The sequence below is a fragment of the Elaeis guineensis genome, chromosome 15 (genome assembly GCF_000442705.2).
Source record: "Elaeis guineensis isolate ETL-2024a chromosome 15, EG11, whole genome shotgun sequence".
Lineage (NCBI taxonomy): Eukaryota > Viridiplantae > Streptophyta > Magnoliopsida > Arecales > Arecaceae > Elaeis > Elaeis guineensis.
Window position 1 is genome coordinate 63,538,209 of NC_026007.2, and position 72,089 is coordinate 63,610,297.

Genomic DNA, 72,089 nt, shown 5'->3' on the forward strand with positions numbered 1-72,089 from the left:
CAGAGTATCCAAAGAATCGACAAACATCGATCGAAGGAGTTCGATTAGCATCGACCGTCGAAAGGGCTCTACAACGAGCTAGCACTCGTGAGGAGCCGATCAGATCAAGAGCTTCGTGTGGATGATCCACAGAGGCCAGACATACTGTGTGGCTATGTTGCGATGATCAGACCCTCTCGATGGTGATTAGATTATGGCGATCGACTATCCGCATAAAGGTATTGTGTTATGAACACATAATAGTAAATTGTTTACTGTTCAAATTTGAATTTCAAATTTAAATGCATGCATGCTGTATATCATATTTAGATCCTAGTATAGGGTAAACACATGTTAATTAATTAGATTAATTAATAATTTTTACTGTAAAATAGTAATTTTGAAAAAGTTTTAAAATTATCATTTTACCCCTGCACTAAATTTCGTAACAGATACATATATCGATTATTGTGATTCGGACGAGGATCTACACATCGAGGAAGATATGAATATTGATGAGTAGATCTTTATTCTTCATTCAATTTTGTGTTGCAATAATGGTATACGATATAATTGTATTCATTAGAATGTTATTTGATTATTATTATTATTATTATTATTATTATTATTATTATATAATATTATATTTATTTACATCTTAATTCTTGCAGATATGACATCAGGAGATAGACGACGATGGTCGCATTCACAGTTACCTGTAGACAGCTCAGAGGTTGAGGTGCCTTCATCGATCTCCATGGCCTCACCGACTCCAGTGTCAGAGGGTCCTGCACTGGTCGGTCCCAGTGAGCCGACTACGACTGAGCCGGGTCCCAGTGAGGTTGGTTCTAATGGTATTAATTATTACACTTTATATATAATCAAATTTGATTCTTTTATTTGGATCATACTAATAATTTGTTTATTGTTGTTTCAAGTCGGTCTACATCGGTGGTCAGGCGAGGGCGAGGTCCATCGAAGAACCTCGCTTTAGAGCATTGAAGACGTGAGCACCCGGGACAGCGTCTCCGGATAGAGATACCGATCGGCTACACCAGACCCATTAGGGGATGGAGTGAGCTACGACAGGCCGAGCTGGGCATCATATGCCGCAGCTATGCCCCGATGATGCTCTTCAATTGGCGTCATATTGTCCCGACTCAGAGACAGATTTTCTACACCCACTTACAGGTAAAATAAATTTTATTATGAATATTTAATTTGCATAGTATTCTTCTAATATTTGTTATTGATAGGGTGTATTTGACATCATTGATTTCGAGGATGATTGTGTGGTGCGAGCGATCGATACCCATCTATCCTTGCACTTCAAAGATTATCGCAGTCGCATGCATCAGCATTGGTACTGGATGGTGCAGGCTGATGGGCAGGAGGCAGCACGGCTGCAGCCCTACGACAGCATCACCATCGACGATTGGACTACTATATGCCGACATTACAAGGATCTGACATATCAGGTTATACATCTAAACTTTTTTTTAGATTTTAATGATTTAATCATTTATTCTTAAATTATATTTGTTATCTACTAATTTTACTGCTAATTTTATAGAGACACTGTGCCCAGAATGTGGTGAACCGGGCGAGACAGACCATACCGTATTGTGGGGGTTCGAGATCATTTGCTCGCCACATAGAGAACATGGTATGTATTTTTTAAATTTCTAATTATGATATATTTTTTTAATTATTTATTTTTTTTAAAATAATTTTTAAATTACAGAGAGATGTTGAGAGTGACGAGCTTCCTAGTAGGATCGATATCTACCAGCGGACCCACCAGCGACGGTTGGAGGAGTGGACGATGGGGAGCTAGAAGCTCTTTGTAAATTTTTTTAATTAATTTTTTATTCATAATTTGATCTTTATTAAAAAATTAAAATAACTTTAATTTTTATTTTGAGGATTGTATGACCGACATGAGATCACAGCCTACCCCTGAGGGCTCGACCGCACCCGTAGATGATGAGATCTGTGATCAGATGCTCGGTATGAGATCCTATTATGTTAGGGGTCTAGGATATGGGATCACTGCTCCATCTTCATGATCATCTAGGGCTGAGATCCATTCCACGTGCCAGGCTCGGTTGATGGAGGTGCAGAGGCAAGCTGTCGAGGAACGACAGCAGGCTAAGCAGCGAGCTCAGGAGATGACTGGATGCATCGACCAGTATCAGCAGTTTCAGATCGACATGATGGAGCAGATAGTGCAGATGAAACAGACGATCCAGATGCTGAGGTAGCAGCAGGTCGGTCCGAGCTCCATCATCGGTCCGAGCTTCGTCGAGCATTCTCCATCCCCACCTCATTCTCCATATGCTGATATGTGACGGCTCTTTGATGTATTTTTTTTAAAACTCTTATAATTTTAATTTGATATAATAAAATAATAAAATTTATTTATCATTTTATTATATAAATTTCTTATTCAAATTTTTTAATTTATAAATAATATTATACATATAACTTAAAAAAATATATTAAAAATTTTTAAAAAATAATTAGCAATGAAATTATTATCAATGAAATATTCATCATAAAAAAATTATAAAAATAATTTAATTTTTCAAAAAATATATCATTAATAGTGATGAAAAGTTTTTTATCATAAATAATTATTAGCAACGTAAAGTTCCATCAAAAATATATTTATTTACGATGTAAATATTAGTCGCTAAAATTTTTTAATTATTATTTTTTATTAAATAAAATTTTTTGTGATAGAAATTTTCATCGCTAAAAGTTAGTAATAGCGATGAATATATTTTCATCACTATTAATTGTATTAGCAACTATTATTTTCATTGCAAATTAATTTTTTTATGAATAAATTTTTTTATTTTTTTATGATGAAAATATTTTATCACAAATTATTATTATTTGTGATGAAAATAAATTTTTGTCATAAAATATTATCAATGATGATATTTTTTACGATGAAATTTTAGCGATAAAATTTTTGTTGCTAATTATTATTAGCGATGAATTTGGCTTATTAGCGATGAAATTTTTTTTTGTCGCTAATAACCTCTTTTGTTGTAGTGTTATGAAAATATCTTATTTGAAATATTATGATGAAGCATGATTGAACATATTGATTTTATGATGTATTATATTGATTGATTTTAATACTACATGATTACATATTTTTTTATCGAAATTAGAATATGAAACATGATTTATGAAGAATTTTGATATAAGATGAATTAACAACCTGATTATGTAAAAGACCTCACTAATGGGGGCATATATATTGGCAATTGATTTATCTTGAGGGTTCATATTGTCAGCGAGACCAGCGACAAACCGTCAGCGAGATCTGTGATTCCGAAGGACTTTACTGCTAGATGATTCATAGCTCACCAAAAAAAGATATGTGGTATTATGATCCTTTCATAGAGAAAATATGGTCATAGTTCATGATTGATGAAAAGAACGTAAGAATGAAAGAAATTAAAATCTCGAAAGAAACTTAAATTTTTGAAAAAAAATAAATTTAGCATGAATTATATTGCATAATTGAAGTTGATTTCGAATTGATAAACTTTATATGCATTATTTCTATAAATGATTATTTACTTTAATACCTGATGAAATCTATTGAAAGTGATCATTACTTACTGGGCTGTCTAGCTTATTATCTCTTATTTTACTATTTTTACAGATATTGAGGAATTAAGATGATACAAGATAGGAACAAAAGAGTGATTAGAAGCAAAACTTCTATACTTTTATTTAGACTAAAAGTCTTATTGAATTTAATATAAAGTTTATTGAATATTTAAAATTTATTGAGATATTAAAAAAAATTTAGATTATTATAATTTTAGATTTAAATTATTGATAAATTATTCTGCTGTTACTTTATGATAGCATGATAAGATACCTTGCATGCTTATGGAAAGAATTTTCTATGAGTATGCGGTGGTTGCCATGACCCTCGATTCACAATCTCGAATCGGAGGCATGACAATTAAAGTGGTATCAGAGCATTAGTGGATGAACTAAGATGTGTAGAATCAGATATAGAATAAGTGTCAGTAGATAGACACTAGGGATATTATGATGTAGATCTTTGATGATTGTAGTGGGAGAAATCTTTATAATTTTTACTTAAACATTGAGATTATGTATGAAAGGATCACAAGAGATTATGACATATAGAGTTTAAAATATGATGGATGATCTATGGATCATGATATGATTAGTTAGATTTCGATTGAAAGTAATTACAAAAGGATTGACATGAAATTTTATTATGCATTATGGTTATTAATTTGATTATTGATTATTCAAGTGAATCGTAAGTTCAAATTCGATGTGAAAATAATACTATGATATTACTTCTAGTTGAGAAGTTGACTATTATTGACAAGATAAAGATTTGATGATAAAATATTGTTCGAGGATGGACTAAGAAAGTCTTTTATGATGCTTGATTGAAATATTTATCAAAATTAAACTTGATATATGGATCATATATAAAGTGGCATATTAGGATGAATGCATATTTAGGGATATTGCAAAGAAGCCTATTTCTTATTGATGAAATGGATTATGAGATTGTAGGATATTCATTATACTGAAATCTTTAATCATCATCCTTGGATCTAAATAATAGATCTTATTGTGTCTCTTGGAGACTATATGATGTGTATAAAATTTTAATTTAAAGATTTCGTATCTAAGTTGATCAAGAGATTTTTTGATATTATTGTTGAGATTGTTAATGAAAAACTGATATCTTTAGATTAAGATAAAAGATCCAATTTATATTAATTTGAGATTATGAGACCCATGTGAATTTATAATTTAGAAATTTTAGATTTAGAAATTAATATGGAATTCTTTTACTTTTGTTAATGAGGTCTTTGATTGAATCTATTAAGTAGAGAATTAATTTTTTGAGGCTTGTATGATTGTTATGAAAAGATATTTGATAGATATTGAAGATTTTGATGATATAAATTTTAAAAAAGATAATGATTTAAAATTTTTATATATTCTGATTATGTCCTAACTTAATAGAGCATCGAAAAATTTTCTTGTTGATTTGATTTATAAGAATTTTGATTTTGAATTATCGAATTAAATTGATATAAGAATTAAAATTTGATTCATATTGATTATAGTAAACCTATATGATGGTTTTAAATGTGATATTGGACTCAAGAGTTAATCAAGATTATTGTACATCAGTAAAAATATGAATGAGAATTTAAAGTTAATCTTTGACTTCAATTAAAATTTAAAATTTTAGATCTTTTCTATTGATAAGATAAAAAAATAATTTCATCAAAATTTTTTGAAGAACCTAAGAAATTTTGATTGTTAGAACAGAGTGCGCAGTGGAAGCATGGTGATCTGGATTATTTTGAGTAAGTCAGGAATGTTAACTCTTTGAATTAAAGAATTATAATAGATGATATAATTTGATACAAAAAATTTATTGATATTAGAAAGAATAATATTTTAAAAAAATTTTGGATATCCTTAATGTGATTTTTAAAAGCAGTGCTTCCACCTACTATGCTACAAAAATATTTAACATCTTAATTATAAGATGAGTGGATCTTTGATTTTTGATTTTAGATTTAGAATATTTAGAGATAAATTTTTTTTATCTTAGAATTGAATAATTCTCTATTTATTAGAAAAAATTTGAGATTGTTTATCGAATAATGATTTTGATTTTAGATTTTTATATTCAAAAATTTATCTATGGAGAATGTATTAAAATTTATTTATGATCTTGTGATAAATTGATTAAATCATGAGTAGTTAAAGATTTTTGATGAAAAATTTGATATCTTTATCTAGAATTGAGAGATTAATTTTGATAATCAGAAATAGTGGTATTGATTCTAATCAATATTAATGATATTGATCTTTTCTTTATGAAATGATTTAATGATGAATTTACATCAAAAAAAAATTAAAACATCAAAAGTTTATGGATAAGATTAAAAAGGTAAATTTTCAACCTTTGAAAGCATGAATAAGAGAAAATATTTTTAAAATTTGACTGATTTAGATATCATCATGTGATTCATAGAAGTATATTTTTCTATCTTATAATGGATTGATTAATTTAGAATCGTTAATATTTTGAAAAAAAGAAAAAAAAATAAAATACTTATTCAGAAATTAAGATATTGATTTTTTTCTATTTACAAGAGATAGGTTTGATTTTGATCTAGTCACGAGGTATTGAAACTTATTTTTATAGAAAATGAGATCATGATTTTAAAATTTTAAAAATTAAAAATCTATGAGGTGTTGATTTTGATAATAAAAAAAATGAATGATTTTATTTCAGATCAATATTTGATGTACTGATTTTTCTTTATGAAATGATTTAAGAATGAATTTATATCAAGAATTAGAATATTGAAATATTTGTGGGTGAGATTTTTACCATAAATCCCAAGTAAGAAATTATGAAGACTTAAGCAAGAAAATTTTGAGGATGAAATTTTTTTTAGAGGAGAAAAATGTTATGACCCGACCCATTTGGGCTTTAAACCCAGCCCACAAAGCCTAACAAGGCAAAAAAAAAGAGAAAAATGAAGAAGACTCCCACAGAGAGTCTTCTTCTTCTCTCGACCGGCTCTTAATCGGAGTCGGAAACCTCACCGCGGAGGAGTCAAACTCCTTTTCTCTGGCTCTATTTAAAGAGGAGACCTCTTCTCCCTTTTCCACCTGAGAATCTTGAGGCAAAATGATGGGAATCGCCGAAAAATCCTCACGAAAGCCCGTCACCGTGCTCGCCTCAATTTCTCACCAGAGACATCGTCGGAGCTCGAGGTAAGCCCCTATTTCTCTCTCTCTCTCTTCTCCCCTTTCCTTCTCGTGCCTGTATGCATGATCGTCGATGACCGCAGTCATCGAATTTTGTTGTGGAAGAAATTCTTATTTTTTGTTGTTCTTCTCAATTTTTTGACGTCGGTGGTCACCACCGACCATCAGATTCACTTCTTCTGAGCCGCCCCGTCGTTGCCCTTCTGCCATCGGCCACCATCGTGTCGATCGCACCGTTGATCAGCCGACCAAAGGAGGGGACCACATGGTCCCCTGTTTTGCCCAAAAGAAACCTCGGGAAGAAGAAGGAAGAAAGAAAAGAAAAGAAAAAGAAAAAAAAAGAAAAGAAAAGAAAAAAGAGAGAGAGGATTTTCTCTCTCCTCTCTCTCTTCCTTTTTCTCTCTCCTATCCTCTCTCTCTTTTCTTTTCTTTCTCTCTCTAGGATATTTCTCTCTCCTAAGATTTCTAGAATTTTGAGAAGAATGATGATGAATTGAATTGATCATAATAATGAATTTTGATCTGTGATCGTCGGACGGTATACTGATATCCACCTTGATCAGGCTTAATATATTTTAAGATTCTATTTCTCATGATTTTATTAAATTATCCACATGATAATTTCAGCATGATTTGATCTGATCGATCGAATTTATTGAATCATATCGTCTGAAGAGTCTAAGATGAATTTTCTCTCTCTAAATTTTTTTTTTCTAAAATTTTCTCTCTCTAAAATTATTTCTCTCTCTTGATTGATTTCTCTCTCTAAAAAAATTTATCAATAAATTTTTTTTTTAATATTTCTGATCTGATGAAGAATCCTGATCCATGATTGTCGGGCAGCGTATTGGCACTCACCTTGATCAGACTCGATATTTCTCAATTTGATTATCTATGATCCTGATTTAACCATGACTTAGATTAGATCATTTTGATCACACCAATCGAGATGTTGGACTATGGCATCTATTTAATTTAGATTGTACCTTATAAATTCTCTCTCCTCTGATTTTCTTTCTCTATTTGTTGATGAATCCAATAAAAAAATCTCGATCCTATCACTTTGAAAATTCGATTTGATCTGATAGTCAAACTTTGGATCATTTATGTCTTAATTGAATTTTGATCAGATGAAATTAGATGATCGGACCAATCTGGATGATAGGATACAGATGTCCATCAATTCTATCTTTTTTAATTGTTCATGTCCTTTCTAATTATTGAAATTGATCCTGTATAAGATTGTAGATGTTTGATTATGGGATATCGTGATATGATCTATGAATAAAAGATGTTGAAAAAAAATTTATAGAATTATGTGGATTTATTGGAATGCGTTCGAGGTAAGTAATGTTTCACTTTTTTTAGATTTATTAATAAATTATAATATATTTTTTTGACATAATTTGTGAAACGATATATGAATTGGATGAATGATATTTTGTTATGAAAATATCTTATTTGAAATGTTATGATGAAGCATAATTGAACATATTGATTTCATGATGCATCATATTGATTGATTTCAATACTACATAATTATATGTTTTCTTATCGAAATTAGAATATGAAACATGATTTATGAAGAATTTTGATATAAGATGAATTGACAATCTGACTATGTAAAAGACCTCGCCAATGGGGGTATATACATTGGCAATTGATTTGTCCTGAGGGTTCATATCGCTAGCGAGACCAGCGACAAACTGCCAGTAAGATCAGTGGTTCTGAAAGACTTTACTGTCAGATAATTCGCAGCTCACCATAAGAAGATATGCGGTATTATGATCCTATCACAGAAAAAATATGATTATAGCTCATGGTTGATGAAAAGAACATAAGAATGAAAGAAATTGAAATCTCGAAAGAAACTTAAACTTTTGAAAAAAAAATAAATTTAGTATGAATTATATTGCATAATTGAAGTTGATTTCGAATTGATGAACTTTATATGCATTATTTTCTATAAATAATTATTTACTTTAATACATGATGAAATCTATTGAAAGTGATCATTGCTTACTGGACTGTCTAGCTCATTATCTCTTATTTTTCTATTTTTACAGATGTTAAGAAATTAAGATGATACAAAATAGGAACGGAAGATGGATTAGAAGCAGAACTTTCATACTTTTATTGAGACTGAAAGTCTTATTGAATTTAATGTAAGGCTTATTGAATATTGTGAAATTTATTCAGATATTAAAGAAAAAATTTAGATTGATATAATTTTGGATTTAAATTATTGATAAATTATTCTGCTGTTGCTTTATAATAGCATGATAAGATGTCTTGTAGGCTGGTGGGAAGAGTTTCCTATGAGTATGTGGCGGTTGCCATGACCCTCGATTCACAATCTCGGATTGGGGGCGTGACAGTTTGCCTATCGCAAAGGCTCTCCATTTCCATTACCTTCTCCTGGTTTTCCTGGTCATCATGGTAGCATCCATTGTGCTTCCGTTCTTCGTTCTTCTCCTAGCCACAACGGTTTCAAATCAGCCACTGAACTGAGCTTAGATGGCTCTGCTCGCATCACACCCAATGGCATGCTTTAGCTCACCAATGACACTAAGGAACTAGTTGGTCATGCCTTCTCCTCCTCACCAATTCAAATGCTGCTCAACACTCGCTCCATAACACCGACTACAATCTCCTTCAGCTCCACTTTCATGTTCGACATCATCACCGTTGGGGACGCAGGTAGCCATGGCTTGGCCTTTGCAGTGGCCCCTACAAAGACTCTCGAAGGCAGTTGTTGCTAGTACCTTGGCCTCCTCACTAGCAGAAACAATGGAAATTCTTCCAACCATCTCTTTGCAATTGAGTTTGACACCGTTCAGGCATCTGTGCCGTTAAAGGACATCGATGGCAACCACATTGGTGTCGATATAAATAGCCTCGTTTCCAATGTTTCGAAAATCGCCTCATACTTCATTGATAATTCCAAGATGATTGAGTTTGAATCGGAGAGTGGGCAACCAATTCAGGCCTGGATAGGCTATGATGGTATTGTAAAAATTCTGAATGTGGCCTTTGCTCCCCTCTCTATAGGCAAACCAAGCCTACCTCTCATATCATACGCCATCGATCTGTCACTAATTTTTAAGGAGTACATGTATGTTGGCTTCTCTTTGTCGATGGGGAAGCTCTCGAGTTCTCATTACATTTTGGGATGGAGCTTTCGGACCAATGAAGTGGCTCGCTCTATCTCACCTACCCCTTCCTCCACAACCAGCGAAAGCTTCGTCGACTTCCGAAGGCAGTGGAATCAAAATTGGGGTCATATCTTCCCTGGCTACACTTCTCTTGGTAGCACTTGTACTCTCTGTTTCCTGGCACTTTTGGCGGAGGGCAAAGCTTGCAGAGACTCTTGAGGATTGGGAATTAGATTATCCTCACAGGTTCCCATACAAGGACCTTTACAAGGCCACCAAAGGATTCAAAGAGACAGAGGTTCTCGGTTCGGGTGGCTTTGGCCTTGTATACAAGGGCACCCTACCAAGCACTGGAGAAGAAGTTGTTGTCAAGAGGATCTCTAGTAATTCTAGGCAAGGAGTGAGAGAATTCGTAGCAGAGGTGGCGTGCTTGGGCCGCATGAGACATAGGAACTTGGTGCAGCTCCAAGGATGGTGCAAGCGAAACGAAGACCTCCTTCTTGTCTATGAGTTCATGCCAAATGGCAGCCTTGACACCTTCCTCTTTGAAGGTGAGAAGTGTAGGCTGTTGAGTTGGGATGAACGGTTTAAAATCCTCAAGGGAGTTGCTTCGGGACTCGTCTACCTACATGAAGAATGGGAGCAAGTGGTTGTCCACAGAGACATCAAGTCTAGCAACGTTCTGTTGGATGCTGAAATGAATGGAAGGTTGGGCGACTTCGGTCTTGCTAGATTATATGAGCGTGGCAAGAATGCTCACACGACACTTGTGGTTGGAACCTTAGGATACATTGCACCAGAACTATCGCGCCACGGCAAACCCATGGCCAGTTCGGATGTCTTTGCTTATGGTATATTGCTTTTAGAGGTGGCGTGCGGTCGGAGGCCAATCGAGCCCACCACTCCAGCAGAACAACAACTCCTGATGGACTGGGTGAGGGAGTGCAAAATGAAAGGCCAGCTGTTGGAGGTAGTGGATCCCAAGCTTGGGGAGTCCTTTGAGCAGGAGGAAGTTGAGCTGGTACTTAAGCTAGGACTGGTGTGTTCTCAATCCATTCCAGAGGTCAGGCCTACCATGAGGCAGGTGATCCAATATCTCAACAGGAATGATAATCTCGAAGATGATGTGGCACTTGTGTTCTCAGAAGCTGATTCTTTTGATTTGGCAACACGCAACTCATATCTTTCATCCTTTGATATTGTGTCTTCCAGCTCCCACGACGGAGGTACGTTGGTGTGAGAGGGTTCCATGACCAGTGTGTACAAAGTCTTTCATGGTTGTTGGATAAGAGGTCTCTCAGACAGAACAAGATGATAGAGGAACAGATGTGGATGGAGGGTCCGGTTTGGCATATCCAAGCTTACTCTTTCTGGGTTATGATCGTATCTTTGGCACAAAAAATGATTGATCTTTTTTTCGCGATGGATCGCATCTTGCAAAGCTCTCAAAGCATCTGAACCTCTTTCTCCCATCCAGCTGCACAGCTCTCAAAGTAATTATTGTGCAATCCAATGGTTGAGATAGCGAAAGAAGATGGATCATTCTTTCACATGAAAGTGACCCGTACAGACCACTCTTTCTATGCGGTGTCTCTATTAGGCTTTTCGTGCATCTTTTTTCTTTATTTTTCTAGTAGTAATAGAGTTTTTTTTTTTTTTTTTCATTTTTAATGTCATCGTAAGCATAAACATCATATCTTATCCTAGCTGGTGACCCAACTACTCATGTGAACAAGTGGATTGGACTGAGTGGTATATAAATTTGAGTAGTTCATAAATTTAAATTTTGGTATATAAAGCAATGGCATTAATTTTTTGTTTTCTAATTAGCACTAGCAACTACCTTTTTTTCTTTTCCTTTTTTTTTTTCATTTTATTGCCACCATAAGCCCAAATATCTATCATATTTTATCCTAACTAATAACCCAGCTACTTGTATGAACAGACGGCTTGGACCGAACTCCTAATAATTTGCATACTTCATAAAATTATAATTATGATTGGAATAAACTTTTGGTATATAAGATATGGCATTAATTATTTTTCCAATAGTAATAGCCTTTTGTTTTAGTTTTAAATATATTTATAAGCATCAACATCATATCTTATCCTAACTGGTTATATACCTTGCTACTCATGTGAATGGCTGGATTGGATTGAGTTTCTTCTAATAATTCAAATGCTTTATAGATATCATCATTATGATTAGAATAATCTCTTCATATATAAGGGAATATACTAATGCTTTAAAAATTTTTACCGGCTCCCAAAATTAGATATCTCTATGTAAGGATCCAAAACCTTATTTAAAAATGCTAGCTAAAAGATATTATTAAGATTCTATATCTGATATCATTTGTAATGATTTAAAATTTTATTTAAAAAGATGAATAAGAAAGTATTATTTGGATTTTTTAGCCTTACATAAGTATCTAAAATCTTTCTAGCCCATAATTGATGTACAACTAAGAAGCCTGTACATATCCTTGTAACATAATAATCCTATTTCAATATAATATGCATCAAAGATTATTTTTAGCATTTTGCTGATATTTAGCAAATGAAGGGTTGGTGTTTCTGTCATTTTCTAGATTTATCAGCCTATGTTGTTGGTGGCAATTTTTTTTAGAGACATCTAATCACCTATTTTGTCCTGGTCAGAAGTAAGTTTGGACATTTTTGATCACCTCGTGTGAAATCCGTTGTCAAATATGATTCTTCGTCCAAAACTAGAACAGATTTATGTCCAAGGCCATATATCTAAATAAACAAGGTTTTTATCATATCATTAGTTACAAAAACATTCAACAATATCTAAAGAATAAAAAGCGAAATTTGAATTTTGTGTGTCGCCAACTACCCTAGTTACCCATAATTAGTCAACTTTAATTTATTTGCACATTCAAGAAATGTTAGGAAGACTGGCTATAGGATATTACAGCCAATTCCTTCCCCTGATCTTTGCATCTTTTTCCAACAAAGAGAGCTTATAAAAAGATATAAAGCACAAAACCCATGTCACTTTCTCTATTTTTGACTCTTTTTGGTGATACTCCTCTTCACCTCTCAAATATGATTTTCCTTTACTTTTTTATACCTTCTTTGATTTAATTGATATACTAAAATAAGTTTTGGTTTTATGACTGCAGCATCAACAATCAAAGAGCTTAGGCCTTTTATTTATTATTTTTATTTTTTTGTTTTATACAAATCTTTTTATAAATCTCATTGGAGGAAGGAGATGGACATGGTGGTGTTTAGGACTCGCTTTGCATAAAGGGAAGAGAGGAGATCAAGAGATGATCAAGGTGAAGTTTCACCGCTGCCAGTTTCTTATATGATCCCCCCTCTCTCATTATTCCTCCCCTTTTATGTTACTTCTGGTGCTAACAGGCTCCCCAATAGCCCTATCCTTATAACCATTACACGTAAATTAACAAAATGTGCAGTGATTTTTTGATGGGTTCTAAAAAGAAGAAGAAAGAAAAAAAAGATAAAAAATGACCTTTACAATTAAAATTACTGATTATTATTTATAATTAATATTTTATCGTGCTATATTTTCTTCTCTGCTATTTTTTTGGCTTCCTTTGATATAACCTATCACGTCCTAGATCCGAAACATAATACGGCCATGCTACGAGGGGTGCTACACTTGATAACACGAAACCTATTAATTATAGTGAGCTAAAATCCATCATATAAAAGATTCAATTCCATCATTCATTAAGTAATTAAATCAAGATTGATTTAGAGTATCTAAATTTGAAATCAAAAACCAAACCCGCCATATCTTATAACTCATAAACAATTGATTACAAATCTATGGCCATCTAATAAACTAAGTTTCAGCTATAAAATTTTCAAGCTTGATATGTAGATCCCCAAATCTAGATCATCTATTGTTCTTATCCTTATTTCTTTATAAAATAAAAATAAATAAAGATATATGAGTTAGACTAGCTCAGTAAGTAAATCTCATACTATCTTACTCAGATCAAGTACAAGTTTATACATACATTAATAAATCAATTAGAAAAGATAATTATCATTGCATGATAAAATTTTCATATTATCATTATATTATAAATCAATCATACTCTTATAAAAGTATGAATCATGCAACTATATAAACATGATTTTCAATATATAGTATAAATAAATTCATAAATTATACTAACTTTAAAGATAAAGTCATAAATTATAATTCTTAATAATTCTCTCAGACTAAATGTTAAGGTCACTATTATATCCATGATAGGACCGCAATCGATAAAATATCAACTACTATTATTTATTAGTAGGGTCGTGCATGTACTAACTATTATTATCCGTTGGCAAGATTATATATCAACTACTATTATCTACTGGCAGGATCATATGCCAACTGCTATTACCTGCTAGTAAGATTATATGCCAATAATTATTATCCGTTAGTAGGATCGTATGCCAACTACTGTTACTTGCTAGCGGAATTGTATAGATGCTAATTTCAGATGCCCATCTTTTTCACTTTTAGGGATCATACATAGCTATCTGAGAGTATTTTTTTCATATTTCTTAAAATAAGCATTCTTAAATTATACATAAATAATATATTAAATAATTTTAAGAGCTCATTATCCATAAATAATTTTAAATAATAAAATAATTATGAAATCATAATTTTTATGATAAAACATAAATTTCATAAATATAAAGTTCATATTTCAAAAATAAATTATTTATATTAAAATATTCATAGAATCATTATTTTATAATAAATTATGATTTTCATAATACATATGCTGGATTCTTATTTTATGAAAATATAAAATAATTTTTTTATAATAAAATAATTGATAATCTAAAAATGAGTAAGAAGTATCAGGGTTACTTACCTCTTTCATTCTAGTCCTTCAAACTTTGCTAAATGAATTTATCAAACCTATTTATTATATTAAAATATAATTAATTTCTATTCAATAAATTCAATCATAAGAAAAGAAGACTATAGTTTGGGTGATTGATCTAACTGGCAGTCCGAGCATCGAGACAATTCAGGACCTCTTATTCGAGAGTCAAATCTAAGTGACTCAATCAAAGAATCATGAAGTATAGATTGGTTCAAAGCCAAGATCGATTAGTAGCATATATTCATCAATAATAGATTTCAAGGGTACTCGATATGGTCAGAATAATCTGCTCGACATATTGTATAGATATCAAAGCGATCTTGAATTTTTTTGGAAGGATTATCTTAAGTTCATGATAGAATCCATGGATCAAATAGAGAGAGAAATAGAGAGTAGAGAGAGAAAAGTCCTAGAAAGAAGGAGAGAGAAAATGCTTTTCCTTCTTTTTTCTTTTCTTTTCTTTCCTTCTCTTCTTCTTTTTCTTTTCATTTCTTCTTCCTCGTTTAGCCAAACAAGGGAGGGATAGGGGTGGTGGTTGGTGGCCGAAGGACAAGCAACAGACGGCGGGGTGTGGTCATTGACGGGTGGCAACAGTGCATAGTTGATGGCAGGGATTGACCAGCTAAAAAAATCATGAGAGATAGGGTCAGAAAATAGGAGATTCTTAACTTTTTCTTCATTTTGGCCATTAGATGGTCACCGATGGTGATGGTCTTGCCACAGAGGGTCATATGGAGGTTGGATGACTTGACCATCGACCCAGCATCAACAAATGATGATGTTGGTGATTGAAAAAAGTGAATCAAGTCAAAAAATAAGGGATACAAAATAAAGGTTCTTTTTTTTTGGTTTTCGGCAAAAATGGTGGCCGATGATGGTGCCAAATACCATGGAAAGAAGGGGGAGAGAGAGAGAGAGGAGATGGAATTGGCACTTACCTTGTACTCTGGCAGCATCTTCGGCCTCGATTTCTAATAGGCACAAGAATAAGTGGCCATAGCTTCAATAGAAGAAAAGAGATAGAAGGAGGCTCGATATTCACCGATGGAGAGTGGTGAGAGTTCATGGGGGTTATAAATAGAAAGCTCTAGGGTCCTCTTGCCCTAAGACTCTGACTTTTTTTGGAATCAAATGGAGAAGACTCCTGATGAGAGTCTTCTTCTTTTAGCATTTTGGTTTGATTTTTTTGTTTTCCTTTTGGCCACTATAAGATTCATGTGGTTGGTCCAGATTATTACATTTTATCCATCTTAAAAAATTTCATCTTCAAAACTTAACATACCTTCATTCTCCAACAAGTGAGGATACTTCATCTTCAAATCATCTTTACCATTATTTAGACCAGTTTCTATGAGACCCAATTATCCATTGTTAGATTTTAAGTTCTACTCATGATCAAACCTATTATTTTGATTTCATAAAATGTCATGCTCCAAATCTGGGATATAACATAATATGTTATCGAGAGGTACTGCCCTCGATAACATGTAGCCTATCGATCAATCATAGTCAACTAAAATCCATTATATAAAAGATTCAATTTCATCATTCATCAAGTAGTTAAATCAAGATTGATTCAGAATATCTAAATTCAAAATCAAAAATCAAACCCATGTCTTATAATTTATATATAATTGACTACAAATCCATGACCATCCAATAAACTAAGTTTTAACTATAAAATTTTCAAGCTTGCTATGTAGTTCTCCAAACCTGAATCCTCTGTTATTTATAACCTTATTCCTTTGTAAAAAAAAAAATAAAGAGATATAAGCTATAGTAGCTCAGTAAGTAAATCTTATATTATCTTACTCGGATCAAGTATAAGTTTATATATGCATCAATAAATCTATTAGAGAAGATGATTATTATTGTAAGATAAAATTTTTATATTATCATTATATCATAAATCAATCATACTCTTTGATTTATGTCACAAATTGACATAAAAAGTATCAATTAATATCTAAATTATCTAACTTTATTAGGAAATTGATACTTATTATTATATTTTGCAGAAGAAGAGGTCATCAATAGAAAGAACAAGGAAAGAGGATTCCAACGGCCCAAATTTTACGCAAAACGAAGTTAAATTGACCCAGAAATTGAAGAATGAAGAAAGAAGACTTAATTGGGTCAAACCCGAGTCAAATCAGGTCAAAATTGATCAAAAATCAACTGATTTGGTGATCTGGTTAGCTGCCTGGTCCACAGCAACAGGCGCCTGGACCATGGACCCATCGACGTACCATAAACCAGCCAATCAGCGAGTCTCGGCTCACCGCAACGCATCGCGAGCCCGATCCACGCGCGCGGTCCAGGGCTTATGAGGAGAGAGAAGAAGGTCCGAAGAGCAACCTGATAACTTCACATCACTCGATGGTCCGATCTCCTCTGATCAAGATCCAACGCTCCACATTTTTGCACCATCGGACGGCCACCATCACAGCCGGTCAAGATCCAACCGTAATCAAGGCAATTGCAAGAATTAATAAACACTAGGACAACACGGGATCCTTCTGCAGCGCGATCCAATGGCAGCGCTTCACCCAGATCGTGATCCGACGGCCCAGAATCGCTTTCGGCTTGATTTATTAGATGAATTGGATCCTTTAGATGAAGATCGGATGGCTGAAACAATTTCTAGGGTTTCTTGATGGATTTAAGTGCTTTTTGAGCGAGATTTGAGCCCCTAAACCCCCCGAACAGCCCTCTAAAACCTCTTAGTCCCACATCTAAAGTTTTGAAAACCTTATAATCCCCAAATGCCTATAAAAAGCCCCCAAAGGCCCTTGTGTTAAGAGGATTCTTTCCTTCCGATCAAGCTTGTAACCCTAGATAGTGGGGTTTTTAGCTTTCTTCTCAAGCCTCGAGCTTTGAGGTTTTTGTAATAAATTTTTTTTTATATAAAATCTTATTTTTATGTAATTTTATCTCTTTACATTATGCAATTTATTTTTCTTGCAATTAGGATAGTTTAATTTATGTAATTTAATTTTATGCAATTAGGATAGTTTTATTTATGAAATTAGGGTAGTTTATTTTTCTGCATTTAAATTTTGCAAGTAGATTTAGATCATGTCTAGCTAAGCATCCCTTCTAGGGTTTGCGATGAAGCTAGATCATGAGTAGGGGTTTTACATAGGGTTCTTTCTTTTTTTTAGGATTTCTTTTTCTTCCTCTTTTGTCAAGAATTTTTGATGAACTATAGTTGGGTCAGAGTCCCTTCATAGTTCATGCTTGATTCAGTGCATAGGAGGAGAAAACCCTAAGGGATCCTAGTTACTACTCCCCTGTAAAGAATCTTGATGGGTTATCGTTGGACCTTAGTCCCTTCACAATCTATGCTTGGGAAAGACAAGAGGAGTAGTCGTTAGGATCAATAAGAAAAATTCTAGGTAGAATTTCCTAATCTAGATCTAGTAGATTCAAAAACTCTAGATCCTTAATCTTATTGTCTTTAGCAAACAACTTTCGATTTTTGATTTTCGTTAAAACTCGCTTGAGCATAGATTTGAAAATCGTTTTTAAACCAAGTCTCTATGGGATCGACCTGTACTCGCTGGTCGTGCTACATTGCACACCGTGCGCTTGCGGTAAATTTAAGACATATCAAGTTTTTGGCGTCGTTGCCGGAGATTTGGCGTTTTAAATTATTTTCAAATATTTGTTCTTCGTGCTTTATAACTCTCTTTCTTTTTCCTTTAGGTTTCTAGATTTAGTTGGTGATTGCTGGAAAACTCAGGTACGCTTTTAATTTTTCTTTTATTATTTTTAGTTAATTACTTTTCCTTTTAGACCTAATCATTTGAATTTACTTAATCACAAAAAAAAAATAAAAAAAATAAAACAAAACAAAAGACATTTCATAATCATGAAGTAAAATATCAAAATAAAAAAAAATTCTAAATTAAAATCTTTTATATTCTTGGTCATCTTGTTTATTTGCATTTGCATTTTCATAATTAATCTAAGGGCATCAACCCATTAACAAGATAAGGTGGGAATTTCATTACCCTTCCTTAGCCCAAAAACCATCTCCATCATATTGCATTACCTAGACCTTTAATCTTAAAATCAATTAGACGTCAACCTTAAGGAATTCGAGCTCAATAGGACAAGGAACACTAAGAGTTCTACCAAGTTTGAGTTGTTTGATTAGTTGGTGTCTAGGCAAGTCCCTAAGGGTGGTTTGTTAAATTGGTTCAGTTGCTGGCCTGACCAACTCGTTTGGTGTCTAGAAAGGCAACGATGAGTGAACCTCCCACCTCTTATACTTACCTGGCTAACTAGTTGATCAATCTCCACTTGGAAGGCTTGAAGGGTCATCTTGGAACAGTTAGGAGCTGTCTAGATTTAGGTTAACCCTAGGATAGATTGAGTTTAATTTATTGTTTCACTTGTTTGAAAAATTTAAAAAAAAAATTTATTAAAATTTAAATTAATTTGGTTACTTTTCTTTAGATTTAGGACTCCTTAGGATCTTTTCTTTAGAACTTTTTCTCTTTTCTTTCTTTTTCTTATACATAAAAATTTTATAAAAAAAAAATTGTATAAACATCGAGAACCGTACATCTCGTGTGTGGAGAAGAGTGTCGGGTCGTCTAGTTAGAATTGAGTCAATTCCTGTTGTTTCAATGGCTGAACCAATCCAACCCATGACCCTTAAGGATTTGTGTTATCTAGTTGGCTCCATCTAACCATCTTGTATCAGGTTGCCACAACCCACAGCTAACAATTTTGAAATCAAATCTCAAATCATAAATATGCTTTCAAAATTTACAGGATTAGAGGATGCTTATATATTTATTAGAGAATTTGAGGAGGTATGTCCAACCATGAAACTGCAATTAACAGAGGATGAGGTCAAACTTAGATTAATCAACTTTGCCCTTAAGGATAATGCTAAGAAGTGGCTTTATAGTCTGCCAAACCATTCTGTCACTACCTGGGAGGACTTTGTGAGAATATTTTTGAAAAAATATTTCCCCCATCATAAAACAGCTAGGATTAGGAATGAAATAAATCAATTTTACCAACTAGCTGGTGAATCATTTTGGAAGTACTTTGATCGTTTCAAGAATCTTTTGACCCAATGCCCACACCATGGAATAGAAACTTGGAGACTATGCCAGATCATCTATGAGGGGTTAGATTCAAACTCAAGAACCATGCTAGAGTCCATGTGCCAACGCCAATTTATGGACAAAGAAACTACTGAAGCTTGGCAATTCTTAGAAGACCTAGCCGAGAAAAATTTACAGTGGAAAACAACTAGGGAACCTGATAAAGCTACACCTTCAAGAGGAGGAATGCATCAAATTCAACCAACCCTAGCATCAGAGGCCAAGATTGCAACCTTAACACGTAGATTGGAAGCCTTAGAATTACAGAGACCAGCCAATGTAAATCAAATATCTGCACCCATGTGTAAAGGGTGCAATGCATCCGACCATGTCTTAGAAGAATGTTCCTACTCGAATGAGTGTGCACAGGTGAATGCCACCTATCAAGGACCATTGAACAATCCTTATGCACCCACATATAACCCAGGTTGGAGGAATCATCCGAATTTCTCATGGTCCCAGAATCCTAATGTAGTGATGCGTAGTCGATGATAGCACCAAAAAAATAACTCTACTCACTACGTAGGTAGGATGAGTCGAGATCGTATCCTCAGGGACCTTGGGCTAAGTTGAGATTGCAAGGTAAAAGAAAGAAGTGTTATTTTTGATTTAGAAAATAAATTATCTTAAAATTGAGGTAATTAGAAAATAAAGAGCTTGGGAGTTTTGAATTAATTTGCACTAGCAAAGTTGTATCTCTTTTTTAACTAAATAGATGTGATTAATCTTAGAAAAAATACCTATCTTTCCTCGGCACGCTCCGTACCCGTAGATCACGGCACGTCTCCGGAAAGTACTAGGTAAACAACTCTTCTTTCCTCGGCACGCCCCGTATCCGTAGATCACGGCGCGTCTCCGGAAAGTAAAAGTTGTTCCTAATATTAATCTAACAAGAAAGCATAAATAAAAGCATATAAAAGGGAGCAAATAAAGAACTCATGATAATTTAAATAAAAAGCATAATCTTTATTGCATATAAAGAAATACAGGAAAGTTTAGAATAATAAACCATCTCTGTGTCGTTACAAAATTTCTTCTCCACTCCCGAGACTGCTAGCCTAGCTGCTCATGAAGTAGTCCCTTTCTATTCCTCTATGCAAGGCTCTAGAAGAATTTCTGGGCTCCCCCTCTAATGGGAGTACAAAAGCCTTTTTATAGGTATTAGGAGGGAGGAGTTTTGCATGATTTTCCGATGTGGGACTAAAAAAATATAAATTTTTTCACTTGAGGTATTTCCAAATAAAAATTTTTTTCTTTAATTTGCTCGCCACTATGTCTGCGGTGCACGCCTGCTTGCATCCGTCCCGCCCGCATCCACGCTCACCCGCGCGCCCACGAGCTCACGCCGCGTCCATTCCTCACGCGTTCCGCGTCCTGCCCACGTCCGTGCCGTGTCCACGCCGCGTCCTCGCGTTCATGCGCGCCCGCATTCACGCGCGCCCACGTTCACGCGCGCCCAGAGAAAATCAACGTGAACCAACCTTTTCACATACCAAAAAGAAACTTTTGTTTCTTTACAATGACATCTATATCCTTTTGGATTCCTTGCATAGTATCTTCATTTTCTATAATACCGGATGTGTCTTTCTTTTATTTTAAGTTCAAATTTCTTCAAACTTGAATCTTTTTACTCTATGAATCGGACTCTTTGTATCGGCGATCATCTTTCCTGTAAAACATAAAAAGAAGCATTAAATTCTTAATAAATAAAATAAATTAAATATAATTTTCTGCTTTAAATGACTTAAATTAAGTGTTTATCACACCCCCCAACTTGAATTTTGCTCGTCCTTGAGTAAAATAGATATATCAGCATTGTGTACCGACTCGATTTTGAATCAAAAATTAGGTTAGGCATCCCAAAAGGTAGATGATACTTGGTCAGACCATTTAAAGAGATATTTCATTGGATTATCAATTTGATCCAATTAGTGGTTGAGTATTAACTAAAGAAATTTCAGAGCTTTTCTTTCACCAACTCCCCACTTTACTCTTTAAATCCTCTAACTTAATGGGAAAGAGGTTTATTATCTTCTTGCAATTTAGTCTCCTTAATATATATATATATTATTATTATTATTATTATTATTTTTATATATAACATTGCCTACCTTTTTACGTGAACCACAACGCTTACTTAGGCGAAAGGGCCCGGTTACTCAGTAGGAAACCAATGTTATTTTTTTTTTTTTAATTTTTTTTTAAGTAAATTTTAAGGAGAATTTTTGCATACCTCGATCTTTCCATCCAATTTCTCATGAAGCAGATTCTTTATTGAGATCAGTAAGAAGAGGGTTGTAGAATCACTCCTAAAATTTGGTCTAGTTTAAACCCTACCATTCATTGAGTTTTCTTAATAATTTATTCCTCAGTATCTCTAAAATTATCTTGACCATTAATCATTCATTTATTAGGATGCCTAATTGACTCTTAATCAAAATAAAATTTGAATACACAAAACTAATTATTTCTGACCATACTCGAGGATTTGATTAATTTTCTTTCCCCCCCAACTTAATCTACATTGTCCTCAATGGAGTAGGAAAGCAAAGAAAATAACAGGAGAGAGTGCACCTGGGATAATTTTACTTCGGAAGTTGAAGATAGCTTCATTGATTAATAGGCTCTTGTTCTAAATTCCTGCAGCTGTGGTAAAGTAAAAAAAATATGAAATCATTGGGTTGCCTCCCAACAAGTGCTAAGTTTTATGTCTTCAGCCAGACGTCAAGTTTATTAACAGACTCTTCCATACAGAGTGGTCCTTTATTCTTTAAAAAAAATGATGATCAGTTAAAACAAAATAGAAGAAATTTGGGTTGCCTCCCAAAAAGCGCTAAGTTTTACGTCTTCAGCCAGACGTCATATGCAATAAAACCAATAAAAGATGAGCAATGGCTCATACTTGATTGTCCATGGAGGAGTGGTTTTATCATGTGGTGTATCCAACAATATGTTAACTTCTTTCATATATCCCTTAAAGTCATACACTCCAAAGTGAGCCAAGCAAGTATCTAAGGGGTCAGGTGCTAGAATTGTGGGTGTTGCATCTTCTATAATGTCTTCTAGTGTATCTACTTCGAAGCAACTATCCATTGATGGTCCTTGGGAAGCACCAAACACATTCAGTCTCAGTTTCTTATTCCCAAACGATACGTCCATGACTCCTGTCCTACAATTGATGCATGCATTCGCCGTAGCTAGGAAGGGTCGTCCTAAGATAATGGGAATTTATCTGGGGTTGCCACTTAATTTTATATCGAGAACCAGAAAATCAACTGAAAAGTAAAACACATCTACCTTGACCGAGACATTCTCAAGCATTCCACGTGGTTCCTTAATTGATCTGTCGGCTAACTGTAATGTGACTGATGTGGGTTTCAGTTCTCCGAATCCAAAAAGTTCATACACCGAACTAGGTAAAAGATTCACACTTGCCCCTAAATCCAGAAGAGTTTTTTCAATGTGATAATCTCCTATAACACAGGAAATGATGGGGCTCCTGGATCCTTAAGCTTTGGAGGAGTGGAATGCTGGACGACAGAACTAGCTTGTTCAGTGAGGCATACTTTCTTTGGAATTTGTGATATAGATTTACGTTTTTGGGTACACAAATTCTTCAAAAATTTGGCATAAGCAGGGACCTGTTTGATTGCATCTAGAATGGGAAGATTAATTTGGACTTGCTTAAACAATTCCAACATCTCATCGAGTTTTCCTCCCTTCTTATCTGCAGGAATAGGGGCTTTCAGGGCATCCGAAAATGGGACTTTAGGCAAGTAAGATAATTCCGGTGCAGTTGGTTCCTTCTCTATTTTCAGGTCCTCCTTGTTTTTGGGTGATTTGACTTCGGTTAGAGGTTTAGGGTCAGTCTCATTGGTTTTACTAGTGTGTTCAATGACCTTCCCACTTCTCAGAGTCATGATTAATTTGACATGTTCAGAAAAAGCTTCTGGGGTATTATAACTCTCAATCACAAATTGCCCTCTTGGGTTGCTCTCGGATTGGCTAGATAATTTTTCTTCTTCCCTCCTACTGAATGCAGTCGCTAGTTGACCTATTTGGGTCTCTAGCTTAGCAATGGATTGTGTGTGAGAGTTAAGGATCTGAGTGTTGACTTCTAATCGTTCTAGTGCTTTCAGAACTTTTTCCTTAAAAGTTGAGCTGTGACCAGTAGTAGATGGTTGAGGAGCATTTTGAAATTGATGGTATGATCCATGCCTATATGTTGGATCCTGATATTGAGGTCGAGGTGCGGCAGGATCAACCACTGGTTGTGGTCTCCAGAAAAAATTTGGATGGTTTCTCCAGCCGGGGTTATAAGTGTTCGAATATGGATCGTTTCCTGGTCTGCGAGCTTGTTGGACTTGAGCTTGCTGAACCTGTTCGTGCACAAATTCAGGAAATTGAGGTGCGGCTGGGCATTCACTAACAAAATGGTTCGGACTTGCACACAATGCACAAACTTTTTGGATTGGGTTAGGTGGAATCGGGGATTGTCCAGTATTTAGAAGACGATCTAATTTTTGGGACAGTTCATCTACCTTTTGATGGATATCTATGGTATTTCCTACTTCATATATTCCACCTCTTTTTGGGTTTAACATGGGTTTATCTCTAATAGAGGCAGACATATGATGTAATAAATTTTCACTTAAAATTTCAAATAGTTGCCATGCCTCATCCTCACTTTTCAGCATGAATGTCCCACCGCATGATGCATCGACCATTTGTCGATGTCTTTCAGAGAGCCCATCATAAAAATATTGGATTAACTGCCACTTGGGTACAGCATGATGGGGACATTTTCTAATAAGGTCTTTTAATCTCTCCCATGTTTCATGAAATATTTCTCCATCTAATTGGGAAAAACTAGTTATGGCTTTCCTTATTTGATTAGTTTTTCCTATGGGAAAATATTTCTTGAGAAACTCTCCTTGCAGCTGGTCCCAGGTTGATATAGTCATGGAATCCAAAGTATGTAGCCAGTATTTGGTTTTGTCCTTAAGTGAAAAAGAGAATAATTTCAACCTAAGAGCATCATCGGAGAAGTTGTGAATTTTGACAGTTGAGCATATCTCAAGAAATTCTTCAAGATGTTTATAAGGGTCCTCATTACTAAGTCCATAAAATGAAGGTAACATTTGGATTATACTGGACTTAATTTCATATTGAGTGGCCTCCACAGGGGGTACTTGAATACAAGGAGAGTAGGTATATGTGGAAGGAGTAAAGTACTCCTTCAATTGCTTGGGTGGATCATTCTCCTGATTTTGGTCCATATTTTTACGTCTGTTGGCTCTAAAGGTTCTTTCTATTTCTGAATCAAAAGGTTGGATTTCTGATCGTAACGATCTACGGCTAAGCATACACCTTACAATTATACTGTAGAGCAAACATAAAAAATTTTTCTTTTTATAATATATATTTTTATAATAAAGTGAGAAAAGAATGAAGAAAATCTAAAGAGAAGAACCTAAGAATCTTAAATCTATGAAAAGGGAGAAATTAGTTAATGTTTAGATGTTAATTGCAATCAACTTAAACAATCATAGACTCTCTATCCTAAGGTTAACTTAGATCTAGACAGCTCCTAACTTTCAAGACCGCCTTTGAGCACTCCAAGCTCAAGACTGACTAACTGACTCGGTCAGGTAAGCGTAAGATGTGGGAGGTTCCCTGCTCGTTGCTTTCCTTAGACACCAACTGAGTTGGCCAGGTCAGTCAACGGAACCAATTGAAACCCACTTTCTTTAACCACTTGCCTTAGACACCGAGCAATTAATCAATCCGCACTCGGTTCAACTCTAAAGCTTTCTTATCCTATTAAGCTCGAAATTCCAAGGGCTGACGTCTATTTGATTTTAGATTAAGGTCTAGGTTATGCAAATGCAAGGGAGTGATTTGTGGGCCAAGGAAGGGTGATCAAATCCCCACCTTATCTGGGTAATGGGTTATTGCCCTTAAGATTAATTATGGAGATGCAATGCAAAGAAACAAGGTGTCCAATCAGGTTAGAAATTTTTATATTTGAGGTTACGCTATTTTAGTTAAGTGTTATGAAATGTCAGTGACTTTTTTTCTTTTCTTTTTTTTTTTAGTTTTGCAAGAAAATAAATTTAAGTAATTAAGTCTAAAAAGCAATAAATAACTAGGCTATAAAAAGTAGTAAATTATTCTAAGCAGAAAAATTTCTAAGTAGTAAATTAGTTATGCAAGGTAATTATGTAATTATGCAAATAAGATTATCTAGCTAGAAAGCATTGAAAAGAAATTTTAAAATGAGAAATAAAAACTAAAAAATATTTTTTTTTAATTTTTTTTTTTAATTCAACCATACCAAGATCTCCGGCAACGGTGCCAAAATTTGATGCGTAGTCGTTGATAGCACCAAAAAAATAACTCTACTCACTACGTAGGTAGGATGAGTCGAGATCGTATCCTCAGGGACCTTGGGCTAAGTTGAGATTGCAAGGTAAAAGAAAGAAGCGTTGTTTTTGATTTAGAAAATAAATTATCTTAAAATTGAGGTAATTAAAAAATAAAGAGCTTGAGAGTTTTGAATTAATTTGCACTAGCAGAGTTGTATCTCTTTTTTAACTAAATAGATGTGATTAATCTTAGAAAAAATACCTGTCTTTCCTCGGCACGCTCCGTACCCGTAGATCACGGTGCGTCTCCAGAAAGTACTAGGTAAACAACTCTTCTTTCCTCGGCACGCCCTGTATCCGTAGATCACGACGCGTCTCCGGAAAGTAAAAGTTGTTCCTAATATTAATTTAACAAGAAAGCATAAATAAAAGCATATGAAAGGGAGCAAATAAAGAACTCATGACAATTTAAATAAAAAGCATAATCTTTATTGCATATAAAGAAATACAGGAAAGTTTAGAACAATAAACCATCTCTGTGTCGTTACAAAATTTCTTCTCCACTCCCGAGACTGCTAGCCTAGCTGCTCATGAAGTAGTCCCTTTCTATTCCTCTATGCAAGGCTCTAGAAGAATTTCTGGGCTCCCCCTCTAATGGGAGTACAAAAGCCTTTTTATAGGTATTAGGAGGGAGGAGTTTTACATGGTTTTCCGATGTGGAACTAAAAAAATATAAATTTTTTCACTTGAGGTATTTCCAAATAAAAATTTTTTCCTTTAATTTGCTCGCCACTGTGTCTGCGGTGTGCGCCTGCTTGCATCCATCCCGCCCGCATCCACGCTCACCCGCGCACCCACGAGCTCACGTCGCGTCCATTCCTCATGCGTTCCGCGTCTTGCCCGCGTCCGCACCGTGTCCACGCCGCATCCTCGCGTTCACGCGCGCCCGCATTCACACGCGCCCACGTTCACGCGCGCCCAGGGAAAATCAACGTGAACCAACCTTTTCACATACCAAAAAGAAACTTTTGTTTCTTTACAATGACATCTATATCCTTTTGGATTCCTTGCATAGTATCTTCATTTTCTATAATACCGGATGCATCTTTTTTTTATTTTAATTTTATTTTAAGTCTAAATTTCTTCAAACTTGAATCTTTTTGCTCTATGAATCAGACTTTTTGTATCGGCGATCATCTTTCCTGTAAAACATAAAAAGAAGCATCAAATTCTTAATAAATAAAATAAATTAAATATGATTTTCTGCTTTAAATGACTTAAATTAAGTGTTTATCATGTAGGCAATCCAAATTTCAATCAGCAAAATCTAAGATCCAACCCAGTGATGAACAACCCGCCAGGCTTCCATGATAATAGCAAGAAAATTACCTCTTTAGAGAAAAGCCTAGAAGCCATGATGAAGACACATACCAGCTTTATGCAACCACGAGTCAACTCATAAATAATAACACCCAAGCTATAGCCCGTCTGGAAATGCAAGTAAGTCAGCTGGCTTCGACCATTAGTGAACGAGAACATGGTAGGTTACCTAGCCAACCTGAGCCAAATCCTAGGAACCAAAATGGTCCACGACCCCAACAAGGAAACCAAGTTAATGGTGTAAATGCCATTCATACCTTAAGATCGAGAAAATAAATAGACAATAAGGTAGTTACACTTGATGATATAGAGGACTCATCTGCAGAGTCACCTTCTAAAACTACTACCTTTCAACCTCAAGCACCAGAAACTGAAAATTCACCTAGTCCAGTACTTAAAAGTCCTAGAGCTCCTTTTCCAAACAGACTGAAATCCAATAAATCTGAACATTTAGACAAAATTTTAGAGGTATTTAAACAAGTCCAAGTTAATATTCTTCTTTTAGATATAATCCATCAGGTTTCAACTTATGCCAAATTTTTAAAAGATCTTTGCACTAGGAAAAGGATCACTAATGTACCAAAGAAAGTATTTTTGGCTGCAAGTGTCAGTTCATACCTATCTGGCCATGTGCCAATTAAATATAAGGACCCTGGAGCTCCAACAATTTCTTGTGTTATTGGAGAAACCAATATAAAAAAGGCCTTGCTAGATCTAGAAGCTAGTGTGAATATCCTTTCATATTCGGTGTATGAGCAACTAGGATTAGAAAAACTTCAACCTACTGGGATCACATTACAGTTAGCCGATAGATCTCTCAGGATCCCTAAGGGAATGGTCGAGGATGTTCTGATAAAGGTTGAAAATTTTATTTTTTCTGTAGATTTTATTGTTTTAGAGACTGAGCCAGTTGCGAATCCTAAAGGACATATACCTGTCATTTTAGGAAGACCATTCTTAGCTACGGCCAATGCTGAAATTAATTGTCGAAATGGTCTAATGAAGTTATCCTTTGGGAATATGACCATTGAGCTTAATGTTTTTAACTTAGAACAGGAATCTTCTTCTCATGCTGATGTCAATGTAGTCCAAGATGGTATTTATGAATCCATTGACATTAGTGATGATGAAGTCGACCTAGAGTCTAACCCCTGGTTAATCCATGAGTCTGAGGATGTTATGAAATACTTAAAGAAAATCAGATTAATCAGGAATCGACACTTCCTACTGAACCAATCATTGAGATGGTGAAATCATCACCTAAACCATCGATAGAGGAAGCACCCATTTTAGAACTGAAACTCCTCCCAGAACATCTCAAGTATGCATATCTAGGACCCAAAGAAACTTTGCCTGTAATTATTGCATCAGACCTAGATCCCAAGCAAGAGGAGGAGTTAGTGTCAGTTCAAAAAGCAAATCAAGAAGCAATAGGTTGGACCATAGCAGATATCAAAGGAATAAGCCCTTCTATAGTTCAACATAGAATATACTTAGAGGAAGAGGCTAAACCAACAAGAGAAGCCCAAAGAAGGCTTAATTCAGCTATGAAGGATGTAGTTAAAAAGGAGATTCTGAAACTCCTAGATAGTGGAATAATTTATCCTATTTCTAATAGCTCTTGGGTAAGCCCAGTTCAAGTAGTACCCAAGAAATCTGGGGTAACAGTGGTCCAAAATGATGCAAACAAACTTATCCCAACTAGGACCCAAACGGGATGGAGGGTCTGTATAGACTATAGAAAGTTGAATGCTGCGACAAGGAAAGATCACTTTTCTTTGCCATTTATTGATCAAATGTTGGAAAGACTAGCCGGACAAGAGTTTTACTGTTTTCTTGATGGATACTCCGGTTACAACCAGATCCCCATAGCCGCTGAAGATCAAGAAAAGACTACATTCACCTGTCCATTTGGTACTTTTGCCTATAGACGAATGCCCTTTGGACTATGTAATGCACCGGCAACCTTCCAGAGATGCATGATCAGCATATTTTCAGATATGATAGAACGATTTCTAGAAATTTTTATGGATGACTTTTCTGTTTTTGGCCTAACCTTCTTCGAGTGTCTGAATCACCTGCAATTAGTTCTAGAACGATGTAAGGAGAAGCACTTAGTTCTCAACTAGGAAAAATATCAGTTTATGGTCAAACAGGGAATAGTTCTTGGCCATATCATTTCTAAAAAGGGGATTGAAGTAGACAAGGCCAAAATAGATCTAATTGCAAGTCTTCCACCACCTAAATCTGTGAAAGAAATACGTTCATTTTTAGGTCATGCTGGATTCTATAGAAGGTTTATTGCCAACTTTAGCAAAGTAGCACATCCACTGACTAATCTTTTGGCAAAGGATACCAAATTTGAATTTACTCATGAGTGCTTGGAATCTTTTGAATTTCTAAAAAAAACACTTGTATCAACTCCAATCATTCATCCTCCTGTCTGGTCTGAACCATTTGAATTAATGTGTGATGCGTCTGATAATGTTGTGGGCGCAATCTTAGGTCAACGGATAAATAAGCTGCCTAGAGTGATATATTATGCAAGTAAAACCTTAAATAATGCGCAGCTTAACTACACCACAACTGAGAAGGAGTTCCTTGCCATTGTCTTTGCTTTAGGGAAATTTAGATCTTATTTGGTTGGGACCCACACCATTGTTTACACCGATCACTCAGCCATTAGACATCTCCTAGCAAAGAAGGATGCCAAGGCACGCTTAATCAGATGAATTTTGCTCCTTCAAGAATTTGACCTAGAAATTAGGGACAAGAAAGGCACTGAGAACGTTGTAGCAGATCATTTGTCCCGAATTCCAGTCGCACCATCTAGTGAACCACCCATCAATGAATCTTTTCCAGATGAGCAACTCATGTGTGTGTCTACTGAACCTTGGTTTGCTGATATTGTAAATTATTTAGCCATAGGTAAGATACCTTCTCATTGGACTAAGCAGGATAAATATAAATTCTTTGTCCAAGTGAAGTATTTCATTTGGGATGATCCTTATCTTTTTAAACAATGTCCTGATCAAATTATTAGAAGGTGTATCCCAGATAATGAAGTCATGAATATGTTATCTTTTTATCATGATCAAGCATGTGGGGGTCACTTCGCGTCTAAGAAAACTGCTGCTAAGGTTCTCCAATGTGGTTTTTATTGGCCCAATTTGTTTAAGGATGCTCATGAATATTGTAAAAGTTGTGCTCAATGTCAGAAAATGGGTCGAATCACCAAGCGACACATGATGCCACTCAACCCAATCTTGGTCGTTGAAGTTTTTGATGTTTGGGGGATCGATTTCATGGGACCATTTTCAAATTCCTTTGGAAATGAATATATTCTAATAGCAGTTGATTATGTTTCAAAATGGGTAGAAGCAATTGCATGTAGAACACCTGATAGCAAAATGGTCATTAAGTTTCTTAAAGAAAATATTCTCTTTCGTTTTGGTATTCCTAGGGCAATCATTAGTGATCGGGGAACCCATTTTTGTAACCGACCTTTTGCAATATTGATGAAAAAGTATAATGTCACCCATAAATTGGCCACACCATATCATCCTCAAACTAGTGGGCAAGTTGAAGTGTCAAACTGACAAATCAAACAGATCCTGGAAAAAACTGTTAGTGCCAATAGAAAGGATTGGTCTTTGAAAGTAATTGATGCACTTTGGGCATACCGAACCGCTTTCAAGATCAATCTAGGAATGTCTCCTTATAGGATTGTGTTTGATAAACCATGTCACTTGCCTATTGAGATAGAACACAAAGCCATGTGGGCCATCAAACAACTAAATACAAATTTGAACGACGCTGAAAACCATAGGAAGCTTCAGTTGAATGAATTAGAAGAACTTAGAAATGAAGCCTATGAAAATGCAAGGATATACAAGGAACGAACCAAAGCATTTCATGATCAATCAATTATGAGAAAAACTTTCAATGTCGGACAAAAGGTGCTCTTATATAACTCTAGATTACATCTGTTTCCAGGAAAGTTTAAGTCTAGATGGACAGGACCATTTTTAGTAAAAGAAATCTTTTCACACGGAGCTGTTGAGATACAAAACCCAAGTAATGGTGTTATCTTTAAAGTTAATGGTCAACGATTAAAACCATTCTTGAAATTACCTGTCGAGACTGTTGAAGATGCCATGGTTCTTTATGAACCAACTTATTCTGATTAAATTGCTTCGAGGTTTGGTCTGGCTGAAGACATAAAACTTAGCGCTTCTGGGAGGCAACCCAGCTTATTTAATTTCTAATGCTTTCTTTGTTTTCAGTTTGCTTAGGATAAATAAATTAGATAAACTCCATTGGGGACAATGTCGGTCAAGTTGGGGGGAGAGCTTGAACAAAATCAGGTATTATCATTTCTTTTTCCTTCCACTATGAGTTATTTCTTGCATTTAATATATTAAAAAAAAATTGAAATAAATTAATCTAGAAAAAAAATAAGAGTAAGTTAGAAAGTATTTGCTAATAAATGTAGTGAGTCACGGAGAAGATTAGCTGATTAGACTCTTGGTGGCCTAGGTCATTTAAAGACTATTAGCACTTCCAATTGTACATGCACACTAACAAGGTAAAGTAGGTGTTAATTGTAAGGCCAATTAATGATTTGAGTATTATTTAAATTAGATAATTTTTTCTACACCTCAATTGAAGAAATTTGAATTTAAGGAAAGAGCTACCTACCTGAAATAAAATGCAAAACACAGAGTAAATGTGGATTGCCCTAAGCCTAGTAACCGGATCTCTTCACCTAAGTCAAGTGTTGAGATTCGCGTCAAATGGTGGTGGGAAGGCCAGGATGCTCAGCAAAAAAAAAAAAAAAGGTATGAAAGCTACCTTAGTTCTTTGTTTAATCTGGGGTGTATAGAAAATTAATCGAACTAAGTTATGAAAAATGATACAATTGGCCTGCACAAGTTAATACTGAAATACTAAGTTAGTTATCACTCACACAAGTGCTATAAAACTTTAAGTGTACTCTAAGAAAGCTACTAAGTAGACTGACTACCGATTCTAATTCGAAGCTCATTACTTAGTAATACTAGAAAACTTCTTGAATTTCGATCTTAAATTAATTTGCAAAGGAAGGATCTTTTTGGAATATGATCTTATTTTGGTACATTGCTAAGGGACTAGCAGTGATTAAGTTGGGGGGTGTGATTTATGTCACAAATTGACATAAAAAGTATCAATTAATATCTAAATTATCTAACTTTATTAGAAAATTGATACTTGTTGTTATATTTTGCAGAAGAAGAGGTCATCAATAGAAAGAACAAGGAAAGAGGATTCCAACGGCCCAAATTTTATGCAAAACGAAGTTAAATTGACCCAGGAATTGAAGAATGAAGAAAGAAGACTCAATTAGGTCAAACCCGAGTCAAATCAGGTCAAAATTGGTCAAAAATCAACTGATTTGGTAATCTGGTTAGCCGTCTGGTCCACAGCAATAGGTGCCTGGACCATGGACCCATCGACGCACCATAAACCAACCAATCAGCAAGTCTCGGCTCACCGCAACGCATCGCGAGCCCGATCCACGCGTGCGGTCCAGGGCTCATGAGGAGAGAGAAGAAGGTCCGAAGGGCAACCTGATAACTTCACATCACTCGATGGTCTGATCTTCTCTGATCAAGATCCAACGCTCCATATTTTTACGCCATCGGACGGCCACCATCGCAGCCGGTCAAGATCCAACCGTAATCAAGGCAATTGCAAGAATCAATAAATACTAGGACAACACGAGATCCTTCTGCAGCACGATCCAACGGCAGCGCTTCACCCAGATCGTGGTCCGACGGCCCAGAATTGCTTCCGACTTGATTTATTAGATGAATTGGATCCTTTAGATGAAGATTGGACGGCTGAAACAATTTCTAGGATTTCTTGATGGATTTAAGTGCTTTTTGAGCGAGATTTGAGCCCCTAAATCCTCCAAACAACCCTCTAAAATCTCTTAGTCCTACATCTAAAGTTTTGAAAACCTTGTAACCCCCAAATGCCTATAAAAAGCCTCCAAAGGCCCTTATGTTAAGGGGATTCTTTCCTTCCGATCAAGCTTGTAACCCTAGATAGTGGGGTTTTTAGCTTTCTTCTCAAGCCTCGAGCTTTGAGATTTTTGTAATAAATTTTTTTTATATAAAATCTTATTTTTATGCAATTTTATCTCTTTATATTATGTAATTTATTTTTCTTGCAATTAGGATAGTTTAATTTATGCAATTTAATTTTATGCAATTAGGATAGTTTTATTTATGAAATTAGGGTAGTTTATTTTTCTGTATTTAAATTTTGCAAGTAGATTTAGATCATGTCTAGCTAAGCATCCCTTCTAGGGTTTGCGATGAAGCTAGATCATGAGTAGGGGTTTTACATAGGGTTCTTTCTTTTTTTTAGGGTTTCTTTTTCTTCCTCTTTTGCCAAGAATTTTTGATGAACTACAGTTGGATCAGAGTCCCTTCATAGTTCATGCTTGATTCAGTGCATAGGAGGAGAAAACCCTAAGGGATCCTAGTTACTACTCCCCTGTAAAGAATCTTGATGGGTTATCGTTGGACCTTAGTCCCTTCATAATCTATGCTTGGGAAAGACAAGAGGAGTAGTCGTTAGGATCAATAAAAAAAATTCTAGGTAGAATTCCCTAATCTAGATCTAGTGGACTCAAAAACCCTCGATCCTTAATCTTATTGTCTTTAGCAAACAACTTTCGATTTTTGATTTTCGTTAAAGCTCGCTTGAGCATAGATTTGAAAATCATTTTTAAACTAAGTTTTTGTGGGATCGACCCGTACTCGCTTGTCGTGCTACATTGCACACCGTGCACTTACGATAAATTTAAGACATATCACTCTTGCATAAGCATAAATCATACAATTTATATAAATATAATATTCAATGTATAGCATAAATAAGTTCATAAATCATGCTAAATTTATAGATAAAGTCATAAATCATCTATTATTTTTTTATATCATAATTTTTAATAATTCTCTTAGACTATATGCTAAGATTACTATTATACCTGTGACAAGACTGTAATCGATAAAATATCAATTACTATTATCCATTGGTTGGATCATGTACCAATTACTATTACCTATTGGCAGGATCATATACTAACTATTATTACTCATTAGCAGGCTCATATGCCAACTACTATTATCCACTGTCTGGATCATATGTCAATTACTATTATCTATTATTAGAATCATATGAATGATAGCTTCGGATGTCGATCTTCTCCAGTTTTAAGGGCCATATATAACTATTTAAGAGTATTTTTTCATATTTCTTAAAATAAATATTCTTAAATTATATTTTTTTAAATCATATATAAATAAGATATTAAATAATTTTATAGAGCTCATTATCCATAAATAATTTTAAATAATAAAATAATTATAAAATCATTCTTTTCATGATAAAATATAAATTTCATAAATATGGAGTTTATATTTTATAAACAAGTTATTCATAGTAAAATATTCATAGAATCACTATTTTACAATAAATCATGAGTTTCATAATACATGTACTTGATCTTTATTTTATAAAAATATAAAATAATTCTTTGGATAAATGAGTAAGAAGTGTCAGGGTTATTTCTTTCATCTTAATCCTTCAAACTTTGTTAGATAAATTTATCAAACTTATTTATCATATTAAAAATATAATTAATTTTTTTTCGATAAATTCAATCATAAGAAAAGAAGACTATAGATTGGGTGGTCGGTCCAACTGACGTTTGGGTATCGGGGCAATTCAGAACCTCTTATCGAGGGTTAGATCTAAGTGACTCGATCAAAGAATTGTGAACCATGGATTGGTTCAAGATCAAGATCGAGAAATATGGTTTATTAATAATAGATTTCAAGGATGCTCGATATGGTTGGAATAATCGGTTCAACATCCTACACAGATATCAAAGCAATTTCGAATCTCTTGAAAAAGATCATCTTGAGTTCATATTAGGATCCATGGATTAGATAGAGGGAGAGAAAGAGAGAGTAGAAAGGAAAAAACCCTAGAAAGAAGGACAAAGATAACATTTCTCTTTTTTTTTTTTTCTTTTTCTTCTCTTTTCTCTTCTTTTTTTCTTCCTCTTTTCTTTTCTTCTTCCTTTTCTAGCCAACAAGGGAGGGATAGGGGGTGGTGGTTGGAGGACTAGCAGCAGACGGCAGGCTGTGGCAGATGATGGGTGGCAACGTGCACAACCGACGATAGGGATTGACTGGCAAGAAAATTAATCATGAAAAATAGGATCGAAAAATAGGGGATCCATGACTTTTTTTTTTGTTTTGGCTATTGGTTGATCATCGATAGCGATAGTCTTACCACAAAGGCGCATAGGGAGGCTGGATAACTTGACTACCGATCTGATATCAACGAACGATGGTGTTGGTGGCCAAAAAAATGAATCAAGTCAAAAAATAGGAGATACAAAATAGAGGTTCTTTTTTTCTTAGTTTTTCGATGAAACCGATGGTCAGTGAAGGTGCCAAATGCCATGAGAAGAAGGAAAAAAGAGAGGGGAGGTGAGATCGGTACTTACCTTAAGCTCCTGTAGCATCTTTGACCTTGATTTCTAGCAAACACAAGCATGGAAGGCCACAGCTTAATTCAATGAAAGAAATGGGAGAGAAGTGGGCTCAATATTCACTAGTGGAAAGCTATAGGGGTCTTGGGGGTTATAAATAAAGAGCTCTAGGGTCCTTTTTGCCATAGAATTTTGGGTTTTCCTAGAATCAAATAGAGAAAAAAACTCCTATCGAGAGTCTTCTTATTTTAGCATTTTTGTTCTATTTTTTTATTTTCTTTTGGCCTTTTTAAGATTCATGTGGCTGGTCCAGGTTATTACATAACCACTGAAACAACAAGCATGGGAATAATAACTATTATAATATAAGTGATGAAGGGTCATTTATGAAGTCCTTCTTTGAAACTGAAGGTTATTAAGTTATCCCGTCTTATATTAATGATTTGCTTTTCCTTTATCTTGAAGCATGTAGAAATCTTATATAGTCATGATTGATACCAATGGGCTTTGTTTGGTGTTCTTCCACATTTGCTTGCTATTATCAAGAAGAACAACTCCATGCCTCAAACACAAATATGTAGATTTGGAAATTCAGTATTAAATCATAGTTATACATGTTTCAAATAGAATAATAAAACTTCTTTACATAGAATTCTCAAAATTAGTGAGATATAACTAGGTTATATTTGGTTAATATCATATGGATCACTAACCACAAAGTTACATGATCAGAGTTCAAAAATGGTGCTATCGAATTTCCAACAAATTCAATGCTACTTTTAAGCTTATTGGACCTAATATCAGAATGTATAAATAGCTTTCTTGATACCAAAAGTTCCTCAATCAAAAGTCTATTCCTGTTTTTTTTTGTAGCAAGACTTATTGACCAAGGTATAGTATATGTGCATGTATATCAAAATTTTGATATAGGAATACCCTTAAATACACTCGATCTCTTCCCGTCCCGCATCCTCTCTCTTTAACAAGCACTCATAATTTCTTCTATTATTTTGAAAAATTGTTTGGGAGAGGAAGTTTAATATTCAAGTAAAATATAATCATTAGCCAAAAGTGATGGTGCAAGAATTTAAAATCTAGATTATAAGATAAAATAGTTCATGTTAGGTGATACATGAACCTGCAAAGGATGAATGCGGTTTGGCTAAGATCTAAAGCTATAGCTCGACTGACATCAGGATCCCAGGTGCCTAAAAAGGGGGCCGAGATCTATCATAGCCTCTAAAAATTTGGACTTACCATCTTCTACCATAAATATTGTTGGGACAATTCAACCGACCCCTGACTCTGACTCTACATCGGTCTTATGAACACAATGCTCCGACTAACAATCAGATACCCATTCGATGCTTATTCGTATTTTTACGACTACCAACCTACTACTATTACTGACATATAGTCGGCTTATCTTTTCACGATCACATAAGGTCGGAATGTGCGGAACCTACACATCTAACCATTGTAAATGGTTATCGACTACGTGTCATGATCATTAGTGGGTATAAACAGCCCATTAACTCCATGATTATGGTTCGATAATTTAGTACCATAAAAAATGGGATCATATGCTCGACGGTTACACCTGAATCATCTATAAAAGGGAGATAATTGGATATTATTGGTATGACAATTCTGGACTAAAACTCTGCAAATTCAATTCTTCTTCATCTGTTGTTCACCACTTTTCGCTGACTTAAGCATCGAAAGATCTTCGCTGGATACAATTTCGATCTGTGAGGATTTTATTTTGTAGGTACTCTTTACCGGCGACAGGCGACAGGAGATTGGCCGCAATAAATTGACGCATCAGAAAGGGGATAGAATACAATCAACCATGCCAAAAATCAGAGCCCAACATTCAACAGGTTCAGCGAGACAGTCTTTCCATCGAAAAGATGTTCCTCCTCCATCTCTAGTGGCAGAGCCCAGTTCTTCGCATCCTGTGGTCACTACGGACGCACAGATTACTGCACTTATGCAGCAAATAAATATACTAATAGAGACGGTTCAAAATCTTCAATAGCAACAAATGTAGCAGCAGCAGCCACCGTCGATGGAGGAGTCGGTGGCTCAGTCAGTGCCATCTAGGCACAACCGCCGTCCTCCACGATGCTCACTCTCCTCATCTTCAGAGCGATGACTGTCTCGACACTCCCATCGAAATGGACAACCGTATTCTCGATACTCCCATCATGCCATCCATCATTCACGGTGTTCTCCCTCTCCTTCCCATGTATATAGCATCAAGAAAGGGAAGAGGTCGTGAACACCTTCTACTTCTCCATCTTCAAGCTCTTCATAGAGCTCTACCCATGGAGTTTTCCAACAACGGTGGCCCGATGACTATGAACGCAAGTTCAAGAAGATTGATCGTCAGCTTGTCCAACTTCAGATGGAAGGTCGAAAATCTACCAATGACTACAACTTCCACACTGCCCAACTGTTAGATGTATATTTTAGAAGCCAATATCGCTGACACATTGTAATATATCTAGGACATAATTTTATACTTAATATGTTGATATGATCAATAAAAGGGATAAGTTCTTTTTCATTCAAGTATAGTGTGTCCTTGAATCATCCATAAAATTAATTTCGATACATATTCTCAAAATATTGAGAATTAGAGACATGTATTTAATTTCTAAAGGCTCCCAGTCATAGGATCATCATGAGGGCAATGATAGATCCAGATAGACTAGCGTACAAATCACTTCCTTCGAGATAGATGGGTCTCTAATCACTGTGTAGAGACACAGGATGACAAGTGCGGATGATTGTTAGAGAACAACTGGTACTGAGCGTGATCATATGAGATATCACTTGAATTTCTATTCAATCGTCAGTGATTGTCTCAATGCTGTAGTTGTGTGACTGGTCTTTTAACTTGAGATGGTATTACTACTTGCAGTAAGACTGCTGGAGTTTGACTGACGTATAAATATGGGTCTCAATGAGCCCTTGTAGTGAATGTTGGCGATAGTTGATCCACTGTAGGAGTGGGATGCGCATCAAGATAGGATCTATCAACCTTGATAGAGAGGAGTAGTCCTATGAGATTTGAGAGGCTAAGTCCAAGAATCTATGACCACAGTAGAGTGATTGATGGAAAGAAGTTTCCATAGACACCATATCTGAACTTGAGCCAATCGAATCTATCATATGACTGATATTGAGGTTTGACAATTTATCCATGACCTACCATCTAGTCGAGACTCATGATAGAAGGACTAAATCACACGTTAATTATATCTAGAGGTTCATTGCAGTTCTATTGGATTGTCACTACATACTGCTAGGTGTCATTGGTGGATTGTGAGAGCTCACTAGGATTATTTCGGATCGACAATCCTTGATTAAGTTAGAGTGGAATTACTTCGATCCATTAAAAAAAGTTTCAATGATATGATGATAGGAATTATTATATATCTCACTACTAGATAGAATTGAACCTATGAGATCACACAACAAAAGGATTAGGCCTGAAGTAAGAAATTAAGCTTATGAAGTGTTAATTGGGTTTAGAGAAACTCATTGGGTCCATGGTAACCTTGCTAGCACATGATTGGACCCAATTTCTCTTTTCGTTAGGATTACTTATTTGATAAATTAATTCTAACTTAATTACCTGCTAATTACCTACATGAATAAGATTCATGAGACTTTAATTATTGGGTGTCTAAGGTTATGGATCACATAAATTAAGGGTGCAAGTTTCTTATGAATCTCTTTGATAGTTATTATGGGGCACCACTTTGATTTGATTAATTTAGATGTATCCATTAATTAGAGAGTCTTTGATTTTTATATGAGGTGTCTCTTGGGTGCAAAAGAGAGTGTCTAATTATGGGTGCAAGGGCTCCAATAGTTGGCACCTAATGGGCTTCCTAATGTAAGTTGGATAACTTAAGTTAATAGGAATCCTAATACAAGTGGAACTTGTATTATGTGATTGAATAGGATTCAATCTTTATGCCTAATCTATATATTTTATACTTAATATATTGATATGATCAATAAAAGAGGCAAGTTCTTTTTTATTCAAGTATAATGTATCCTTGAATCATCCATAGAATTAGTTTCGATACATATTCTTAAAGTATTGAGAATTAGAGATATATATTTATTTCCTAAAAGCTCTCGGTCATAGGATCATCATGAGGATGATGATAGATCCAGATAGACTGATGCATAAATCACTTCCTTCGAAATAGATGAGTCTCTAATATACTGTGTACAGATATAGGATGATAAGTACGGATGGTTATTAGAGAACAACTGGCACTGAGCGTGACCGTACGAGAGATTACTTAGATTTCTATTCAATCGTCAATGATTATCTCGATGCTGTAGTTGTGTGATTGATCCTTTGACTTGAGATGGTATTGCTACTCACAGTAAGGCTGCTGGAGTTTGATTGATATTTAAATATGAATCTCAATGAGTCCTTGTAGTGGATGTTGGCAACAGTTGGTCCACTGTAGGAGTGGGGGCATATCAAGATAGGATCTATCGATCTTGATAGAGAGTAGTCCTACGAAATTTGAGAGGCTAAGTCCAAGAATCTATGACCATAGTAGAGTGATTAATGGAAAGGAGTTTTCATAGATATCATATTTGGATTTGAGCCAATCAAATCTATTATATGACTGATGTTGAGGTTTGATGATTTATCTATGACCTACCATCTAGTCGGGACTCATAATAGAGAAACTAAATCATACGTTAACTACACCTAGAGGTTCATTTCAGTTCTACTAGGTTGCCACTACATACTACTAGGTGTCATTGGTGGATTGTGAGAGCTCACTAGAATTATTTCAGATCGACAATCCTTGATTGAGTTAGATTGAAATTGCTCCGATCCGTTGAAAAAAGTTTCAATGATATGATGATAGGGATCATTGTATATCTCACAATCAGATAGAATTGAATCTATGAGGTCATATAACAAAAAGATTAGGTCTGGAGTACGAATTGAGCTTATGAAGTGTCAATTGGGTTTAGAAAAACCCATTAGGTCCATGGTAACCTTGCTAGCATATGGTTGGACCCAATTTCTCTTTTCATTAAAATTACTTATTTGATAAGTTAATTTTAACTTAATTATCTATTAATTATCTATATGAATAAGATTCATGAGACTCCAATTGTTGGATGTCTAAGGTTATGGATCACATAAATTAAGAGTGCAAGTCTCTTATAAATCTTCTTGATAGTTATTATGGGGTGCCACTTTGATTTGATCAATTTAGGCGTATCCATTAATTAGAGGATCTTTAATTTTTATATGAGGTGTCTCTTGGGTGCAAAAGAGGGTGTCTAATTATGGGTGCAAGGGCTCCAATAGTTGGCACCTAATGGGCTTCCTAATGTAAGTTAGATAACTTAAGTTAATAGGAATCCTAATGCAAGTAGGACTTGTATTATGTGATTGAATAGGATTCAATCCTTATACCTATAAAAAGAGACATCTCCTAAGATCCCAAGGCAATCCAAACCAGCAAGTCTCCATGCCCAAAAGAGCTCCCCATGCCCCTCTCTTCCTCTCTCCTTGGCGTCCACACGTCCCACCTAGTTGGGACGTCCCATCTTCCTCACGCCCAAGGTGTTGGGCATTCCACTTATTGCTGGTTTCAAGTCTGTAGCAGTAGCAAATAACGAGAGAGAAAGTCTAGAGAAGAGGAGAAGAAGAAGATCAAGGAGAAAGATTAAGTGTTGATCATGATCCAGGCTTTGTTCAGATCTAGCAAGCTAGATTTTGAAGAACCAAAATTCAGATTAAAAGAGGCTGTTCTAGGTTGATCCCGAGTGGATACTCATAGAGGCCAAATACTTATGCGGCTAAGAGAGAATCTCTTCTCTTCCAGATCTAGATTTGAAGAAAGGGATTGTGAAACAGATATGTGATTTGATCACAATCTGAATTTCAGCATATATCAATTTCAACATATGAAATAGATCCAAATATTTTATATTTTTATACATGTAAAATTTAGATTAAAAATATTTTAATCTTATTCTCTACTGCGATGTTTAGAAAATAAAAATTTTGAAACACATATGCATGCACCAAACCCAAAATTCTAATACTAGCCTTTCTCTCAGCGCATCCTAGATGAACCGATCCGGTCTCGATTCAAGACGCCATAGATGGAGCTATATGATGGCTCCACTAATTTGATCGATCATTTAGAGAGCTCTAAGGTTCTTATGATGATCCAGGGGATAACTGACGTCCTCTTGTGCATCGGCTTTCCGACAACTATTCGAAAAGCTACTCGAGCTTGGTATTTTGGGCTTCAGCTAGGGAGCATTAACTCCTTCAAATAGATCGAGCATTCTTTTGTGTCCCACTTCAGTACTAATGGAAGTCACGGATATCAGACAGTCTCTTCTCAATCAAGCAGGGTGAGACAGAGATATTAAGAGACTTTATGTCTCGATTTAACGTGGCCACACTTGAGGTCAGAGATCTCAATAAAGACATGGCCATATCGACCATGAAAAGGGATCTGAAGGGATCCAGATTCACATATTCTCTAGACAAAACTCTCCCTCAGACCTATGCTGAACTTTTAGAGCGCACGTACAAGTATATTCGTGCAGATAAAGCTGCTTCTGACCGATGCCAAACAAAAGAAAAAGGTCAAAAGAAGAAATTAAAAAAAAAGGTGGAGCTCCGATCGAATCAAGTAGGCCAATTACCAATAAGCGAGTTTTACCTCGACAACAAAATCCAAAAATGAACAACTATGGCTGGTATGACTCCTATACTCCATTTTTTGCTCCTCGTGTATAGATTTTGATGGAAATCAAAGGTGCAAAGTATTTACGACACCCCCCACCAATGAAAGCACTGTCGAGGAGCCATGACAAGAAGAAGTACTGTTGGTTTTATCATGATCACTATCATATTATCGAACAGTGCATCCAACTTAGGGATGAAATAAAGGTCCTGATTCGATGAGGCTACCTCAAAAAGTTTCGACAGGATTGCCCGACTCAACTTTCCACTGATCAACAATCTTAGCTGCTAGCAGAAGAGACAATCAATAATTGATCGATGGCGGAAGTAATCAACATGATCTCTGAGTGATAAAAAATTGAGAGAAAATCTTTCGAAGAAGAGTCGGCGAAGAAATGATGACTCGATAATGTAATTATTTTTTTTAAAAAAAATATTTAAAGAATACAAACTCCTCATAATGATACTGTCGTTGTTTTGGCAATGATAGCAAACTATGATGTAAAAATAATTTTAGTGGATAATGAAAGCTCAACAGATATTTTATTTTACTCGACTTTCTCCCAAATGCGACTACCGATTGATCGACTCAGGAGAGTTTCCATGCCATTAGTCAGTTTCACTGGAGATGCAGTTACTATGGAGGAAAAAATCACTCTTCCATTAACTACAAGAGCTGAACCACGACAAAGTACTGTTGTCTTGACATTCATGGTTGTCCGAGTTTCTTTGACTTATAATGTCATTCTCGGATGACTGGACTTAATACCCTAAGAGCAGTAGTTTCTACATATTATCTGCTAGTCTGATTTCTGACAAGAAATAGAGTTGGAGAGATGCATGAAGATCAATAACTTGCTTGATGTTGCTTCCTGATCTCCATATAGAATAATCAACTTGAAGACTCTTTATTCATTGATAAATTGGATAAAAGAGAAAATAAAGAAAGGGATGAACCTGTCGAGCAATTAATTTTCATCTCACTAAAAGAAGAAGATCCTGAGAAGACGGTCCAAATTGGATTGCAGTTGCCTGATCCAGAGCGACAATAACTAATAAATCTACTAAGAGTAAATATCGATATTTTTGCTTGATTGACTATTGACATGCCACGCATTCCTCCAGAGATAATAATCCATCGGCTAAATATTAATCCAAAGATTAAGTCGATGAGACAAAAGAAAAGATTTTTTGCTCTCGAAAGACAGAAGGTCCTTGACGAAGAAGTTAACAAGCTCCTTGTGGCTGGCTTCATCAGAGAAGCTAATTATCCCGATTGGCTCACCAATATAGTGATGGTGAAAAAAATTAATGAAAAATAAAGAATCTGCATCAATTATATAAATCTAAATGAAGCCTATCCGAAGGACAGCTTCTCTTTGTCGAAGATTGATCAACTAGTTGATGCGATTTTGGAGCACCAACTCTTAAACTTCATGGATGTCTTCATAGGCTATAATCGATTCGAATGACATCTGAAGACAAGGAGCACACAGCCTTCATAACCAACAAAGGCATCTATTATTACAAAGTAATATCGTTCGATCTAAAAAATACCAGAGCAACTTACCAATGGCTAGTCAACAAAATATTTAAGATACAAATTGGATGAAATATGAAAGTCCATGTGGATGATATGCTGGTGAAAAGTCCTCAAACTACTGATCATGTTCGAGATCTGGAAGAAGCCTTCAGTACACTTTGACGACATCAGATAAAGTTAAATCCAACCAAGTGTGCATTTGGAGTGACTTCAAAAAATTTTTTTGGATTTCTTGTATCACAACGAGGAATTGAAACCAATTTTAAGAAAATAAAGGCTATCATCAATATGAAGCATCCAAGTTCGAAGAAAGAGATACAACAACTTAATGAAAGGATCGCCGCACTCAGTCGATTCATCTCAAGATCGACAGAAAGATGCTTGCCCTTCTTCAAGACATTGCGGTAAGTAAAAGACTTCTCATGGTCAGATAAGTATCGACAGTCCTTCGAGGACCTAAAAAGATATCTTTTATCTCTATCATTGCTTACAAAACCAAAGGTCAAAAAAACTTTGTATCTCTACTTGACGATATTGAAGGAGGTAGTTAGTTCGGTACTTATCCAGGAGGATGAAAATCAAATTCAATGATCAATCTACTACACTAGCAAAGTGCTTCACAATACTGAAGTAAGATATTCAAGAGCGGAGAAGATGATCTACGCTCTAATCATATCATCACAATGACTTCGTCCATACTTTCAAGCACATCCAATTATCGTCTTAACAGATCAACCATTGAAGATAATTTTATACCAACCTAATACTTCAGGTCAGATGGCAAAGTAGGCAATAAAACTTAGTGAGTTTGATATTAAATATCATCTACATCCATCAATGAAGGCAAAAGTATTAGCCGACTTCATCATCGAGTGTACTATACCCGACAATAATTCTGAGGATGAATCAAATGACAAAACAACATCAATTGAAACTCTCTAGCTTGAATCAATATCAGCATAGGTGTTGCATATTGATGGAGCATCCAACACATAAGGTAGTGGAGCTGGTCTCATCCTTATCAATTTCGAAAGGATGATAACCGAGTATGCCCTTCAATTTAATTTTAAAGCTTCAAATAATCAAGTCGAGTATGAAGCTCTCCTAGCTGGCTTGCAGATTGTCGAAGAACTTGATATTGACAGCCTGAAAGTCTTCACCGACTCACAGTTGATTGCTGGACAGATTAAGAGCGAGTTTGAAGCCCAAGACCCAATTATGATGAAGTATCTTCAGAAGGTGAAAGATCTTACGTCAATCCTAAAATATTTTGAGATCTTTCACATCTCAAGGATAAAAAATACTTGAGCCGACGTACTCTCTCGACTCGCAACCATTTTATTCAACTCGCTTGGTCAGACATTCATCGAATGTCTTGAACAGCTGAGTATCGATAAAGTTGAAGAAATGCTGTAAATCAATGATAAGCCAAGTTAAATGGATCTGATCATCCAATACTTGACTGATAGAACTCTCCCAATAGATCCAAACGACTTAGATGGATGGCTTCATAATATATTTTGAGGAATGGCTAACTTTATAAGAGGTCATTCTTTCTTCTCTTATTGAAGTGTTTGGGACCGACAAATGCCGACTACGTGCTCAGAAAAGTTCACGAAGGGATTTGTGAAAATCACTTGGAGAGCAAATCTTTGGCTTACAAAGTCTTACGACATGATATTATTGACCCATCATGAAGAAAGATGCAGCTGAACTTGTTCGGAGATGTGAACCTTGTTAGAAATATGCAAATATACAGCATCAATCGGCTAGTCAGTTGATATCAATTATTGCACCATGGTCCTTCGTACAATGAAAAATTGACATACTTGATCTTTTCTCTCCGACATCTGGTCAGAGAAAGTTCATAGTGGTCGCCATTGTTTATTTCATCAAATGGATGGAAGCTGAACCTCTGACATAAATCACTAATAGTAAGATGGAAGACTTCATTCAAAAATCAATCATATGCAGATTCGGTCTACCACATACCATTATCACTAATAATGGTCGACAATTCAACAATTAGAACTTCAAAGAGTTTTGTGCAAAATTTTATATTACGCACAAACTCACATCAGTCGGCCATCCATAATCCAATGGTGAAGTGGAAGTGATAAACCGAACAATCTTGCATGGACTCAAAACCAGATTGGATGAAGCTAAAGGTCTTTGGGTAGAAGAACTATATCCAATCCAATGGGCATATCGAACGACTCCTCGCATACCAATAAAAGAATCGTCATTCAATCTGACTTATGAAACAGAAGCAATGATCTCACTTAAGATCGGATTACCATCAGCAAGGGTAGAATAATACAGTGAGCTGAGCAATTCAGAATATCGGAGAGCTGATCTAGACTTACTTTCAGAAGTCTGACAGTAAGCTCAAATTCGGATGGCAGCATATCGGCAAAGAGTAGCCCGGTATTATAATGCAAAAGTTAAGCCAAAGATCTTCCATTCAGGAGATTTGATCCTAAGAAAAATAGAAGTCTCGAGACCCCTAGAACAAAAAAAATTATCTCCAAATTGAGAAGGACCTTATAGAATAATCAAGACACTTAGATCGGATACATATCGGCTGGAAACTCTTGAGGGAATAGCTATTCTTCGAATGTGGAATACTGACAACTTAAAAATGTATTATCAATAAAGTTGTTCATATGTACAGTGCTCAGAATGAAATATTGAATTTCAGAATCGCAAAAATTTCGACCAACTATAAAGTGATATTAGATCGATAAATGGACGGTCAATTCCTATCGACTACATTTCAATTTTTTACTATAAAAATCAATATACTAACTGTATCTTGGTACCGATTATATCTCAACTTTTCATTGTAAAAGTTGACTCTAATTGAATGACTATTTATACCGACTTAGTTTTAACTAAGCAGAATACTTTGCCAATACGACTCAGGTCGAATTAGAACTATACCGACTTGACTACGGTCAGTCGAAGGATATTCGGCTTGCCACCGTTTATCAAATAATTAGACATACTGATTTGACTACAGTCAGTCGAAGGATATTCGGTTTATCACCGTTTATCCTAATACCTAAAAGATAAAGTATGTCAAATGATATTCGACTAATGAATAATTCTACAACTACTACTGAATGTTCGATTCGCCGATCGATATTCGATAGTCAAACTATGATTCTACAATATTGCAAGTACACAGAAAGAGTTGGTACTTTAAAATTTTTTTTTTATTCATTGAAATGAAGTTACAAAATTGGACTCAAGATCTGATTACAAAATTTTTTATTACAAAAGAAAAATATTACATCGATCACCAGTCGTTGTCTTCATCTCCTTGCTCTGACGCAGCATCGACGATTGAAACAGCTTCTGGTGCAGTGGGTGCATTATCTTCGATTGACGCAGTCCCTTCTTCGACAGCTTCATCTTTTGAGCAAGGAGGAATGATGCTGCTCAAATCTATGTCTGGGTATAATTTTTCGATCGCATCCTGACCGTCCTCATACTCGACATAGTAGGAAGCATATTCGCCTTCGAGAATTTTTTCCTTGAATTCTTTAGAATTTTTGAAGTTCTCGATGGCCAAACTCAAGGCTTCCCTTGCCAACTCTGCTTCAGCTCACGTAGAGGCCGACTCTGCATTGGCCAGTGCCAACCTTTCTCGGGTGGTCTGATGCCTTCCATGTTTGGCTTCAAGTTCATCAATGCATCCATCCCTCTCTCGTCAGAGCTGATGGATGGAGTGCTTCTTGCTTCTGATCTGAGACTTGAGGGATGAGATACTCTGGCAAGCCGACTCAAGTTTGACTTCGAAGGATTATAGATCAATGGTCAAATGAGAGACTTCTTCCTGAAACTTTGCCTCTCGTTCAGCATTGACGGCCGCCACCTTATCCATCCACGACTGACAGAAGTTGGCGATCTTCTAATAGCCACTCTCTAGATTGTGCATGTCATGTGCCCACTGAAAGCAGAAGATGAATCAAGTTAGATCAAAAAAAAAAGAAATGTCAAAAAACTTACTCTGTATATTATCGAGTAAAAGGAAGAAAATATCTCAGTGACAGTTCGATTCTTCCTATTCTCTCGATCAGTCGCAAGAAGGACGACTTCGATGAGCCACTTGGCCAATATCAGATTGGCCAAGGCTGACTCACCCTCAAAAATCTGAATGTCGACAAGAGTTAGAAGGCCTGCAGATGACCCATCATCAGCTGAAGTCGCTAGTGCCTTCCCCCGATCTTCGATCGACAATCCCATGCTTGAGAATGTTGGAAAATCAAAGCTCGACTGCACCCGAAAATGTTCCATTGGAGGAACAGCTGGCACAGCCACGAACTGTTCAGGTTCGATCGCAACTCCCACCTCGATCCGAACCTTTGCTGATGGAGCCATCGATAGTACTGTTGCAGCTTCGTCTTCTCTTTTTATCCTATCTTCAGCAGACGGCACCTCAGGAAGCGTTGTAGGGGCCGACAACGCTAAGATTGGTCCGAAAATCACCCCGACAATGCCAAGACTGGTCCTAAAATCATCTCCGATAGAATGTCGGATTTCCTCGCTAGTGGAGTAGTGACCCGACCCTTCTTCGACGATCGGGAGGGTCCAGCTTCAGTTAATACCTTCTTCTTGGCAGCGTGTGAGCAGATATCGATAGCCGACACTCGTGCTCTTGACTTAATAGCTGCAATCAAAATAAAGAGATCAGTATAAAGTTCAAAAATAGGCAAGAAAGTCAAAGTAACCGACTATGTTATACCTAAAAAAGTAACCGAACTAAGCCCGATATTGTAGAGAGCTTGTTCGCTCATCAGCTCTCACTGCGGTGGAACTGCTATGTCCTTCGGTTAGAGAAAATCTTCTCGATCATCGACCTCCATCCAACTAATCTCATTGGGGCCAGTCCTTGGATTACCCCAGCACGAAGGAAAGCCCCAAGAAAAAGAAGAAGAAATAAAGAAAAATTGATTCTTTCATCCATGAATGGATGAAGAAAGATTGGTGATAAAAGAAAGGCCTTTCCTCGGATTGAAAAATCACCAACCCTTGGTCTTAGGATGAAGACGAAGGACAAAAAAAGCATGAAAGAGAGAAGGACAAGACTTAGTCGGTATGAGCCGACATAATAAAGTAAAGCTAATAATCAATCGGATGGAGTTCGAAGCCAGCTGAGTAGGACAGAAACCATAATAGTTAAGAAGATTTCGATCGAACTTCAAAATTGAAAATCGAAGACCGACCCAAAGGTCCTCGACATAAAATGCGACCTGACCCAGAGGAGGAGAGTTAATCTGACTATCCGCATCAGGAGCAAAAAATTGATACTGCTTCGGGATACGATACTGCTCCTGGAGCCGTTCAACATTGGGCCCGAATAAGGAAGAAGCTTCCATTTTTAGACCCGATGGAGATTCGTCGGCTGGATTTTCTGACCGACTATCTCGAGAAGAAGAAGCCTTCTTACTAGCAATCAAAAATGAAAAACTAGAGAAGAGAAGAAAATCCTAAAATAAAAACTCTAAGAGGAGAAGAACTCAAGGATAAAGACAAGAAAACTTGATCTGAAGCTAAAGAGGGGTGAAGAAGAAACTCAGAGCTCCTAATACTAGGGCAACCTTCCGACAGAACCTTCCTATGATATTCTGATTTTTTTAATGTAGAATCTTAAAGCAGTAAAAAAAAGAAAAGAGGAAGCAAACGAGAGTCTTCTTCCACCCAAAATCATCGGAGGAGAAGTCGAATCCGATGGGGGTTCGACCTCTCCTCCACTCTATAAGACTCCCTCTCCCTCTCCTAAGCAACCCACGATGACCGTCGACCCTTCTCCCTCTCCTTTCTCCTTGGTTTCTCCCATTGAAGCCGTGGCCTCCTGTACTCATGCTTGCTGGAAATTAGAGCCGACAGCACTACTGAAGATCGAGGTAAACATCGACCCTTCTTCCTCTCCTTCATCCCTTTCTTCACATGGCTTTTGGTGCCGCCGTCAGCCATCAAATTTGCCAAAAAATCTACAAAAAGAAGAATCCCTGTTTTCTCTATTTTGAACGAGCCTTCTTCCTCTATTTTTCAACCACCAGCATCGCTGCCCATGGTACCACACCCCTAGGTTTGGAGACCCATCAATCTATTTATCTTCTTCGAAGGTCATAGCTATCGGTGATCGGTCAATGATCGGAGAAAATTCAAGGAAAGGGAGTGATCCCCTACTTTTTTGATTTCTTCTAAGTTCTCACCGGCCGAACCTCACCGCCGGCCATCTTTGGCTCTATCATCGTCGGTCATCACTATCGGACCTCTGATCATACCGCCACACCTTATCGGAGCACAAGCCACCAAGCCCCCCCCACCTCGTGTCCCTCTGTTCGGCCAGGAAAAGAAAGAAGAAAAGAAGATGGGAAGAAAAAGAAAAAGAAGAAAAAGAAAAGAAAAGGAAGAAAAAAAGAGAAAAGAAAAGAAAAATAAGGGGATTTTCTCCTCTCTCTCTCTCTCCCTCTCTCTCTTTCTCTCTCTAAAATTTCTTTTTCTCTCTCTAAAATTTTTTTCTCTAAAAATTTTTCTCTCCTCCTTTCTTTCTCTAAGAAAGACCTATAGATCTAGTATCGGACCATTTTTTTCTCTTTTAGGGATCCATATTGACCTCACTGAGATGATCCTGAATCGATTTAATGTCCAAATGGTCTATCGGATTGATCATCCAGTCAACCACTTTTATTATTATTTAATTTTATTGAATATATGAAATAAAAATTGATCATAATTTAATATTTTAAATAGAGTTATTTAATTCATTTAAGAAAGACTAAAGATCTAAAATGAATAAGATAAGTGGATCTTATGTTTCTTATTTATTTTTAAGTAATCATATTTTTTATGCAAAGAATTGTTATTGATGAAATCATATTTTTCATAAAATAAAGATCAGCATATATGATATAAGAAAATATATTTTATATAAGCATTGATTTCATGAATATGTCTTATGAAAATAGTATGGTTATGAAGTATGAATTTTATAATTTTTCTACCTATGTATATATATATTTTAAGAAAAAGATATAAAAATTTTAAAGACTCTTAGATAGCTATGAATGAATTTTTTCAGAAAGATCGATATCCGGAGTTAGCATCCATATAAAATATAACCCCACCAACGGATATAAAGTTAGCATACGAAATAAGAACTCTGTCGATTAAGAAATATGGCCCTGTCATGGGTATAATAGTGACCTTAGCATGAATATCTGTGAGCAATATTTTGAAACATGATACGAATACACGATAAGAATGACTTATAATTCATGATTATGAAATATATATGATTTATACATGTATGGTGGGTTTATAACTTATTTTATTATATGCTCTATGAAGTATTTATTTTTGTAATATCTGTTACTTTTTAAATATTATATTATCATGAAAAAATTTATGCTTGATCCGATAAGGAAGTATCAGTTCTACTTATTCGGCTAGTATAGCTTATTTTTTTTATTTTTTTAATAAAAAAATGGTTAGGATCAATGAAAAAAATTCAGGCTTGGAGATTTGAGAAGCAAGCTTGAAAATTTCATAGTGAAAGTTTAGTTTATTTTATAATCATGAATTTATAGTTATTATGAATATTGAGATTTGGGTTGATATTTATTTTTGGATTTATATGCTCTGAACCAGTTTTGATTTAATTAAGAATTTGAATTAAATTTTTTTATTTCTTTTATTTATGATACATTTGTTATTGTAATTAAGAAAATGAATGTGACTTCGTATTATCGAGGGCTGCATCTCTTGATAATATGGTCGTGTTATATCTCGAATTTAGGACGTGACATTTTATGGTATAAGAGCCTAGGTTATGATTACTTGAAACTATGGATTAAGTGACTAGAGCATAATATAAGTAATATCAGAGCCTAGGTTAAGATCAATAGGGATTATGACTTAAGTGGGATTCAAGTATAAATGTTATGATCATAAGAAACATGATAAAAGCAACAAAAAAAATTCAAAGTTTGGATTTCGGATCAATAGGCATTATAATAAATTCTTTTACAAAACGTAGTATACGATGTGTATTAAAGAATTGGATGATTATATCTTGGATTTCAAAATAAGGCTTGACTTAAGTATGAGAGATATTGACTCTAGAATAAAATAGAAAATATTGATATGTTGTATTGAGTATACTTGTTCAATTATTATTAGATGATTTCGGAGTTCTAAACTTGATATGGATGAAGATCATGATGGCTTTTCAAATTTTGATATTAATTATTTGATCATTATAATTTTGAATTTATTAGAATAAGTTTGTTTAGGATATGGCTTAAGAAAGAATTACATCATACAAGAAATAAATATTTTTCGAGCATTGAATCTATAAGAGGATCATGTATAAAATTTGTAGGTAAATAAAAAAAATATATATATATATTTAGTTTATTTGTGGATTGGATAACATGCACATATTAGGGAAATCTTTAATAATTTGTATTGCTATCTTTTATATTAAATTACTGAATCTTTCTTAAGTCTGTTGAAGATAATGGAGTACATTGATTATTTCAAGTCAAAGTTTAGATTTTAGAGGTGATCTAAGGTATCTTGCTATTATCAAATTTTTGAAAGACTTATATGAGTTTTTAATAAATAAATGATAAGATTTCATGATGAAAGAAGCTATCCATAAGAGGTAATCAAATTGATTCTACTTACAATGGTATTGACTTCAAACCTTCTAATTTGTTGAGGTTTGGATTAATCATTTTATGAGAAAAGGTTAGTTTGAAATTATGCCAATTGTTAGAAAATTTAGAGTTAACTTACTCCAAATTAATTCTAGATATGTTAAATTCTAGATGAGCGATGAAAGCATATGCAATGATTTCAAATATAAAAAGTGGATCAAGATTTAATTTTAATGTGACATGCTCAAGGAATAGTAAAGATAAAGAAACTTAAAACTTTATTCTAGTTCTATCTAAAAAAAAAATGGAAGATTGGATCTTTTGCTAGGATTCATCCGATAGCCTTGGAGAATTCGATGGATTCATATCAAAGTGTATAATAGAAGTGTGGTAGTTGAATTATACTAAAATTAGTTAAGAATACTAATGTAGTAAGTGATATGAATGGAGATTTGATTTTTGTAAAAGAGACCACCATTAATAAATGAAAGGACAAGATTATTGATTCTTGGGCTTGTTTAGATGTTGCAATACTATCTTCGATAATTGATCTTTTATTATAGCAATGGTTGAAAGAATTTTGAGCATCTAATGCTTTAGACTTTTCTATGTTTATGAAGAATAGATCGGGTCGATTATGATTTTCATGTGAAAATAATCAAAAGCAAACAATTTCATAAGCAAGAAATTATGGTATTTTAAGTGAAGATTAAGAGATCAAAGAAATTCATTATCTTCTGGTTAGAAAGGTGTCATGAGCTTAGGAAGGCACGACAAGCTAAATCTATGCTATATTGGGTCTTTTGAAGTCTTGGATAGAGTAGAGATATTTCTTACAAACTAGCTTTACTATTAGAATTATCTAAAGTGCATAATATTTTCATGTTTTTCTATTGAGAAAGTTTGTTTCTGATATGAATAATATGGTAGATATGAGCTATTACAAGTTCATGAAGACTTAACTTATGAAGAGTTTCCCATCCGAATTATTCATTGAAAAGAGCAAGCACGTTTCGAAGATGAAACTTTTTTTAAGGAGGATATAATGTGATATTCTGATTTTTTTAATGCACGAATCTTAAAGCAGTCAAAAAAAAGAAAAGAGGAAGGAAACGAATAAGACTCCCACTCCCCCTCTTCCACTGAAAATCACTAGAGGAGAAGTCGAATCCGGGGGGAGTTCGGCCTCCCCTTCACTCTATAAGACTCCCTCTCCCCCTCCTACGCAACCCACGATCACCGCCGGCCCTTCTCCCTCTCCTTTCCCCTTGGTTTCTCCCATTGAAGCCGTGGCCTCCCATACTCATGCTGGTCGGAAATTGGAGCTGACAACACTGCTGAAACCCGAGGTAAACACCGACCCTTCTTCCTCTCCTTCTTTTCTTTCTTCGCGTGGTTTTGGGTGCTGCCGTTAGCCACTGGATTTGCCAAAAAATCCATAAAAAGAAGAACTCCAGTTTTTTCTATTTTGAACGAGCCATTTTCCTCTCTTTTTCGGCTACCAGCGCCGCTGTCCATTGTCGTTCTATATTAACAATATAAATCCATCCTTGGCCAAAAGGTCTATAAAAATTATATTCATCAATAATTGGATAATAGTGACAATCACTAAAATGATATTGTTAGAATTGTAAACAAGCTCGATAATTTCTAAAATCAAGATTGGAACATGACTTCCATCTCCAATATTCAGGAATCTCTATTTTCAAATTTTCTACTAATCTGAAGTCCTTACAATAAGTTATAGATATAAATTGGACTTCCAATATTCAATACCCAGGTGGTAGTATCACAGACAGAGAAATTACAAGGTATTATCATATAAGTATTTTATCCAGCAATCATTTGCTGATTTTTCTTTCTTAGCTTGTTTGGGTCAAGGAACTCTACTAGACTCGAGTTAATCTTACCTTTTTGTCAGTTCGGACTGCTCAGCCCAAGCACGACTCACTTGCACCTTTTTCTTTTTTTTCTTTCTCAAAGGACTGATGCCCCACTGAAGACACATCATCACAGGTGCTAAAGGACTCCTTCAACATTTAACGGATTTTCTTTGACTGAGTGTCCTCGAATTTTCAACTAAGTTTGTGTTCATCGCTGCCCTCATAATGTACCGCATCATGGTTTGATCCTTTAGTCACTTTTGATAAGTGCTTTTGATTACATCACCTGTGTTGGGCATGAGAACATCAGGTGCTGGATCCGTAGTGATATATAAGATCCATTTGTGCTCCTGAACTATTTGTAACTTTCAATACCAATTATCGAAGTTAGGTCCTATAAGCTTGTCACTGTCCAATAGTGAGCGGAGCAACAGACTACTAGCCATAACTGAAAAAAATATAAGACCTCTATATAAATAAATTGATTAAGCTTAAAGACTTGGACTTTAGTTTAAAATTTTTTTTACTATTTTATAAGAACTGGTAGCCTCTACTTCCAATTCAAAGAATTACTTTAATTCCTCAGTAGGTACTAGAATCTACACAGACTGCACACGAGCTCGACTTTTGCTGGCTTATCCATATGCATCGATGGATAGGTTCTCAATCAATTATTTCACTAAATAATTTTTAGTAATTGATTTTACCCCAGATAACTTTTTAGTTGACTTTGATCTTCTCTGCAAGCTCCGGTTAAGTCCAACCATTAACATGATCATACTCAGAAATATAACTATCGAATGATTAGGCTCGACTTTGGCTGGCCAATCTGACTACTTGCCAAAGAGACTCGACTGAGTCATCATATTATGAATGATAATTTCAATAGCTGATGAGCACCAAGCCTTTGGGCCTCCAATGATTATCCAACTAATAGACCCATTATCACATAACTTAATGGGAGGATATGACTTTGTTATTTCCATAACATTGTCATTTTAAGAGACTAATAATTTAGAGAATTTGATTAATATTTTTAAGAGAAGAGATTAATCAGCAGTCAACAATTCTTTCACTAACTTCACCAAGTCATATCATGAAAGATTAGAGATAGGTCGATCAAATTGATAAGTCTTAGATTCTCCTACTGACTTCATCAAGTCATGAAGAGGACTATAGATAAGTCAATCTAGGAGAACCTAAATTAGTCACACTAATTTATCTATGTAGTATGGGTTAGTACAAATCAATGAGCAACCTAATCAAAAGCTGATTGACCATATTAGTCAGATAAGTGAGATCGATGGAAGGGATATACCATTAACTCACCATAGACTCAATTTATGTGAGTAGCTCCCAATTAATGACCATCGGTTAAGATTGTCAAACTTACTTTAGTCACCAATTGGTTCATCAGTTTTAATTTGATTTGCATAAAGACTCAGACTCGACCATTGAACTATGATCGAGATCCATCTTAGTCTAATCATAGACATGGACTTGATCAAGTACAACTATTGTATTGGTTATAGAGAAATCCTGATTTAATCTAGTTCAACTTTTGATTAAATTTAATTATTTTTTTTATTAAATCTATTTGATTTTAACCTGAGATCTAATCTAATTAAGAGGACCTGATCAAGCTAATCCATAGACTCATATTTTATGTGAATGTTATTAGATCTTTAATCATAATTTTAGATCTAAATATATATTTCTTAATTCTTAATTAAGTGCAGCATTAATATGGGTGAAGATTTTTAATTAAAATCATTTTAATTTTATAAAATAATTTTACATCAATTTTATGTAAAATTTTTATATTTGAAAACTGGGTTGGCTCACCCCTGGACTGAACCAGCTCACTACAGTAGATCGACCAAGTCTACTACTCGATCGACTAATTGATAATGAACAATAACTACTATTGTTCGACCTGAGATAACTGGATTGACTCAGTCAATATTGGGCTGACTAACTCAGGGGATTGAGTCAGTTCAATTCAAAACTGAGTCGGCTCAGTTGGTGTGCCAGCATATATTAAAAAGTTTTAGATCTGAAAAATCTTACATAAACTAAAATAAAATCAATCATAAATAGATTTTAGATCATATCTAAATATTTTATGATTTTAAATTTTATTTTTCATGATTAAAATAATTTTAAACACATAGATTAGATGTTTTACCTTTTGTACAACTTATCTTTTGTATCACATACAACAAACCTAATATTTCAAGATCTAAGATTTTACAGAAAAGTAAGTTCTTCCTTTTATTTTTTTTTTTCATGAGATTTAATCACATGACACTCCTACATGCCATAAGAGCATCCCATCGAATGAGAAAAGAGGATCTTTAAACCCTTCTTGCTCCTATGACCGGATGGCTTGGTGATCAATCCAATTCAAGTAGTTGCTAATCGAATCATCTAATCTACTCACATATCATATATGTAAAAATTTAAATCTAATCTAAATTATATCAGATCTAATCACAATATTAGATCATATCTAAATCAGATCACAAACATCATATAAAATTAGATTTTATCAAAGATCAGTACAAAATAGGACAACCTTTCTACTGTAAGAGGTAAATCCTACAACAGGATAATCTTATCTCAATTTATACGATCAATCAATAATTAATTTTAAATCTAAGATATCTAATATCAGATATAAATAAAATTAAATTTCAGATCTAATATACATATGTCATGTCATAACAAATCTGACTTTAATACCATTGAAGAAAATCATAGGCAATTTCATGTATATATTTCAAAATTTTTATGAAATAAATCACAGCAGAATAAAGTTAGATTAATCATATTAATTAAACATGCATATGATCTAATCATTAAATCAATCTACTATAAGATCTATAATATGATACATGGCATATATAAAATCTGAAAACAAAATCTGCATACGTGGATATAAGCAGTAAATCAAATATACATTTATATGAGTTTAGAACTCGATACCTGAGCACGGCTCGATGATCATCACTGCTGATGAATATGGTAAAGAGGTCTTTGTTGGTTGCTCGCAGTCACATAGGATGTCCGACCTCTATGGATGGTCCACTCGAAGTTTTGATCTGATCGCCTCCTCAAAAGTGCTAGCTCGTGCGAAGACCATCTTGCTGGCTGATCTGGATCCTTCTTTTAAATCTCTTGAATGCTTCCAGAGATTGAAGAAGGATGCTAATGGAGGAATAAGAGGTTGTAGAAGAAGAAGAACATAAAACACTCCTTTCTTTTGTTTTCTCTCTTTCCTAAACCCTAGGAAGAAAACCTAAGAACCCACACCCTAAAAGACCCTAGGAAGAAAACCTAAGAACCCACACCCTAAAAGAGGAGATCCCTCTCCTCAATTTCTCATGCCAATAACCAAAGGAGGCATCCCTTAATTTTTTTGATCTAATCATCTATCATGCGCCCCATAACCATCCTTTAAATAGGTGAGTTATGTTAGGGTTTGAAGAGTCTAAGAAGTATTGGACTTTTGCATGAGTTGCCGCCTCATCTCAAAAACCCACACCACAATTCAGATATCACACCCCCCTTATATTACCAATGAGAAACTCTTTCTCATGGTAAAATCTGCCTCTTAGTTGTCACACAAAAAGAAAAGCTTTTAGGTATGGCATGTGGTAGTTAGGATGAGATCCAATCTCTTCTAGATAAGGAAACAAGTTCAAACTTACTTTATCTATCAATCCTTACTTATCCATATAGGGCAGTGAGAAAGGAGGAGTTTTTAGCATGAACAAACTTATGCTAATCTAAAGAATGCACGCGTGAGAGAGGTTGGCGTGGAGGGCTTTGGGCAGCCAAAGGAGGGAGAGAGTCCCAGTTAACTTGGGCTCTTTCTTGATGCTTGCATCAAACCCTAACCAAATCTAATTTAGTTAGGATTTAATTGCACTCAATTAGAGAAGAATTCTTAGTCCAAATAGTAATTCAAACTCTTTTAATTAAATTGTAATCTAATTAAGAATTAATTGAATCTAAGTTCTGATCAAAATCAGAAACTAATCTTTCTTAGCAATTAGATTATCTAATAACCTAATCGGGTCAAACCTAATTGAATCAAATTTAATTAGACTTGATCCAAAATTTATTGCTCCATCAAATTAAGCCAATCAATAATCTAATTACTAATTAATCTTCTATTAATTCACTAACTCTTTGTGAATTAATTTTTTATAATTTTTGTATAAAGTTAACTATCAATCCAATTGGTGATTACACCCTTAAATGATTCTCAATCATTAATCAGTCACTTGATCAATCAGAAATTTTTTTTGAGTGTGACCCTATAGGTTCGAACTTAAGTCGGTAGTACAGAAATAAATATCTGAACTAATCGATGTAACCATCTAGCAATGAGATCTGATGTCCAGATAGATCGAATAATTATAAAGCAACATTCAAAAATCTATTGGCATATAGTTATCGTATAATTTATCACTTTGACCTTAATACTCAAAGGACCTAGGGCTTAACTGTCAATCCAGAAATAGTCATCCACATTGTATTTCAATCTTTCAAATCTATCACATGAATTACTTGAGCTCAGATTTTATTAAATTAAAATACACTGATGCATTAACTCCTAAATTTAGAGGGATCAATTCCATCTTGACTCATACACTGACTACTATAAGTACTTGACTGTACTCAGAAATCTTCCATCACTGAATTAAAAATTCAGATAGTCCGACACCAAAGCACAGTGAGTTGCTTGCAAGTCACCGTGATGATCTCAAATCAGAAGAGCACTTATACTCATACTCTTCACGATTTACTCTTAATAGCAGAGTGCTCTACAGTGGGTCAAGTTCAATGAGACATATTCCTACATCTCACTTATATGCCATATTAGTATCTCCATACCACTTGATTCGAGGACAACCAATTAATGCATACAGCACACAATGATCTACACTTGGTAATCGCTATTATCCTAATAATAGTGTATCATTTGATCGTGAATTAGTTTAAGGACCATACGATAAATCTTTCTTTATCGATCAAGAGTGGTCCTAAGTACTTCATCACAACACAGGAGTTCTAAAGAAGATGTATCCTTGTGATGAATAAGCTAAATAATTTTTATTAATGATCAATTCATATACATTTATAATTAGCACAATCGTCAAATGATTGGCTTTAGGACATAATTCTCAATATGGGGTGCCTCGTGTGGTTATTGAGATCATCCAATAATTGATGCCAGAGTCGGTGAATAAGTTCTCTGGTTGGCCATCGAGGGCTCATGATGCAGTCTGAGAGATATTCCTGATAAGTCAAAGATATTTAATTTTTAAATTCATGATAGATTTATATTTTATTTATTGATATACGGTTACTTCTATTTGCAGGGATACTATCGATTCAAGACTCCTCAGAATGAGAAGGCTGGCCATCAGACCTTCAAGAAGGTGGTCATACATAGATTTCGAGATGGACTATACAATCTTCGATAGTCCATCATAAAGTACTCTAGTTTTGAGTTACCATCAGACTGAAAGTCTTACACAGATCACTGGATGCGGATGGACATATAGGAGGCTCTCTATGACCAGTAGAGTATTGAGGAGTACACTTGTAGTCGACATAAGGCACAACAGAATCGATCCACCCAGCAGCATTCAATCATGCACATTGGTGGCTCCATTGGTACACATGTTGTAGCCAATAGATTGATAAAAATTCTACATTTAAATTAATTTCATATTGAATTAATCATATACATATATCAATTAATTTAATTTAATTATTTATTTATTATAGATATGGCAGCTGGGTCGTGCACCAGGGCAGCTACAGATATGAGAGTACACACATTAGTCTAAGAGGACTGATGATTACTTAGATTTTTTATCTCGATAGGTCGCGATAGCAACTTAAAATATTATTTATGAAGTTTTTATATATACTGATATATATGGACTAATAAATTTTTAAACTATATAGATAAATTCTACGGAGTATCTCGTATCGCAGTATGGTGAGGACCCATCCTCTCAGCCTCTCCTTGACCTCGAGGGATGGCTTAGGGCCATTAGAGGGATGAATAGGAGCTAAATCATAGGATTCGACCATAGCTTTGACTCTCCAATAGCTTGATATTTCTCTCAGGGCTCGATGACCCAGAGGTGGGCTGACGCACATGTGGAGGAGGTCGTGTAGAGGTTTTAGAGCTAGTGATCTCAAAGCTTTTGAGATGCTATCCATAAAATGGTCATTGAGATTTTTCAAGACTCGCATTTACACGATCAGCTAGGCTCGTTGTCATAGCCATTACAGCAGGTAAGTCTATTAATAAATTTTTTTATTTATTTTAAATTTTTATATTTAAAAGCTTCACATGTTTAGACTTAAGTCTGAAAAAAAGATATAGAGGATAAAAATTTAATCTAACAATCCAAACGATGGACTGAAGATATCTATAGCTCTGTATCATCGAATGAAATTTGTAAGAATAATCTGTTCCAGAATTGAAATAATATATCAAAATATACGTCTCCATATCGATATATATATTTTTATATTAAAATTTATTAATAATATTTTATTTTTTTTAATTACAGGATGTTGGGACATCTAGCTCTCATCCACCAACTGCTGGAGAGAACATACAAAAGTAGGAGGATGAGGAGGATGATAAGGAGGATCTTACATGATTTTTTTTAATATGCATGTAATTTTGATATTTGTCAAGTAGTATAAATTTATAAAATTATATAATTTATATGTTAATATAACATAATTAATTTTATATTTATGATTATGTTAAATAATTATTATTTTATTTATAATAAATTTTAAAAAATATTATTGCTTGTTAATGTGATTAAAATAGATTTTAAAATATTTAATTATAATTTTTAAAAAAATTAAAATCTATTAGTGATAGCATTAGCGACAGCAGAGTTTTTTAAAATTTTTATTAAAATATTAAAAAACTATTAACGACGGTAATGCCATCGCTAATAATTTTTTAACGCTTTAATTAAGAAAAAAATTAAAATTATTAACAACAACTTTTTGTTGCTAATTATCATTATTAACGACGGTGAATTTGGCGTCACTAATAATGGTAATTAGTTATGAAATTATTTTTGTAGGATTTTTAGCAATGACAGTTAGCCATCACTAATAGTCTATTTTTTTTTGTAGTGGTGTGTGAATATAATCTAAAGAATCAGAAAATAAAATATTCTTAAGACAGCTTGAGATTATTCCCCTCTCAATCCAAAAGACTCTCCTGAGTGCTCTGCAACTGCGGTCACTAATAGTCTATTTTTTTATAGTGGTGTGTGAATATAATCTAGAAAATCAAAAAATAAAATATCCCTAAGGCAGCCTTGAATTATTTCTCTCTCAACCCAAAAGACTCTCCTGAGTGCTTTGCAATATAGGATGCTATCCAGTCGGCTGCAGTATTCGCTTTTCGATAGACATGTCTGGCCACTCACTACGATAGTGCAATAATAGTAGAAAAATATCCTACAATAAGAGGTAAGCATGACCACCATGGGTACAACCTTGAATCCAGATCACCACCACCGAATCATCTTCAATAATGAGATTATCAGTCCCAAGAGTTAGCCAAATCACCTTCACTGCATTATGCTTCACTAAGATAAAAAGCCATATAAAGTTTGTGGCACAGATCCATGAAAGAATATTTTCTGGACAATTCGCTCCAACCTTATAGCATAGCTCAGAGATAGTATTTTCTTTGCTGGGTTGAGATTCTTTTGCCTTCTTGGTAAACACAGCCATTCTTAATCTCCTAGTGTGGGTGTTTCTGCAAAAAGGAGAAAAATAATGTTCAAAGGCCATGAGATAAATTGCAGATACAAAAATATGGAATGGATCGGTGTTTAGTAGATTAGCCCATGTTTGGGATATTCAAGAATTTTCTAGGAGCCAAAATCTTTTTTTTTTTTTTTTGGTAAGAAGAGCCAAAATCTGGATAGTTGCTGTAAATACAACCACCTTAGTCATTGGTTGTAAAACTTTTATTTATTTGTCCAATTGCCCTCAACTTCGTACTTTTTACTGTTGGGAATTTTCAAATTTTTATTTTAAAAGATTCGAAGTTTTAAGTAGAATACTAATTCTTTCCCTTCTCTTAAGTATTTAAAAAAATTTAAAATATGATTTTAATTGCCCTACATCGGATGATTTAAAAGTTTTGGTCCTTCGGCGAGACTGCTAGTATTGACTACGTCAATCTTGTCCTTTAAAGAAGGGTCCACAATAGACTGCTCGTATTGACTACGTCAATCTTGTCCTTTAAAGAAGGGTCCACAATCTGAAGATGAAAGTCGAAAATGATGCGTAAAAGTTTACACTTCGATGTCCAAGGGTAGGCCGTGCCAGCGCTCCCTGCGATGGACAAGGTTGTCGGGAAGTCTTGCAACTATTAATTATTCTTCGGAAGTATTCCAAGCGTCTGGGCTAGCACTCCGATTCCCTGCAATTATTTCCAACTGGACCCCACACTTAGCCGTCGAAGTGGGAAACTTTATTTTCGTTTCACCCGTCATCTTCCGATTGGTGAAGCCTTTGCTTTAACTTAACTTTTCATCCTCCACCAAAAGAAAAAAAATAAAAATGCCTTTGCTAAAGGATAAGACGGGCCAAGTCAATACAAGCAGTCAAGTCGAAGGAACAAAAAAATCACTCACTCGTTCGCTCGTTCATTCATTCAAAAAGACTTTCCAACAAAGCTTGTCCATCGCAAAGGCCCCCCTTTTCCATTACCTTCTCCTGGTTTTCCTGGTCATCATGGTATTATCCATTGTGCTTCCGTTCCTCGTTCTTCTCTTAGCCAGCTCTTCCCTCTCTGTTAATATCGATTTTACCTACAACGGTTTCAAATCAGCCACTGAACTGAGCTTAGATGGCTCTGCTCGCATCACACCCAATGGCGTGCTTCAGCTCACCAATGACACTAAGGAACTGGTTGGTCATGCCTTCTCCTCCTCACCAATTCAAATGCTGCTCAACACTCGCTCCATAACACCAACTACAATCTCTTTCAGCTCCACCTTCGTCTTCGACATTATCACCGTTGGGGATGCAGGCGGCCATGGCTTGGCCTTTGCAGTGGCCCCTACAAAGACTCTCGAAGGCAGTTGTTGCCAGTACCTTGGCCTCCTCACTAGCAGAAACAATGGAAATTCTTCCAACCATCTCTTTGCAATTGAGTTTGACACCGTTCAGGCATCTGTGCTGTTAAAGGACATCGATGGCAACCACGTTGGTGTCGATATAAATAGCCTCGTTTCCAATGTTTCGAAAACCGCCTCATACTTCACTAATAATTTCAAGATGGTTGAGTTTGAACTGGAGAGTGGGCAACCAATTCAGGCTTGGATAGATTATGATGATATTGCAAAAATTCTGAATGTGACCGTTGCTCCGCTCTCTGTAGGCAAACCAAGCCTACCACTCATATCATACGCCATTGATTTGTCACTAATTTTTAAGGAGTACATGTATGTTGGCTTCTCTTCGTCGACGGGAAAACTCTCGAGTTCTCATTACATTTTGGGATGGAGCTTTCGGACCAATGGAGTGGCACGCTCTCTTGATCTATCTCACCTGCCCCTTCCTCCGCAACCAGCGAAAGCTTCATCGACTTCCAAAGGCAGTGGAATCAAAATTGGGGTCATATCTTCTCTGGCTACACTTCTCTTGGTAGCACTTGTACTCTCTGTTTCCTGGCACTTTTGGCAGAGGGCAAAGCTTGCAGAGACTCTTGAGGATTGGGAATTAGATTATCCTCACAGGTTCCCATACAAGGACCTTTACAAGGCCACCAAAGGATTCAAAGAGACAGAGGTTCTCGGTTCGGGTGGCTTTGGCCTCGTATACAAGGGCACCCTACCAAGCACTGGAGAAGAAATTGCTGTCAAGAGGATCTCTAGTAATTCCAAGCAAGGAGTGAGAGAATTCGTAGCAGAGGTGGCGTGCTTGGGCCACATGAGACATAGGAACTTGGTGCAGCTCCAAGGATGGTGCAAGCGAAACGAAGACCTCCTTCTTGTCTATGAGTTCATGCCAAATGGCAGCCTTGACACCTTCCTCTTTGAAGGTGAAAGGTGTAGGCTGTTGAGTTGGGATGAACGGTTTAAAATCCTCAAGGGAGTTGCTTCGGGACTCGTCTACCTACATGAAGAATGGGAGCAAGTGGTTGTCCACAGAGACATCAAGTCTAGCAACGTTCTGTTGGATGCTGAAATGAATGGAAGGTTGGGCGACTTCGGTCTTGCTAGATTATATGAGCGTGGCAAGAATGCTCACACGACACTTGTGGTTGGAACCTTAGGATACATTGCACCAGAACTATCGCGCCACGGCAAACCCATGGCCAGTTCGGATGTCTTTGCTTATGGTATATTGCTTTTAGAGGTGGCGTGCGGTCGGAGGCCAATCGAGCCCACCGCTCCAGCAGAACAACTCCTGATGGACTGGGTGAGGGAGTGCAACATGAAAGGCCAGCTGTTGGAGGTAGTGGATCCCAAGCTTGGGGAGTCCTTTGTGCAGGAGGAAGTTGAGCTGGTACTTAAGCTAGGACTGGTGTGTTCTCAATCCATTCCAGAGGTCAGGCCTACCATGAGGCAGGTGATCCAATATCTCAACAGGAATGATAATCTCGAAGATGATGTGGCACTTGTGTTCTCAGAAGCTGATTCTTTTGATTTGGCAACACGCAACTCATATCTTTCATCCTTTGATATTGTGTCTTCCAGCTCCCACGGCGGAGGTACGTTGGTGTGAGAGGGTTCCATGACCAGTATGTACAAAGTCTTTCATGGTTGTTGGATAAGAGGTCTCTCAGATAGAACAAGATGATAGAGGAACAGATGCGGATGGAGGGTCCGGTTTGGCATATCCAAGCTTACTCTTTCTGGGTTATGATTGTATCTTTGGCACAAAAAATGATTGATCTTTTTTTCGCGATGGATCGCATCTTGCAAAGCTCTCAAAGCATCTGAACCCCTTTCTCCCATCCAGCTGCACAACTCTCAAAGTAATTATTGTGCAATCCAATGGTTGAGATAGCGAAAGAAGATGGATCATTCTTTCCCATGAAAGTTATCCGTACAGACCACTCTCTCTATGCGGTGTCTCTATTAAGCTTTTCGTGCATCTTTTTTCTTTATTTTTCTAGTAATAATAGAGTTTTTTTTTTTCATTTTTAATGTCATCGTAAGCATAAACATCATATCTTATCCTAGCTGGTGACCCAACTACTCATGTGAACAAGTGGATTGGACTGAGTGGTATATAAATTTGAGTAGTTCATAAATTTAAATTTTGGTATATAAAGCAATGGCATTAATTTTTTGTTTTCTAATTAGTAGCAGCAACTTTTTTTTTTTTTTTTTTTTCATTCTATTGTCACCATAAGCCCAAATATCGATCATATCTTATCCTAACTAATAACCCAGCTACTTGCATGAACAGACGGCTTGGACCGAACTCCTCCTAATAATTTGAATACTTCATAAAATTATAATTATGATTGGAATAAATTTTTGGTATATAAGATATGGCATTAATTACTTTTCCAATAGTAATAGCCTTTTGTTTTAGTTTTAAATATATTTATAAGCATATCTTATCCCAACTGGTTATATACCTAGCTAGTCATGTGAATGGCTGGATTGGCCTGAGTTTCTTCTAATAATTCAAATGCTTTGTAGATATCATCATTATGATTAGAATAATCTCTTTATATATAAGGGAATATACTAGTGCTTTAAAATTTTTACCGGCTCCCAAAATTAGATATCTCTATGTAAGGATCCAAAATCTTACCTAAAAATACTAGCTAAAAGATATTATTAAGATTCTATATCTGATATCATTTGTAATGATTTAAAGTTTCATTCAAAAAGGTGAATAACAAAGTATTATCTGAATTTCTTAATCTTACATAAGTACCTAAAATCTTTCTAGCCCATAATTGATATACAACTAAAGAAGCCTGTACATATCCTTGTAACATAATAATCCTATTTCAATATAATATGCATCAAAGATCGTTTTTAGCATTTTGCTGATATTTAGCAAATGAAGGGTTGGTGTTTCTGTCATTTTCCAGATTTATCAGCCCATATTATTGGTGGCAATTTTTTTTAGAGACATCTAATCACCTATTTTGTCCTGGTCAGAAGTAAGTTTGGACATTCATGATCACCTAGTGTGAAATCCCATGTCAACTATGATTCTTTGTCCAAAACTAGAACAGATTTATGTCCAAGGCCATATATCTAAATAAACAAGGTTTTTATCATATCATTAGTTACAAAAACATTCAACAATATCTAAAGAATAAAAAGGGAAATTTGAATTTTGTGTGTCGCCAACTACCCTAGTTACCCATAATTAGTCAACTTTAATTTAGTTGCACATTCAAGAAATGTTAGGAAGACTGGCTATAGGATATTACAGCCAATTCCTTCCCCTGATCTTTGCATCTTTTTCCAACAAAGAGAGCTTTTAAAAAGATATTAATTACAAACCCCATGTCACTTTCTCTATTTTTGACTCTTTTTGGTGATACTCCTCTTCACCTCTCAAATATGATTTTCCTTTTTTTTTTATACCTTCTTTGATTTAATTGATATACTAAAATAAGTTTTGGTTTTCTGACTGCAGCATCAACAATCAAAGAGCTTAGGGCTTTTATTTATTATTTTTATTTTTTTGTTTTATACAAATCTTGTTATAAATCTCATTGGAGGAAGGAGATGGACATGGTGGTGTTTAGGACTCTCTTTGCATAAAGGGAAGAGAGGAGATCAAGAGATGATCAAGGTGAAGTTTCACCTCTCCCAGTTTCTTGTATGATTCCCCCTCTCTCATTATTCCTCCTCTTTTATGTTACTTCTGGTGCTAACAGGCTCCCCAATAGCCCTATCCTTATAACCATTTCACGTAAATTAATGAAATGTGCAGTGATTTTTTGATGGGTTCTCAAAAAGAAGAAGAAAGAAAAAAAGATAACGCATGACCTTTACAATTAAGATTACTGATAATTATTTATAATTAATATTTTATCGTGCTATATTTTCTTCCCTGCTATATTTTTTTCTCTGCTATTTTTTTAGCTTCCTTTGATATAACCTATCACGTCCTAGATCCGAAACATAATACGGCCATACTACGAGGGGTGCTGCACTTGATAACACGAAACCTATTAATTATAGTTAGCTAAAATCCATCATATAAAAGATTTAATTTCATCATTCATTAAGTAATTAAATCAAGATTGATTCAGAGTATCTAAATTTGAAATCAAAAATCAAACCCGCTATATCTTATAACTCATAAACAATTGATTACAAATCTATGACCATCTAATAAACTAAGTTTTAGCTATAAAATTTTCAAGCTTGGTATGTAGATCCCCAAATCTGGATCATCTATTGTTCCTATCCTTATTTCTTTATAAAAAAAAAATAAATAAAGATATATGAGTTAGACCAACTCAGTAAGTAAACCTCATACTATCTTACTCGAATCCAGTATAAGTTTATACATACATCAATAAATCAATTAGAAAAGATAATTATCATTGTATAATAAAACTTTCATATTATTATTATATTATAAATCAATCATACTCTTATAAAAGCATGAATCATGCAACTATATAAATATGATTTTCAATGTATAGTATAAATAAATTCATAAATTATACTAACTTTAAAGATAAAGTCATAAATTATAATTCTTAATAATTTTTTCAGACTAAATGCTAAAGTTACTATTAAATCCATGATAGGACCGTAATCGATAAAATACCAACTACTATTATTTATTAGTAGGGTCGTGCATGTACTAACAACTATTATCCATTGGCAGGATTATATATCAACTACTATTATCTATTGGCAGGATCATATGCCAACTACTATTACCTACTGATAAGATCGTATGCCAACAACTATTATCTGTTAGTAGGATCATATGCCACTACTGATACTTGCTAGCGGGATTGTATGGATGCTAATTTTAGATGCCCATCTTTTTCACTTTTAGGGATCATATATAGCTATCTGAGAGTATTTTTTTCATATTTCTTAAAATAAGTATTCTTAAATTATGCATAAATAAGATATTAAATAGTTTTAAGAGTTCATTATCTATAAATAATTTTTAATAATAAAATAATTATGAAATCATTATTTTTATGATAAAACATAAATTTCATAAATATAAAGTTCATATTTTAAAAATAAATCTTTATATTAAAATATTCATAGAATCATTATTTTATAATAAATTATAATTTTCATAATATATATGCTAGATCCTTATTTTATGAAAATATAAAATAATTTTTTTATAATAAAATAATTGATAATCTAAAAATGGGTAAGAAGTATCAGGGTTACTTGGCTCTTCCATTCTAATCCTTCAAACTTTGCTAAATGAATTTATCAAACCTATTTATCATATTAAAATGTAATTAATTTTTATTCAATAAATTTAATCATAAGAAAAGGAGACTATAGTTTGGGTGATCGATCTAGCTGGCAGTCTGAGCATCAAGATAATTTAGGGCCTCCTATTTGAGAGTCAAATCTAAGTGACTCGATCAAAAAATTATGAAGTATAGATTGGTTCAAAGTCAAAATCGATTAGTAGCATATATTCATCAATAATAGATTTCAAGGGTACTCGATATGATCGGGATAATCTGTTTGACATATTGCATAGATATCAAAGCGATCTTGAATTTCTTTGGAAGGATTATCTCAAGTTCACGATAGGATCCATGGATCAAATAGAGAGAGAAATAGAGAGTAGAGAGAGAAAAGTCCTACAAAGAAGGAGAGAGAGAGTGCTTTTCTTTCTTTTTCTTTTCTTTTCTTTCCTTCTCTTCTTCTTCCTCTTTTCGTTTCTTCTTCCTCTTCTAGCCAAACAAGGGAGGAATAGGGGTGGTGGTTGGTGGCCGGAGGACAAGCAACAGACGGCGAGGTGTGGTCAGTGACGGGTGGCAACAGTGCACAGCTGACGGCAGGGATTGACCAGCAAAAAAATCATGGAAGATAGGTTCAGAAAATAGGAAATTCATGATTTTTTCTTTATTTTGGCCATTAGATGGTCACCGATGGTGATGGTCTTGCTACAGAGGGTCATAGGGAGGTTGGACAACTTGACCACCGATCCAGCATCAACAAATGACGATGTTGGTGATTGAAAAAAGTGAATCAAGTCAAAAAAATAAGGGATACAAAATAAAGGTTCCTTTTTTTTTGGTTTTCGACAAAAATGGTGGCCGACGATGGTGCCAAATGCCATGAAAAGAAGGGGGGGGAGAGAGAGAGGAGATGGGATTGGCACTTACCTTGTACTCTGACAACATCTCCAGCCTCAATTTTCAATAGGCACAAGAACAGGAGGCCACAGCTTCAGTGGAAGAAAAGAGACAGAAGGAGGTTTGATATTCACCGATGGAGAGTGGTGAGAGTTCATGGGGGTTATAAATAGAAAGCCCTAGGGTCCTCTTTGCGCTAAGACTTTGACTTTTTTTGGAATCAAATGGAGAAGACTCCTCATGAGAGTCTTCTTCTTTTAGCATTTTGGTTTGATTTTTTTTTGTTTTTCTTTTGGCCGCTATAAGATTCGCACGGCTGGTCCAGATTGTTACATTCTATCCATCTTAAAAAATTTCATCCTCGAAATTTAACATATCTTTATTTTCAAATAAGTGAGGATACTTCATCTTCAAATCATCTTTATCATTATTTAGACCAGTTTCTATGAGACCCAATTATCCATTGTTGGAGTTTAAGTTCTACTCATGATCAAACCTATTATTTTGATATCATAAAATGTTATGCTCCAAATCTGGGATATAATATAATAATGTTATTAAGAGGTACTGCCCTTGATACGTAGCCTATTGATCAATCATAGTCAGCTAAAATCCATTATATAAAAGATTCAATTTTATCATTCATCAAGTAGTTAAATCTAGATTGATTCAGAATATCTAAATTCAAAATCAAAAATCAAACCCATATCTTATAGTTTATATATAATTGACTATAAATCCATGACCATCCAATAAACTAAGTTTCAACTATAAATTTTCAAGTAGTTCTCCAAGCCTAAATCTTTTGTTATTTTTAACCTTATTCCTTTGTAAAAGAAAAAAATAAAGAGATATAAGCTATAATAACTCAGTAAGTAAATCTTATATTATCTTACTCCGATCAAATATAAGTTTATATATGCATCAATAAATTAATTAGAGAAGATAATTATTATTGTAAGATAAAATTTTTATATTATTATTATATCATAAATCAATCATACTCTTGCATAAGCATAAATCATGTAATTTACATAAATATAATTTTCAATGTATAGCATAAATAAGTTCATAAATCATGTTAATTTTATAGATAAAGTCATAAATCGTCTATCATTTTTTTATATCATAATTTTTAATAATTCTCTTAGACTATATGCTAAGATCACTATGATACCTGTGATAGCACTGTAATCAATAAAATACCAACTACTATTATTCGTTGGTTGGATCGTGTACCAATTATTATTACCTATTTGCAGGATCATATACTAACTATTATTACTTATTAGCAGGGTCATATGCCAACTACTATTATCTGTTGTTTGGATTATATGTCAATTACTATTATCCATTATCAGAATCATATGAATGATAGCTTCGGATATCGATCTTCTCTAGTTTTAAGGGCCATATATAACTATCTAAGAGTATTTTTCCATATTTCTTAAAATAAGTATTCTTAAATTATATTTTCTTAAATCATATGTAAATAAGATATTAAATAATTTTGTAGAGTTCATTGTTCATAAATAATTTTAAATAATAAAATAATTATAAAATCATTCTTTTCATG

General features: G+C 35.0%; 1 protein-coding gene, 2 non-coding genes and 1 pseudogene across 3 annotated transcripts; 3 read left to right on the top strand and 1 right to left on the bottom strand.

Moving 5' to 3' along the window:
* LOC105037718 (L-type lectin-domain containing receptor kinase S.4-like) overlaps positions 1-11,196 on the top strand; it is a 24,542-nt pseudogene extending 13,346 nt beyond the window's left edge.
* An 8,661-nt stretch (positions 11,197-19,857) lies between these two features.
* LOC140854179 (small nucleolar RNA R71) lies at positions 19,858-19,964 on the bottom strand. Its single transcript, XR_012137313.1, has one exon. It is a non-coding gene; the product is annotated as a small nucleolar RNA R71 (small nucleolar RNA).
* Positions 19,965-24,763: 4,799 nt separating this feature from the next.
* Positions 24,764-24,869, top strand: LOC140854199 (small nucleolar RNA R71). The gene has a single exon (XR_012137333.1). It is a non-coding gene; the product is annotated as a small nucleolar RNA R71 (small nucleolar RNA).
* Positions 24,870-63,687: 38,818 nt separating this feature from the next.
* Positions 63,688-66,469, top strand: LOC109504771 (L-type lectin-domain containing receptor kinase S.4-like). Its single transcript, XM_073249008.1, has one exon. It carries the CDS (start codon positions 63,787-63,789, stop codon positions 65,956-65,958), a length of 2,172 nt encoding a protein of 723 aa, XP_073105109.1. The 5' UTR covers positions 63,688-63,786; the 3' UTR covers positions 65,959-66,469.
* Positions 66,470-72,089: the final 5,620 nt, after the last annotated feature.

Excerpts from the sequence above, each read along its gene's own strand:
- LOC109504771 (XM_073249008.1), top strand. The coding sequence starts at position 63,787 with ATGCCTTTGCTAAAGGATAAGACGGGCCAAGTCAATACAAGCAGTCAA.